The sequence below is a fragment of the Erigeron canadensis genome, chromosome 8, assembly GCF_010389155.1.
Source record: "Erigeron canadensis isolate Cc75 chromosome 8, C_canadensis_v1, whole genome shotgun sequence".
Lineage (NCBI taxonomy): Eukaryota > Viridiplantae > Streptophyta > Magnoliopsida > Asterales > Asteraceae > Erigeron > Erigeron canadensis.
The window spans coordinates 43,362,738-43,429,784 of NC_057768.1; the positions used below are offsets into that span (position 1 = coordinate 43,362,738).

At 33.5% G+C, this 67,047-nt stretch overlaps 6 protein-coding genes across 9 annotated transcripts; 5 read left to right on the plus strand and 1 right to left on the minus strand.

Annotated features, from left to right (window-relative positions):
• The first annotated feature begins 232 nt into the window (after positions 1 to 232).
• Positions 233 to 5,204, plus strand: LOC122579214. The gene is made up of 3 exons (XM_043751332.1): positions 233 to 1,883; positions 2,316 to 2,755; positions 3,426 to 5,204. Exons 1-3 carry the CDS (start codon positions 396 to 398, stop codon positions 4,900 to 4,902), a joined length of 3,405 nt encoding a protein of 1,134 aa, XP_043607267.1. The 5' UTR covers positions 233 to 395; the 3' UTR covers positions 4,903 to 5,204.
• A 2,664-nt stretch (positions 5,205 to 7,868) lies between these two features.
• On the minus strand, positions 7,869 to 18,169 carry LOC122579767 (pre-mRNA-processing protein 40C). Its single transcript, XM_043751994.1, has 17 exons — positions 18,010 to 18,169; positions 17,096 to 17,370; positions 16,791 to 16,934; positions 16,279 to 16,515; positions 15,442 to 15,937; positions 15,197 to 15,360; positions 13,870 to 13,907; positions 13,443 to 13,521; positions 12,143 to 12,619; positions 11,674 to 11,757; positions 10,804 to 10,944; positions 10,572 to 10,678; positions 10,254 to 10,365; positions 9,991 to 10,134; positions 9,526 to 9,672; positions 8,895 to 9,017; positions 7,869 to 8,398 (listed from the first exon to the last, which is right to left on the minus strand). The coding sequence occupies exons 2-17, from the start codon at positions 17,360 to 17,362 to the stop codon at positions 8,081 to 8,083; spliced, it is 3,078 nt and encodes a 1,025-aa protein (XP_043607929.1). The 5' UTR covers positions 17,363 to 17,370; positions 18,010 to 18,169; the 3' UTR covers positions 7,869 to 8,080.
• Positions 18,170 to 20,711: 2,542 nt separating this feature from the next.
• LOC122579389 (synaptotagmin-2) lies at positions 20,712 to 27,557 on the plus strand. Of its 2 annotated transcripts, none has more exons than XM_043751558.1 (9): positions 20,712 to 21,952; positions 22,505 to 22,746; positions 22,851 to 22,869; positions 23,331 to 23,536; positions 24,124 to 24,233; positions 24,551 to 24,649; positions 25,614 to 26,052; positions 26,818 to 26,932; positions 27,232 to 27,557. In XM_043751558.1, exons 1-8 carry the CDS (start codon positions 21,147 to 21,149, stop codon positions 26,904 to 26,906), a joined length of 2,010 nt encoding a protein of 669 aa, XP_043607493.1. In that variant the 5' UTR covers positions 20,712 to 21,146; the 3' UTR covers positions 26,907 to 26,932; positions 27,232 to 27,557. The 2 variants fall into 2 exon arrangements, with proteins under 2 accessions (XP_043607493.1, XP_043607494.1); XM_043751559.1 differs by having other exon boundaries at positions 27,237 to 27,557.
• Positions 27,558 to 29,372: 1,815 nt separating this feature from the next.
• On the plus strand, positions 29,373 to 37,702 carry LOC122578619 (ADP-ribosylation factor GTPase-activating protein AGD2-like). Of its 2 annotated transcripts, none has more exons than XM_043750615.1 (19): positions 29,373 to 29,538; positions 30,574 to 30,650; positions 31,067 to 31,167; positions 31,255 to 31,325; positions 31,535 to 31,597; positions 32,277 to 32,321; positions 32,547 to 32,612; positions 32,686 to 32,733; positions 32,835 to 32,930; positions 33,012 to 33,053; positions 33,169 to 33,363; positions 34,009 to 34,140; positions 34,261 to 34,479; positions 35,016 to 35,099; positions 35,166 to 35,438; positions 35,516 to 35,631; positions 36,099 to 36,174; positions 36,260 to 36,699; positions 37,199 to 37,702. In XM_043750615.1, exons 1-19 carry the CDS (start codon positions 29,380 to 29,382, stop codon positions 37,311 to 37,313), a joined length of 2,418 nt encoding a protein of 805 aa, XP_043606550.1. In that variant the 5' UTR covers positions 29,373 to 29,379; the 3' UTR covers positions 37,314 to 37,702. The 2 variants fall into 2 exon arrangements, with proteins under 2 accessions (XP_043606550.1, XP_043606551.1); XM_043750616.1 differs by lacking the exon at positions 29,373 to 29,538 and adding an exon at positions 30,244 to 30,341.
• Positions 37,703 to 40,073: 2,371 nt separating this feature from the next.
• LOC122578352 (ATP-dependent Clp protease adapter protein CLPS2, chloroplastic-like) lies at positions 40,074 to 43,014 on the plus strand. The gene is made up of 4 exons (XM_043750298.1): positions 40,074 to 40,470; positions 41,458 to 41,556; positions 42,005 to 42,114; positions 42,651 to 43,014. The coding sequence occupies exons 1-4, from the start codon at positions 40,173 to 40,175 to the stop codon at positions 42,729 to 42,731; spliced, it is 588 nt and encodes a 195-aa protein (XP_043606233.1). The 5' UTR covers positions 40,074 to 40,172; the 3' UTR covers positions 42,732 to 43,014.
• A 1,144-nt stretch (positions 43,015 to 44,158) lies between these two features.
• On the plus strand, positions 44,159 to 48,224 carry LOC122579294. 2 transcript variants are annotated; one of them, XR_006320616.1, is made up of 5 exons: positions 44,159 to 44,280; positions 44,421 to 44,914; positions 45,541 to 45,997; positions 46,896 to 47,260; positions 47,890 to 48,224. XR_006320616.1 is itself a non-coding variant. In XM_043751437.1 (2 exons), exons 1-2 carry the CDS (start codon positions 44,438 to 44,440, stop codon positions 45,976 to 45,978), a joined length of 915 nt encoding a protein of 304 aa, XP_043607372.1. In that variant the 5' UTR covers positions 44,295 to 44,437; the 3' UTR covers positions 45,979 to 46,131. The 2 variants fall into 2 exon arrangements, 1 of the variants encoding a protein (XP_043607372.1); XM_043751437.1 differs by lacking the exons at positions 44,159 to 44,280; positions 46,896 to 47,260; positions 47,890 to 48,224 and having other exon boundaries at positions 44,295 to 44,914; positions 45,541 to 46,131.
• The last annotated feature ends 18,823 nt before the right edge of the window (positions 48,225 to 67,047 follow it).

Below are 67,047 nucleotides of genomic sequence, written 5' to 3' on the forward strand. Positions count from 1 at the left end.
ATACAACATACATCACTTAACACTTAAACTAACTAAAATACCATTTTACATCAATAACCATAATATTACCGCCACCATCACCCGTGATGTCATCGTCGCCCATTGCGCATTTGAAAGAGACCTTGGAACGCCTCGGGGAGTGGGTTTGAATGGAGGGCCGACATTTATATAAGTGAGTCCAATACATTAGTTTTAAATAATGATAATAATTTTTATGAAAAATAAATTCTTATTACTTTCTTTTCAAACTGTAACATAATCACGCTTATATGGTTAATATATGGAGGATTTATCATTTTGCTTAAAATTCGAGTATCGACTTGCCCTATGTAAGGAGTAGGACTCTGGGACTGTGATCTTGACTACAACCAGTCGATTTGTTACAAACACCCGAAATGGAAACAAACCCACCACCATTAAAACCTTTAACACCACAAGAATGGGAATCTTTAATCGATGACCACCGTCACCACCGTTGGATCTCATCCAATTACACCGGTCTCCCTCTCCTCGATCTTTCTCTCTCTTCAATCCTCCGTAAAGACTTCCCTATCTCTCTAAAACTCAACATTATCATCTTCCTTGAAGAAAATTTCACAACTTTGTCAATACCCATTTCGGAACAACCCCTCACGCGCCTAGTTGATACTCTACGCGCCGTCGTCAATTCTCCAAACGACGCCGTTTCGGTATCTTTTTCGCTTAAAGAACAGGTACTTGTGTCTTTCACTTCTATACTTATATTGTGTACAATTAATTGTTGTAATAATGATGATGACGATAAAAATGGTCAAAACCCTAGGTTGACTTTTGTAAGTCAGCTAGAGGGTTTGCTTGATGTGTTATTGACTGTTGTAAACCGCCCGAATCACGGGTTAGATAGGAGTTTAAGGGGTGTGGCGTGTGAGTGTTTGAGGGAATTGGAGAGCGAATGTCCCGGTTTGTTGTCCGAAATTGTTGGGAGTCTGTGGGAATTGTGTCAGAATGAGAAAACTCATGTGGGTCAGAGTTATGTTTTGTTGTTAGCCAATGTGGTTCATGGGATTGTGGTTTCCAAGGTGAATGTGTCGTTTTTAGGGACTGGGGTTCCGTTGACACCGTTTAGTGTTCCTCGGTTTTTGATAGGAGAGAGTGGTTCAGGAAGGGATAATGGTGGGTTGGCAGTTAAGGAGTTGAGGAGGGTGATGTCGTTTTTGCTTGAATGGCCGCAGTATCTGACTCCTTTTGGGTTGTTTGAGTTCATGTCAATTATAATGCCGGTGGCGGTGGCACTGGAGTTGCAGGCCTCTTTGTTGAAAGTGCAGTTTTCGGGGTTGCTTTATATGTTTGATATGTTGCTGTGTCATGCGTTTATAGGGATGTATTTACAGTTTCCTGAAGCGTTTAATGGATATGAGAATGAGGTTATTAGTCGCCTTTTACTGATTTCCAGGGAAACACAACATGTTTTGGTTTTTAGATTGCTTTCACTTCACTGGTTGTTGGGATTCATGGGTTTGGTGATGTCAAAGAGGAAGGTGATTAAAGAGAGGATTTTTGCAACAGCTATAAGGTTTTACCCGAGTGTGTTTGATCCACTTGCTTTGAAAGCATTAAAGCTTGACTTGATTGCATATTGTTCGATCATACTTGATATGTCTAGATTTGCCAATGCAAATGGTGAAATGGTTTCAGATGTGGATAGCTCTGAAGTGTCTGTGGTGAAGCTATTCGAAGATGGTCTTGAGTCTGTATCTGGTTTCAAGTGGTTGCCACCGTGGAGCACAGAAACTTCTGTTGCATTTCGCACCTTTCATAAGCTTTTGATAGGCGCCTCTTCCCATTCTGATACTGGTTCTTCCACCAAAGTTCTCGTGGAGTCGACAATCTTCCATGCTACAGAGGTAACATGTAAGACCTTATATAGCTATGTTTCACCTTTTTACTAGGTAAAATATACTTGACCGTACTTTTAAGACCTTTCATTGCCACAAGCCCACAATCGTACACCTTTTAAACTACAGTAATATACTATGAGCATTACAAGTTAAAAAGCCTAAATAAGCAACAAATTGTGTTCAAGTTTAGTAATAGCGAACATATTTCTCTTACTATACATGGCTGGATAACTTAATATGAACATAATATGAGGAACAAAAAACCAAACAACTTCATGTCTTAAGTTTTTAAAACCTAACCAAAGTAGGAAACTAATAAGATAAACTTGATCCCTATCACCATTGGAATTTCAATAGACGCTATATGTGTTTTCATGGCATTTTATATTCTGTGGAAGAATTTTATATGTTGGTGTTGTTCTTATGATCATTATGCAGAAGATGTTGGTGACTATGACCTTAGAGTCTCAGGGATTAATTCCCGTCATAGAAGCTTTCATTAACCGATTGCTCCGGTGTAACAAGCACCGCCTTCTTGGAGAGCGCCTACTTCAGACATTTAACAATCATTTGCTTCCAAAAGTTGACATAGACTATCGACTGGGATCTTATTTTCCACTTTTTGAAAAAATTGCTGAAAGTGAGACAGTTCCACCAGGTGGTTTGCTAGACCTGTATGGTAAATACATGCGGACTTTAGTCGAAAAACATGGTCCAGACACAGGTTTGAGATCATGGTCTCAAGGAAGTAAAGTTCTTGTTCTTTGTCGGACAATATTGATGCACCACCAGAGCTCTCGATTCTTCCTTGGACTATCTCGTCTCCTTGCATTCACTTGCCTTCACTTTCCAGATCTTGAAGTCCGTGACAATGCAAGGTATCAAGAACCATATTCCTTCTCTATTCTGTAGAGGTGGCAAAATGGGTGGGTTAGGTAATGACTCAAATTGAATTCCCGTCGAAAGGGGTAATGTTCTAGTACAGGTTGGGATAGGCAATGTTCTAGTACATTCTATAACAGAAATGTGAATTATGTTCAGAAAAAGTTATTGAAGTTGAATAATCAGAGGGAGGGCGTATAAGAAGCTATAACCATCATTATATATTAAAAAAAGCCCTTCATTCAGGCTTTCAATAATCAGAAGTGTGAATTATGTTCAAAAAAAGCCCTTTATTTAACTTGACCTTTTTTAGATTTTTAAAGACAACCCAAGTTACATTCACAAGTGAATGGGTTATATTTGCCATGTTTACTGATATTCTCAAATTTTAAATTTGTTCAAATATAAATACTGCATTACGAGGACGCTGTGGGTAACTTGGACCTCTTTACTCATTTATTCATATTCTTCAAGATTATGTATTAAGTTTACTCGTTTGAGCCATTAAGAATAATCTCAACCTGGATTGACCCGTTCTTGATTAAATGTTTCAAGATTGCCACCTCTACGTAGATATTTCTGCTGGACTTATGTCTTTAGGCTTCCCAAGTCTGAAAGAACTCTTTTGCATGACCTTTCTAAGCTGATATAGTTTTCTATATTCAGAATATACTTGCGGATGCTGCTCTGTGTACCAGGAAATAAGCTCAGACATTTACTGAGCACTGGAGATCAGCACCCATCTTCTCATTCCACTTCATTCTTCAGTGTTCAATCTCCTCGATTTTCTTATGATCCAAAAAAATTAAAAGATATTTCATCCTACATCCACATTGAACGGGTGGTTCCATTATTAGTCAAACAATCCTGGTCCTTGTCTTTAAACTCCTTTGGCGTTAGTGGTGACAAGCCCCGTTATATGGAAGTCATCACAGACACTAATACCTCATCATGGCAACCGGAGACACCCGATGACAATGCCGAAGTCTCAACTATCCCTGCAATTGAAGGACCCAATCAGTCACGGGAACCCTTGCGTGTTACAGATTCTAAAGTTTCAGAAATTGTTGAAATATTACGGAGATATTTTTCATTAATTCCTGATTTCAGACATATGTCTAGTATCAAAATTGGAATATCATGTACTCTGAGCTTTCAATCAGAACCTTTTAATCGAGTATGGAAAAACAATGCATCTACTGAAATCGACGGGGTTACTGCGTTGTATGCTACAGTGCTCAAATTTTCTTCTTCGGCACCATTCGGGTCTATTCAACCTTGCCGCATACCTTTTCTTCTTGGCGAACCCACCAAAAACGACATACCTTCAAGTCAAAGTCAAACTGATTCTCTAGATATTGTTCCTGTTGGCAATGGTGCTGCAGAAGAAGAGAAAGAAAGCTTCAAAGCTCCCGTTTTAATTGAGTTGCAACCAAAGGAACCAACACCGGGTCTTATTGACGTGTCCATAGAAACAAATGCAGAGAATGGTCAGATCATCTCTGGTCAGCTTCAGAGCATTACTGTGGGCATTGAGGACATGTTTCTTAAAGCTATAGTTCCAGATGGCATTCATGATGATGATATGCCTCAATATTATGTAAATTTATTTAATGCATTATGGGAAGCATGTAGTAGTTCATCCAGCACTGGGAGAGAGACCTTTCCTTTAAAAGGAGGTAAAGGGTTTATAGCTGTCAATGGAACACGTTCTGTTAAGTTTCTTGAAGTTTCAGCAACTTCATTAATTCAAGCAGTTGAGAAGAACTTATCGGATTTTGTTGTTAATGTCATTGGTGATTCACTCATTAATGTTGTCAAGCACAGAGGGGTCATAAGTGACACTGTTTGGAACGATGATGCTTCAGGTTCGGGTCTTGATGTTGTTGCTGTGGATCCTAATATAGTGGAGGGACCACTTTATCTTAAGTATGACAAGGAGGAAGATGACAGAGGGAGTAACCTACACTTGAATAAAAGAAACATGGGCCGGTTTCATATTTTGATATTCCTTCCTCCAACGTCTCATCTTCTTTTTCAAATGGAAGTTGGGGTTAGTTCGACTCTAGTTAGGATACGAACAGATCATTGGCCATGCCTTGCTTATATTGATGATTATTTGGAAGCTTTATTTTTTACTTAGAGGTACTTTTGCATGGAATTCTTTTCTTTTTTATCCTATAGTTTCCTATGTGGAACATTTTCTCCACGCGTGGCAAATATTTGCATTTCAGGATCGGTTAGCAGGAACCAAATTTGGGTTGTAAGGGTCGTTTTTGGTATGGGTCAGGGTTGGGCCGTCCCGCAAACTCTCTTATTTCTATTTATTTCTATTCTTAAGTTTTCCTTAAATACCAATCCCTCTATTGATGGCTGGTTTTTATTTCCATTCTGTATTATTCTAAAATGTATTAATCAAGATTCCAACCACCACTTCATTGATAATAGTCTGTGTCAAAATGAGAACGATTTAGGAGGTTGTATGCATTAGAAATAGAGTTTTGGCTACTCAAATTCCTTTATTAATTCAAAAGTTCATTTGATAAACCGCTTTGCAATTAATAAACCCGAACTTGATATTTAATGCAACTATGAATCGAAAAGGAAAGTTGAGTTCTATTGATGAAGCTATTTTCTCTTATTGAGTGTCATAACTCATAAACAATACCCTTTATCTTTGATGTTAATCTAAAGGGAAATGATTAATCATTTTAACAAAATAGCCTAAAAATCTTCTTAATTATTAGATGATGACATGTGAAAAAATCAGATGACAAGATTAGGAAAGAGAAATAGTAGATAACACATGTCACCTTCTTAAAATTTTAGGAGGATTTTAGGCTAATCTATTGAAAGATTTATCATTTTCCTAATCTAAATTACCACTAAGTTCTATTATGAATGAATTGTCGTATGTGCAATTTTAGGGGTGAGTCTTTTAGAGACCGGCAAGGTTAGGTTTATGGCTCAGATTTTATTGGTTTGGATCAATGGTCTTTGCAGAACCCTGAGGATGGCCTGTGTACAAAAATATCATTAACAAAGCCAACCATGCACCTTCAAGAACTCTGAACCAGAAAAGTTTGTCCTAATTTTGGCCTGAATCTTTTGAGGGGATTTTTTGATAGAGAAATTGGTACTATAGAGATGCAACGGTTGATAAGTTAGCATGGAGAAATTATTTTACTGATTGCTGCTCCGTTTGGCTTAAGAAAATATCAATAGTTATGGGTTTTTTATACAAGTGCTGTTAAAGCTAAACAATCAACTAATAAGCGCGATAGTATTCCACTTCTGTATTCAAATTATAATCTAACTAGGTATTACAAAACAATTTAAGTTTTACAGGTGGATCATTCTTGTTCGTGGCACTAAATGAGTTCTTAGAAAAATCCACAATAAGAAACACCAGATACATGCAGTCATAGAGCTCTCTTTTTATGATTCTGTATATATCAATAAACTTGAAATAGTAATTTATAGAATCTGATATCACATAATCACTTGTAAGCCTCGTGTATTGACAAACAGACTCTACCTCTTAAGGAATTATATATATAACAATCCTAAAGTGAACTACTACAGTAGCGGCTTCAACTGACTCATTTGGCTTCTAACTGGCTTAGTTAGGTAGGTTGAAATGACATTTTTGTCCCTTTATCTCCCAACTGATTTTCTCCATTCTTTGATCCTTTCTCTGGCTCTCTCTAACTCAATCATCTTCTTTTTCTTCATCACGTACACCCCAATTCTTCATCAGCCACCTCCTCAAATACCACTGTTGCTGACAACCTCTAACTCCGTCGGCCGTCATCAGAAAAAACAACCGTGACCGGAAAAAACCGTAATCGCTTCACAATCGCCATCAAACACTCAAATACCACTGCTGCTGACAACCACTAACTCTGTCGGCCGTCATCGGAAAAAACCATACTTCACAATCACCATCAAACACTCAAATACCACTGCTGCTGACAACCACTAAGTCCGCCGGCCTTCATCGGAAAAAACAACGGTGACCGGAAAAAAGCGTAATCGCTTCACAATCACCATCAAACAAGCAACCAATAAGATGTATAAAATAAAGATGAAGAAGAATGTGATGGTGGTGTGTCAACGGTCGTGTTTGGTGGTCGGAAAATGCAAGGCGAACGGGGAAAAAAAAAAGGAAAGAAAAAGAAGAAGAAGAAAGAAGATCAAAAGTGGGAGATCTATTATTTGAAGATGATTTTCGTCTCCCTGATTTCAAATTCAAAGAATTATAGATGGAAAAAAGTGCAAATGGGTGGATAGTATGTTGTCATTTCCAATAATTTATGGTAATGTTATTAGAATTCAAAGTCACAAGTACCTACAACTTTACATGGATACATTTTTTTTAATAAAATCTTTCACTACTTTATACTTTCTGAATTTGACATAAAATAAAAAAAAAAAGTTACATATAAAGTCTAAACAACTTTCAAACAATTAAACTTCATATTAAAGTAAAACAAAATAAATAAATTAGATAATGTAATAATATTGATGTTAATATAAAAAACATAAGTCAATGCCATATAATGCGTTATGTATATGGATTGTTATGGCGTGCAAAAGCTTTACGAGAAACACGCAAAAGTTAGACCCCGGGCAACGCCGGGGGAATTCAACTAGTTACAAACAATTCACAAATCACAAGTTAATTGAGGTGAAGAGCTTACCCAAATTTATAATAAGGTTTGTTCTGTATGTGATATATAACGATCTGTATAATATAACGGAACCAAAATTATAATAAGGTTTGTGCAGTCATAAACTGAAATTTATTATCTTATCCTCGTTTAATATACTCATACAGTAACATATATTAATGTATTTTAGTTACTACCAGTCTCAACAATCATGAAAGGATATCGTACCTGGCATATCCCTCAAGCAAACATTTCAGGATGAACACTTCTGGAAGATGTGAATACACCTTCAGAGAAAGACAAAACTATAAGATAACGGATCACATCACAACCTTCAACATAATCTTGCGGAGCATTATTCAAGTGCGACATTTGTGCAAACATATTTTCTCAAGTCTGGGATGCGCAACGGTCAATAAAACCAATACCGGTAGTCTAAAAACAAGAGCAATATAATGACATATATAGACTAGATGACTAAATTTTTGTTTTGACCACAATCAATAGGCACATACACGCACCTGAACGACATGGGACTACCCTAGCAATAACATAGTATACAGAAAGACTAAGAAAAATAATATATGAGATCACACACAGTAACTCTATCGGAGATAAGATGTAAAATGAATCTAGCCCCAAACAAAGCTATCGGCGATCATGGTTTCTTTTAGACCCTGAAATGTATTTCCTAGAATCAACTGAGCTTACTATTCTACCATCTCCATGCTTTTCCGAGTCTTCGTCAACTGTTAACTTTCGCCTTCGTTGCAGGTCATCGACATGTCGCCGCCACAAAGCCTCCCTATCTTTTCTAGGCATTTTGTTGTATCGGGCATCATCTTTGAGAAGGTGTTTCGCTGTTGACCATGAGGTAAAAACCGTCTTACCACCTTCATATTCTTTTTTAGCTGCATTTGTGGTTATCACACCAGCCAACAGAGCTTTGTATTCGTGTGCACACCGCTGAAATGTGGAAAAATATCAGGTTTAGGAAAGGCAAATCTTCTAGGCTTGAATGAGGTTGCAGTTTAGACATTTTTTATAAATGGGTGAGTCTATTTAGGTTGTATTTATTGCGAATGGACCAAATGGGTAAAATCGAAAAAGAAACACAACGAACAGGTTAGATGTCACCCAATGTCTATTTTTTGTGCAAACATATTCGTCACCCTGTAAATCTCTATATTCAAAGATTCTGATTATTATTATTATTATAGTGATAATATAATTTTCTAATCCAAGCCTGTTTTCACCCGTCAACACGACCCATCCAATAGTGCTCATATTAACCCAAACCAGCTTTCACCCGTCACCCACCCACCCCTCCCCCCTTTTTTCTTTCCAAAGATAATAACTAATCGAGGATATAAAAAAACCACGCTACTAATACCAGTAAAAACTGCCAAGGAAACCTAAATTTGCGAACAAAAGCATAGTCATAACAGGCTTTATTACTTACGTCATGCAATAACTTAATGTGTTCACGGAAAAGCTTTTCAAGATCTGATACATCTAAGTAAGGGTTGCCTGCACGCCCTTGAGGGTCCTTCTCTAGTTTAGGTTTTGCATCCACCCATGAAACCTGTATGACAGAAAAACAAGTGGCATTACTAAAACTGGTCTCAAAATCTAAATAACTAAATACGGGTAGTTTCATATACAGAGTGCAAGGTTGTGCTTTCTGTGGTGTTGTATGAAAGCATAGACAGTGTATACTCCTTCCATCCCCGAATAACTTTCTACCTTCACTTTTTTTATATATCCCAAAATAATTCCACAGCTAAAAAGGTAATACACAATGATCAAGTATCCATAATCGGAGTCGATGATTACAAATCTCAAAGAAATATCAATAAATGGCAAAGGACAAAACTGTAAACATTGTAATAAGTAAGCTGTGTTATTTGCACTTTTCTTAAACCTTGTGTTTTACTTTTGTCTAGTTAACATATTTTAGGGTGTGGGGAGTACTTGTTTAAATGGTAGAAAACTTATAACATTCACGCACAATAAAAATCAGAGCCAAAACTTTGCTTCTTAAACTAGGACAAGTGGACAACTGTAATATGAAACATACAAAATTTGACTACCTGAGGATCTTTGATTGTCTCTACAAGTAATGCTTGATATGATTCAATGGCTTCCTTTCTGTGAGCTTTTGAACGCACCCTCTCCACTTCTTGTTCTTCACGCTCTTTCCGCTTACGAAGTACTCGCTCTCTTTCCTTCAACTTATCCTGTAATTAAGTGTGTATTAAGCAATACTCTTCATTCTCATTGCAAAATATTTGAAGTGTCATCCACAAGACGACAACTATTAGAAGTTAAAACTTTTGAAGCAACACGATGTAACATGTGGATGTAGCTCAATATATCACGGTTAATGTGATTACAACTTGTAATTATTACAGTAGAAGATAATGAGCTAACCCACACCCACTGTAAACCCAAAGGATCCTACAATTCTACCAGTGTGATTGCATAAAACAACTGTTAAGAAACAACAAATTATATAACTTGGACCAAACACCCAAATAAAAAGCCTGTTCTATTACCTCCTCATCGTGTTTTGCCTTTGCAGCCCTTTCAGCTTCCTCTTCAGACTCCTTTAACTCAGAGATATATTCATTGAATATAGCCTCCCTATCCTCATGCTTCACAGATTTGTATCGGGGATCATTTCTTAGGATATCCTTGACCTTTAAGTTCAAAATTTAGAACCAACAAATACATAATCAGAGACCAAACACCCAAAGTTCCATATAAATACATACAATATCTGAAATCTTGCAATCATATATAAGCTTGTATTACTAACCTTAGACCAACGAGAAGTTAGAGAAATATCCCTGTTATCGCGAAGCATCGACTTAAAACTCTCACATTTTGCACGAGCCATTTCTTCAATAGACCTCTTTAGGGTAAGAATTCTGAAATAGATGAAAACATCAGAGCTCCGAAATTATATTGAAACAAAAAAAACAAGCAGAGAATTTATTAAAATTCCAGAATACCCATAAAGAAGTCACTAAAGATGAAACTCTGCATTATGAACATATTCATTGGATCACACTTTGTTAACAACTATCTTTAAAAATATATCATGTTCTGCAATTTGAAATGGTTGCAAAATTACCTTTCATTTAAAAGAGCTTCACGCTCTTTCCGGTCTAAAGCCTCAAACCTAGGATCGTGACCCCATTTTCTTTTAAATGTTTGATAGTCAGAGTTGTGGTCGATATCCTGAAAGATGAGACAGAATCCGACAAATTAAAAATCTAATCATGCAAGATCTACTTTGGAACTATGGAACAGACTGTTTGAAAGAAACTTTTGAGACTTAAATTAGAGACAGACTTAAAGCAAACCTCCTTCGCCTCGTCCAGTAACTGTTTGTAACCTTCAATTGCAGCTTTCTGTGCTGCTCGTTTTTCTTTACGTTCTTCTTCAGCACGTGTTCGAACATAATGATCAAAGATAGCTCTCCGAGCACTATAACTTGGTATTGCCTACACTTGGTAAATAAAGAGTTATTTAACGGAGAAAAGAAACTTTTTAGGAATGATTAAAAAAATTGCCAATACAAGTGCTCTAGTTCAATAAATGTTCTTTCTAGAGATGACACACTTATATTGTATTTTATTTTTACTGAAATGATCTCTTACATCCACATTTTTGTTTCTACTTCAGTTATAGTTAATTCTTTGTCTCAGCTGCACTAAAAAGAACAAAAGACTGAGATTACTAAAGATTAATTCTTAGACCTTAAATACTAAACAAAAGTACAGGAGTAAGTTAATTATAGATACAAGTAAAGAGCTGACATAAAAAATCAATGTAAAGTAGGATACAATAATCAATATATTGTAATAGTTCTTAAACCAGCACTAAACTATCATGCTGCATGATAATAAGAGATGGCAAAATCATGTCTTAACAGGTTTTTACAAGTTCGGAACGCACGATTAACATAAGTATCAAACATGAAAACAACTCGTTTAACACTTGGCTTTGGTGGTTTGAGAGTGGCACTTATTTGTTTTACGTATCAAAAAAATTAAATGATGAACCCTAGAATACTAAAAATTATTTATTTTAAAAAAAGTATATAATAGCATAGTGTATTCTTTCCTTAAACAAGTCTTAACAAGTACCCAATTTGCCAGCTCTTTGGTATCCGACTAAGAGAGCTTCTGCGTGTTAACCTACAAAACTGACAAAATTTAGACTTTACAAACCTTGAAACGTGGATCAAACACAAATTTTGGAAGCTCCTTCTCCCATTTCGAGAATGGGGCTACCCCACGCTCCTTGAGCATCTCCTGAATATTCCATAAGTGCAATAATTACTACAGTATTAAATGCCATAAAATTAAGTAACAACCAGTAAAAAACTTTAGCATAACAACAATAGAAAACAGACACCATGTAATAGCACAAATGACTTCCATTAACCAAGTACAAAGGTCTCCTGATTGCCATTATTATCAACCTGCTCCAACCTTACCAGCCGTGATTTTAGTTCCCTTTAACTAAATACACGTTAAGACCTTGATTTCACATTTTCTGAAAAATCATATGTAGCTTCTTCATATTTTAAATGTAAAGACCATCAGTGACACAGTATGCCAAGTCATGGTGAGACGCAACATATTAGAATAATGTTGGACTTTCACAACAAGAGTAATTAACAAAACAAGAAGAAACCTTGAATTGGATAGCACGCTCCTCCTTGGTTGGTCCACTATCCACATCCTCTGAATCCGACGAGCTGTTGGATAAATTTCCATCAGCGTTTTCATCCTTCACCTTATCTTTTCCATTCTCGCTATGTGATCCCTTCCCTACTTGATCAACTGGTGTAGACCCATTCAGTTCAGAAGGCATTCCTCCTGCCGAAGCTGCGTGTGGCAAAGAGGTAGCAGGCGACGTGGAATCTTGCAGCTTCTTTTTTATCAAATCCAGTGCAGATGATGATGATGATACAGGCACACTTAATGTTGCAGGGGACATAGCATCACGGCCACCTGTGCTAATAGCAGGGGAACTCAAGCTTAAAGGAGCAGAACCTTTTTCAGTTAGAGTAGTAGCATTAGCTACTGGTGCTGATTGTTCTTTCAAAACATCAGCATCCTGCCGCCTTTTCATCTCAATCACATCTGTTGGTATTTGCCAGCTGCTCAACTGACCAAATCATATTAAAACTTACTTCATTAAACAGCCAAAAAAATCAAAAAAACTTACTTCATCAAAGCAAATATGGAATTTGCAAGCTTAAAAGTGATTTTACAATTCATATGTTCAGCACTTGTGTGAAATATACTACTCATATTATAGAAACATCAAAATAACTCCTTAAAACTACTCTTCACATAAATGCTTGTTTGATAAAGTTTCTTAAAAGCTACTTCCAGCAGACAATAAAATAGCAAAAACAAAATAAGAATTGTTTTGAATGTGTCCTAATCATCCAGAAAGTAGCTTAACCCCTCAAATATCAATTAACCCAACTTAAACCCTCAGCCTTCAGCCAATAGCAATTAACCGAAAGTTAATAACATTAGATATAAACTAGAGTTGGCAATGTCAAGCCATTGACCAACATACCTCCTAAACTGTTCGACTCGAATTTTATTTTAGAAGTATCGTTTTCCATCAGACTTGATATATTACTTATTTATAAGCTTCAAAGAAGAAACAGGGGGTTGGCGGGTCAACTCTAACCAAGACCAACCTATGTGACTCGTTATTGAAAATCACCCCCTTGACCCGTTATGCAACACACTTGACCAAACTATTTTGCTACCTCAAATATATTTCTTAACTTTTATAGGATGAATGATAGAAAACCCCAAAAGTAGAGCCTGTAGAGTGTGAAATTGGTAAAGCAACATAGTAGTTACAATATTACAACAAATAGAATAGTAGCCGAACCAACTAGGTTCAGTCCATACTACTTTAGTAGGCCACATAACCAGAGTAGCTTTTAATATATAGCTCATAATACCTTGGTTTTAGCATTGTAGTAGTATCTTTTGCCATCATTTGTAGTAACTAGTGACCAATCTGTGCCAGCACACTTCTCCCTGAACAACATATAAAAGAAAGAAAAAAGATTAAGAACCAAAGCCTGTGATTTAGCATTTCAAAAGATGTGGAACCTGTAGAGCATGAAATGATCAGGGTTATGATTGCACACACAAGAAGACAACATGATATATGCATAACATGGGAGAAATGAAGCAACAAATTGTAAAAACTAAAATCAGGATGCTTAAACAAATCCCGAATACTCTTCCTTAAGTAAGAGCATAGATGTCAAGGTTGCTGCAAGTAAAGCCATTTGCATATTCCATAAATTTTCATTTGACAACTAAATATAAATACATCTAAGAGTGGCGTAAAAAAGTGTCTTGGTGTTACAAAGAGCTCACCATGAAACTGGAGTCGGTTGTACATAAACTTTATCAGGCTGCCAATAGAAGTACAGATGAAAAGAAAAAAAAAAACAAATATTAGTTCATCTTTACAAATGAAAAGAAAAATGCAAATATTAGTTCATTTAAGAAAGGCAACCATATATAAATAAATAAGGCACTATAATGCTAGCAAGCATGAAGGTAGAAAAAATTGTTCTATCTAGCAGAGAACAAGCAACAGCCTGAATTTGAAAGCCAAATTAAAGAGAAAATGACCACTACGGCAAAATGGAGGTCAAGTGTTCTCTGTAGGAACATTCTTCAATTTTACCCCACTACCCTATTATATACCAAGTTCCTATATTTTACCCCGCTAAGGTAAAAGACGAATAGAATTTTTCAACAGGTGAATGTACTATTCTATTATTACCTACTAATCATTGACCACATATTCAGATACTAAGATCTAGGTCTGCCACGAGGTAAGACAACTCCCAGTCCCAACCTTTCCCCCCATAACTTGAGAGTCACACAGAGTACCTACCAAAAGAAACATATACCGAAAACAAAAGATCGATGGAACTTTTAAAAGGATCAAAGCACTACATTTGTTTACCTACTATGTATTAACCACATAAAAAAAAATATATACCGAATCTGATGGAGAAAACGGGTCTTGGGATAGACAATACAGATTCTGGTCAAAGCATTAAATGGCTAAAACTTTCTATAACCTAATCTTATGCAACTACAAAGAGCTGGGGAAAATCAGGAAAAAAAAAAAAAAACGTAAACATGACAGAAATAAAAATATTAGTGCCTTCTCACACTTCTTACAAATTTGGAGCTTCTTATTTGTACTCCCTTTATATGTACTCCCTCAAGGCACTCCTATTTTAAAACTACTAAAAAAACCTGGGTAAGACTACATTCAATGTTAATTGATAGCAAAATTGGTAATCAAGATTATTGTGTATAAATAAGGACAAAATGGGACTTTTTCGATTCCTATTAATTTTATTTTGGAACTATAAAAAAATTAAAAAAGAAGTTTGTGACTAAAACTGGTCTATATCATTTTGAATTCCTTACTTAGGTGTGGGTATGTGTAAAACTAGCAGGATATCTTATTCATATCTTCTGCCTTGGATTCTAATCATACTATTATCATACGGGAGTGAAGTCCTGAGAATGTTTAGAGTACAACTATCAAGAGCATAATAAACGGTGTTGCATATGTTATCCATTAGAAATACTAAGCTCATTATGTTGCATATATTATCCATTAATTTTGAGTATCTATAGAATTATGAATAAAAACAGTCAATACAAGAAAATGTACCTCTCCCATAAAACCAGTAGGTTTTTGGTAGGTAGATTGCCCGGTCACAGCATTATAATAGTATATGATTCCTGTTTCACTCCTATGGGCTGACCATGCATGCAACTGCTCAGCAGGAACTGATTCATCCTTAGCTCCAACAGCATTCATATGCTTGCTATCGTCTGTGAAAGCCAAAGGTCCCAATGTATATAAATACTCATTTACACAATAATAGACTCAGATATCAGAATATTCATACATACCAGTTCCTGGCGGTAAATCATGTGGCACCTCAGATGGCACACTGTCAGAGACTGCATGGGATATAGATGTCACAGCAGAAGCTCCAACTGAAGTACCAGGAGGCTGAGCTGCCAAAGGAAAGGAACTAGGAAAAGCAGGTGGATATGGTAAAAGCTGGGGTCTTGGGAAGCCACCAATTGGTGCAGGCTGAAGCCAGGCTCCCTGCGGAGGTCCCATCATAGGAGGATTAGAAACATAAAATGGCTGCTGAGGAGATAGACTAGTTTGAACAGGAATAGCTGGAGCTCTTCCAGGTGGGCCAGATGTTACAGAAATTCTTGGTGCACCTGGAGGCAGTTGAAAAGATGGTGCAGATGGCATCCAGAATGGTGATGAAGCAACGTTTGAGTTTGTAGATGCGGCAACTAAAGTAGAATGAGCATGTTGTGAAACGGGATGAGGGATAGATGCAGCAGAAGATACACTAGGTCCTTGAGCACCATGTCCTGTAGGTATCTGTTTCAAATAGATCAACCACAAGCAATGAGCTTCATAACGCATACTACTTCTTACAGTTAGCCTTCTGCAGCATCATTTAAATTAGAATCTATTAATTTTCAACGAATAATAAAAAGGAGGTTAATCCCGATATTTAACTATAAATCCACCTATTTGTTAGTCAAAACAAAGCCATATTATTACATGCAATTATTATGATCTCAACTTTCAGAATACTCAATAAAACGGGAGGAACTTCCACAGTAACCAAAGCTTACATCAATATTGAGTGTAAAAAAAGTGTAGTTAGTCATGCCTGCAAGTAACTACATTCATAGAATTTGGGAAGATGCACGTACAGATGGTGCAGACTGATCCTTCTGCAGTAAATGCTGGTGTCCATTATAAGAAAAACTAGCAGCATTGGATGGCGCTTCTCTTGGGACAGCAACAGGTGAAGGTGGTGGCATGAACTGCGCAGTAGGACCTCTTAATATTGAACCAGGGTGTGCCGCCTGCCCAGGAACAGAAGGTTGCAAGGATGTTGCAGAAGGTGACACGTTCTTTGCCACTTCAGACATCGGTGAGACAGCCATCTGACAAACACCGAAATATGATGTCACAAAATTGCAAAACATTTAATATATAGCATAACTGATAACCTCCTAAAGCAAATGTGAACAAGAGGACTGCCTTGGTGAGTTTACAATGATCAAAGTCTCCAAGGTTGAAAAAAGTTAAGTTTTACTTCACTAATGAACCTTAAAGCTGCTATATAGCAGTGACTTCCATACTCATGCCTTAACAGCTTTATAATTTCAGTATTGAAGCAAGAAGTTAAAACAAGCACTAGTTTTAAAAATTGCCTTACCATTCTTGGGTGGAATAATAGCCCACCAGAGAAAGCAGACTCTGCTTGTGGAATGCTATATGAAAATGAAGCACCTGAACTGGCAGAAACACCAGGAACAGGAGGTCTCGGAAATGAAGAAGTCCCTGGTGAGTTTATCATAGGCTGCAATTATAATAACAACAAAAAAAAAATTAGGTAGACGATATGCTCAAAAGACTTACAACTATTTGACAATTGACAGTAATATTTAGGGTAATGAACTATTTTAATAAAAATGCATCCAGCAAGCAGAAAAATGAAAGGTTGCAGAAGGATCCACTAACAGTGCTGGCTGAAGATTGATGAGGGCTCTCGGAACTTGTAATAGCATTTTGAGGCACGTTGTATGAAAATGAAGGTGTGGAGGCAACATGACCATGTGGACTAGCACGGTTTGCTGGATCCGTGTCAACCATTGAACCGTCTCCATCCTTTGAGGTGGGTGTACTTGCACCTAAAGCAAGTGCCACAGTTGGGGTTGAAGGTGCAAAAGATTTACTCTCGATAGGTGGGTCAGAGCCAGACCCTTGAGATGTTGAAGTTTGTTCCATTATCAAATCTGCAAAACGAAATCCGGAGAAGAATTATATTCAGATCCATGAAATATTTAGTTACAAAAGCAACTAAAAGAACCGCCTGCATGTTAACTTTAACGCTCATACCAACTAAAACTATTCATTTGTGTAAAGTACATATCATTCTTAAATCTTACATATGAGCATTTTCATGTAGTATATGACAGTGAGAAACGGTATTAAGGTCGGCAACATCAAAGTAAGTTATATTAACGGTGACAATTCCCGATACAAAAACAGTATACGAGCCGCGCAGAACACATTGATAAATTGGTTGACCTTTACAACCCATTTTAACTTGCCATTCAAATATACACCTAAAAAAGTAAATATTACTCGTATATATTGAAAGGCTGACACATTATAAGTCAGGGGTCTTTCTAGAAGCAGCTTTTCGACCCTACCGGGCTACCGGTTAGCTTTTCGACGCAAGTAACTAAGCAGGTTAGCTAAAGTGATTGGTATGTATATCCGCCAGCATGCCGAATTTATAAATATCAGTTCTCGTATTAATGATTAGTGGCAATTAAATTAATGAACTATCACTGAAAATTACTCGTATTTATTATAAAAAATAATGTTGAAAGTAATAATTGCATTGATGTTAGTATAGAAAACTATACTTGTGAAATGGCAAACAAATGACGGCGTTAGAGCTGAAAATTGCCCTGGAAGTTCGCGGCAGAGATGAAGGAGACGACGGAGTACGCCGGCAACGGGGACAAAGCCAACGGGGGGTTTGGATGGTCACTCGTGTGGATTCGATTAGGGCTTTTATTTTTGTATTTTTCGTTATTTTGTTTTTTTTTTCACCTCTACTTCCTGTTTATTTTCCTAAACCCATATTCACTCCGGTTCGGGTTACACCATTACATCAACTATCAAAAAATAAAAATAAGAAATGCTTTGTATATAAACTAAACTAGACAGGTGTCCGTAGTGATAACGGCGACGATGATGGTGTGGTTATTAACGTAAAAGTAATTTTATTGCGGCTCGAGATGTGATGATCTGTTGCATGAGATATGAAAGGGGGAGGAGAAGAAAGAATTTTGAGTTTGAGCTTTTGCTATGTGTTTCTGCGTGTAATTTTTTTAAAGGCATTTTAGTTATAGTATATAAAATAAAAATAAAGATGTATTAACATAGAGGTAAATGTGTTATTTAGGTTCTTAAAAATAAGGAGGGGAATTGGGAGTTTGTTTTATTTTTGAATATAGATATAGAAGTGTATATATAGATATAGATATAGATATAGATAAATAGAAACATATTGTTACAAGATAATTTCGCAATGTTTGGCAAGGAACTTTTAAAAGTTTTTAGGAGATTCAAGCTTCATGCTTTTATGAAACAGCTCCTTCGATTAAAAGCATTGTTTAGTTACAAAGTTTCAAGCTTTTATACTGAGATATACAACCCTTTAGTGAAATGTTACTCTTTCAAGCGTTTAACATGAACTACAAGCTTTTGCTTCTTAAATTTACTCAAATAACCTTCTTGTGAGGCACAATAAAATCTACCCGTAAAAATCAATAGTATGCTTCTAATGAGTTTTCTTCTCGTCGTCTTAAAAAAAAAGTCTCATGTTTTTCATCTTTCAAAATCTACTGTATTTTGTTTGTGCATGATTGAAAGTTTCAATATTTATTTGAGTAATTGAGTGTGTGATTGTGTTACACGTATTAGAAGACATAACACGTGTACTTGAAATCATATTTTTGTATGGTGGATTTGAAATCATTTAGCTACACATCATTTGAGAGGTTTTTTTTTTAATACAAACTTTAGATTCATGTAAATATTACTTACTATAAAAACCAATTGGATGTGAACAGTACTATTTTGTCTTTACTTGAAACTTTTACATAAATATTTGATTTAGCAATTACTCACAAAAGATCTTATAGTTGAAGTGGTTGGGCCTTTAGTCTCTATAGGAGGGATCGTTGATTTGAAACTTGCTCCCCTTTCCCTCATTTTGTTTTGCATTTTACTCCCTCATATTTCATTTTTGATTTGTTGCTTTTGATATTAAAATAACATTTGGGTTTTTTCCTTTTTTTTATATATATTTAAAATTCTTAGTTTTATGTAATAGCTAATTGCATTTTTTTTTGTTTTGAATTTTTAGGGTTTCTTTAAAACATTTTAGTGTATTATGATTTTATTTTGGAGGTTTTGTTAACAATTTGTATTTCTTTTTTTCTTTAAAACTTTTTGTTTTCATTGTACTTTTCATTTTTTTAACAATCCCTTTTATAATATTAGATTATTTTTTATGGAAACGTTTTCCTTAAACATTTATTTATTTTTTTAAAATTTCATTATTTAGGGAAGTTTGGTGTTTTATTTTACCTCATATCTCATTTTTTATTTGTTGCTTCTGATTTTAAAATAAATTTGTGCTTTTTTTCCCCCTTTTTATATATATATTTAAAATTCTTATTTTCATGTAACAGTTAAGTGCATTTTTTTTCTTTTGAATTTTTAGGTTTTTCTTAAACATTTTAGTGTATTTTGATTTTATTTTGGAGGTTTTGTTAACAATTTGTTTTTCTTTTTAAATTCGTTTTGTAAATTTTTGTTATTTTAACTTTTTTTCTTTAAAACCTTTTTTTTTATTATACTTTTCATTTTTTAAACAATTCCTTTTATAATATTAGATTATTTTTTATGAAAATTTTTTTCTTTAATTTTTTATATATATTTTTTTTGTCTTTTTTTTAATTTCATTGTTTAGGGATTTTTGGTGTTTTACATTTTATTCTCTCATATTTCATTTTTGATTTGTTGCTTTTGATTTTAAAATAACATTTGGGCTTTTTTCCCCCTTTTTATATATTTAAAATTCTTATTTTTACATAACAGTTAATTGCATTTTTTTTGTTTTGTTTTGAATTTTTGGGGTTTTTCTTAAACATTTTAGTGTATTTTGAATATATTTTGGAGGTTTTGTTAACAATTTGTTTTTCTTTTTAAATTCGTTTTGTAACTTTTTTTTATTTTAACATTTTTTTCTTTAAAACATTTTTTTTATTATACTTTTTATTTTTATTTTTAACAATTCCTTTTATAATATTAGATAGAAGATTATTTTTTATGAAAACTTTTTCCTTTAATTTTTTTTTTCTTTTTTGTCTTTTTTTTTTTAATTTCATTGTTTAGGGAATTATGGTGTTTCACATTTTACCCCCTTATATTTAAAATTCTTATTTGTTACCGTAATAAAAAGTAAATTTGAGTATATTAGTTTATATGGATTCGGTTGATTTGTGAACACGATCCTCCTGAATCACAATTGGTGATGATGCTTTCTCATCAACAATTCCCACCACTGGACCAACATCTCTTGTTGCCTCTCAAAATATGTCCCATCAAAACACTCTTTGTTTATTTCTTTCAACTCCCTGACCACAAAAAATTTCATGGCAATTTCACCAGTTACCAACTTCAATCCCATTTATCTTCTTCCTAAGCTATCAAGATTATGTTTCGCTTGAACTTTATGCAATCTCCTCAACCAAAGTTTCGAACTTTACTCAATATCTCATCTGGGTTTTTGTTTGCTAAGTTTCTTTAACGTATATGTATCTACAAGCTATCAAGGTTATGTTTTTCTTGAATATTATGCAATCCTTTTATTAAAGTTTTGAACTTCAGTCCATAATCCATCTGGGTTTTTTTAGTTTGCTTAAGTTTCTTGAACGTATGTATCTATACTATATATCTTTATGTGTCAAGATTTGGACACGTATAAATGATATCTCAAATACCGTCATCAAGGTGCGAGTTTTCGAAGTTTTTATGGGTGTCATCACCAGCAATTTGCCCATGTAAGAAAAGAGTAAAATCTAGTTTTTGTAGCTTTATTAGTAGGAATAGGTTTTATGGTAGAAGAAAGTTTTCACTGATATTGGTTTGTGTGGTTCCTAATGATGGAAAGAAACATAGTTTGAATCCAAAGTTTGTGAATTCGACGAAAAGGGGTGCTAAAGATTTTGTTAATAGAAGGATTTCGAGTGAATTGGTTGAAAATGATGGTGATTCATTATCTGAAAGCTCGATTCCGTTGGGGACTTCGAATAACTTTACTAACTTTAGAGAAGACCCTATAGTAGATAAGCTTAGGACACAACTTGGAGTTATACACCCTATGCCTTCACCACCTATAAATCGAAATATTGTTGGATTGTTTGTGTTCTTTTTCTTTGTTGGGGTTGTGTTTGATAAGGTTTGGACATCAAGAAAAAGGAACAAGTCAAGAGATGAAGGGGTTCCAGGGATGTGGCCACAGGTTCCCACTAGCTTCTCGTTGTTTCTTGAGAAGGATTTGCAGAGGAAAGAGTCGGTGGAATGGGTGAACATGGTGTTGGGGAAGTTATGGAAGGTTTATAGAGGTGGGCTTGAGAATTGGGTAATTGGGTTGCTTCAGCCTGTTATTGATAACTTAGAGAAACCCGATTACGTGGAAAGAGTTGAAATTAAGCAGTTCTCATTGGGAAATGAGCCTTTATCAGTCAGGAATGTTGAACGCAGAACTTCTCGTCGTGTTAATGATTTACAGTAAGTTTTTCCCTATCCGGTCTCTGTATCTGTAGGCTTAAATTTCCCTGGACCTTTTCTCGAGAATATATAGAACATAGAGCACTGTTTTTTCATATAACAAGATCATCACCAATTTAGTCAATCACATCAAAACCTATATATACTGAGATAATTATTCAGTATAAACCACTCAAGTACATTGTAGTGATAACAAGCAAGAAAGTATAGATATCCAGATGTTATGTACTGCCCATTTGGTACCTAATATGTGATATCTGTCATTTGTAGAGTTAATTTTTTTTTTTTTTTTGGATTCAATATTAGATAGATATTTCATCCAACAAGGCATATGATGGATGAGTTTTGAACTTTTAGCGTTCGTAATTTCCTTTTGCATTGAACTCAGAAATGAAAACACTCAAGGAAGTTGCATCCACTTTTACTTTTGTCTAAGTGTCTTACGGATGAACTGTAAAGATGATTTATTACTCTTGTTGGTTCAGTTCTCGGCTAATCTATTTCTTTTTGCCTGATTTTTAATATCTGATTTATTTTAATGATATTGTCAAGGTACCAAATAGGACTTCGTTACACTGGTGGTGCTCGTATGCTTTTAATGCTATCTCTAAAATTTGGCATCATTCCCATTAAGGTGCCTGTGGGTATTAGAGATTTTGATATTGATGGAGAACTTTGGGTTAAACTGCGGTTAATTCCATCAGAACCGTGGGTGGGAGCTGTTTCATGGGCTTTTGTCTCACTTCCAAAAATTAAATTTGAGTTATCACCATTTCGCTTGTTTAATCTTATGGGTATGTCTTTTCTTTATGCTATTAATCACTGTTATCATATTTTAACTGAAATCCATTAAATCTTACATGTTTCTTTTATGATGCATGTACTGACACAATACCAGCCATCCCTGTACTCTCGATGTAAGTGATATTGTTTCTTATAATTTCAATCTCGAATCCTCGGTATTCCCGTTATTTATGTAATGATATATTGAAGGTACCGCGGCCTATGAAAATGTGCAAAATTTTACTTGGCCTACAGTTTATGAAAATTGCTAGATTATTTGTCATATATCAACTAAAATATCCCTGAATAGTAACAAAGGCGGGAACTTTGTGGATCCAAGTTAATACATTTAACCAACTGGTAGTTTTTTTGGAATCCTCCTGGAAAGAGTGTTTCAGTTTACTTTTGATTTTCTTGAAAGGACAGTGCTGCATTATGAATGAAAGCCTGATAGGAGCACAAAAAGCGACGTTTTTGTTTTTCAAAAAATTCTGAACGCGTCGTGACTTTGTACCATGTCTTTTTCTTCAATGTCTGTAAGGAAATATTTTGTCATCTCCATCTACTTTTGATACAATGTTTCCCGGAATTTTAGGTTTTTGACCAAACTTTTAACAGAGGATTTGCCACTGTTATTCGTTCGGCCCAAGAAGATTGTATTAGACTTTCAAAAAGGAAAAGCAGTTGGCCCTGTCCGAAATGATTTCAAGACAGGAGAAATGCAAGAAGGAAATAAAGATTTTGTTGGTGAACTATCAGTCACTCTTGTTGATGCTCGCAAGCTCTCATATGCCTTTTTTGGTATCTCATCTGTCTAATATACGTTTGACACCTAGTACTTCCTAGTTTCCATAATTTACATAGCTGTTTAAGTTTCTTTTTCCAAAGTGCTGCTTCACCGCTTCTTATCACAAAAAAAAAAAAGCAATAGCAAAATAAATGTCAGCATGCATTAATTTGGGATATGTTTTATGACTTTATCCCAATGGGCCAAACATGTGAAATAAAAATATAGCTAAAGTTGAATGGGTCAAAAGGCGACCAAAGTGTAATCTTAGACCAAATTTGTTTCAGGACATGCATTTTCGAGTGATGTTTAATTGTGTATATTCAAGGTAGATGTAACATGTCTATAAACACAACCTGACCTACTGTCAACCAAAATTTTAGGGAATTTTGTAGTCTTGAGCCTCTTTTTATATCTTTGGATATTAGTAAATGTGGTTATGAGAAAAAAATTTGTACTCTTTTTTAGTATATGCTATTTGTATACCAATCTTAGTCACTTATTTCTCATTTATTTCTTATTCTCTTTTCATGATGCACCATTACTGCATTGGAGGGATCATATGTGAGTTTTGTAAATATTATTTTCCTTCTGTTTTCAGGAAAATCAGATCCGTATGTCGTATTAAGGCTGGGAGATCAAGTAATACGTAGCAAAAAGAACAGTCAAACAACTGTTATAGGGGCTCCCGGTGAGCCAATATGGAATCAGGTGAGATTTGGGAACTCTAGTCTGCACTTGGTGACCCTAGGTCTCAAGTTCAATCCCCACTTTGCCCATTCCTTTAAGGTACCCGTTACCAATGAAGCCTAGGCCCACATGTGAAGTTCTTTAGGCACGGGATCCTTCAGGGTGCCCAGACTATGTGGGGATAGGGTGGAATTATTAAACCAGCACCATAAGGCTCATACCGGGTGAATCGATGGGTATCCAATTGTGGTACTGGGCCAGGGTTCCCCCCATTACCCCTTTTTCTTAAAAAAAATGTAAATATGAAGTAGTAATGTAAACGTGTTTCTCTTTAACAGGATTTCTACATGCTAGTTACGAACCCTAGAAAACAAAAATTGTCCATTCAAGTGAAGGACTTTCTTGGATTTGCGGATACAACTGTTGGCACAGGAGAGGTAACCTCTTTAGTCTTTACTTATGCAACTATTTGGAAATTGTTTATTCTTTTCTCTGCTCATAACTTCAAAAGATTAATGGCTTTTATGATAAAGTTAGGCGGTGTTAAACTGTTAATCAAGATAAAGTGATCATTATACTTATTTTCATTAGTTATAATATTCTGCTATAAACTTGTGCAACTATTGGTATTGTTATTTTAATTTTATAGTATAAGTTAAATCGTCATCCTAAATCTTCTCTATCACTTCAATTAGCTACCGAGTGTTGAATTGACCCCCCTTTTTTTTATAAATCAAAGTCTATCAACCATTCTAAACATGTGTTTAACTTGTTGGAGGGAATTTTCTTGATCCTTAGAATATAGAATTCATTCTGCATAATAGCATCATATTATAATTACTTGTCTTATCTGTTCAGACAATTCATAAATATCTTTTTATGTATTCTGGTATGAACTGCTTATGCTTACACTAAAGATGGGGTGGTAAATATAAATTGCAATGACTTTGGAGACCAAAACAATTTATATATTAAGCTATTGATGTATGTTGTGCTAGAAGAGTTGGGAATTTTGACCTGCGTACTAATGTATGCGTCGATCTGGGTTATGTCTTACCCATAACGGGTGATGTTTGTAGCTTTAGCTGAAAATGGAGCACAAATGGGTCAAACAGGTCGAAAATCGTCAAAAGTCTACTTTTAATAAACTGTATTAAAAAGCTCATGTATTATTGTTATCATATTAATTAATCCGTTAATAATTTGTAAAGATTCTTAACTTATTGGACAAAAAGTGAATCTAAATCAATCCAATCCAACCGGTTCTGTTTAAAGCAGCACAAGAGGTTACTTGTTTTGCCCGGAATCTGTTTTGACTGGTGTCTAACTTGCCCATTATGTCATGCCAAGTACTACATCTGAATCTTAAAACCATAGCTTAAATTATGAATGTATTTCCAGGTTGATCTCGGATCTTTGAAAGACACGGTACCGACTGACAAAATTGTGGCCCTCCGAGGAGGCTGGGGACTATTTAGGAAGGGGTATGCTGGAGAGATCCTACTTCGACTTACATATAAAGCATACGTTGAAGATGAAGAGGACGAAAAGATTGAAACTGTAACTTCTGATTTTGATGTATCAGATGATGAATTTGAGTTAGAACAGGCTGCTGTTACGTATGGGCAGCGAGTAAATGATATTTCAAATGGAACCAGCAAAGAAGCTTTTATGGATGTTTTAGCGGCATTACTTGTCAGTGAAGAATTTCAGGGTATTGTGGCTTCGGAAACTGCCAATGCTAAATATTCCACGGATATAAAGAAGTCAGAATCAAAAGACACATCTTCTAGCGGCGTTTCGGCACTCGACCTTTCGAGTTCTGAGAGTGGATCTAGAGGTAACTGTGCGTTTTCTCTTGATGGAATTTCCCAAAGTCCGACAATAAATATGACAAAATATTTGGGTTGGCTAACAAGATGATGCTGACCCGACTACTTGCCCATACTTTTAGCTGTCTCTTAGAAATGATTTTTTTTATGAAGTATAAATACAAAAGATATATAATTACTATAGTAAACTCTGATAACGCGATTTAGTGGGTAATATGCTTCATCTTAAAAGTAGCAGGTGACTTTAGAATTGTTTGACATGTTCCCTTTTTAGCTAACACCATTTTGTTTTACCCATATGACACGTTAAAACTAAAAGATAACCTGAAGTGACGCATTTATTGATAATTGGGTCAAAATGGATTATACTTCGTCACTAACGGCCTTAATGGGTAAACTTTAAAGAATTGTTTACAATAAATATGGATTAAATGGGTAAAATGGATCGAAAGTCACCCGAAGTGTATTCAAGACGCATAAAGCCTCCTAAACCATTCTAAAAATATAAATGAATTAGATTACCGTACTATCTTTTCTTTATCATATTTAACTCATTAATGATATAAATCTCTAAAGAAAAGAAAAGATAAAAGTGTTTGTGGCCTGATCCTACCCGACCTGACCCATTTTGACCTATACTAAACAGGTCCCTGCTTTGTCCTGAACCTGTTACCAAACCTGCATGACCCATCAATTTTGCCATATCTAGTCAACATGCAATAGATTCTTTTTAATACTTATTTTAGCTTGACGATCTGTGAATTTGTTTGCAGGACAAGTCTTAATTTGGCTTGCTGTGATCACAACTATTTCAATCCTTATTGCACTTAATGTTGGTGGCTCCAGTATATTTAATCCCTGATGCAATGCATGAAGTTTTGGTTTATAGTAAGTATCGTTTATCTTCTCAGCTACTTTTGTCGAGTCTTCTTTTGATTTTTAAAGAGATAATTATTCTTTCCAACTTCGTTTTTTTTATTGACATGGAGTATTACTTTTATTCTATTACATCGCGTATAAGCTTAACATGTATTCTTTGTATTTTATTTTTTCATTAAAGTGAGACACTTGTAAATCTTTTAAGTCATAGTCTGGATCAGCATTCCCCATTAACCCCTTTATCGAACGTATGCTATTTGCAAGCTGATGAACATGTTAGTAACTGTGTAATCATTGTTTTTTCATAGGGCAGCTTCATTAGATTTTCAACAGATGTGAGATATCATAGTTTAACTGCCTCATCAAGAAGAGAATGTTCGTTTGGCGGCTTAAATTGAATCATTTCTTGAGAGCATAAAGTGATTATTTTGTCGTATATAATTGTGACATTTTGTGTCACTATTTTTGTATGCATATCATATTTGGTGTAGAGCTTTTGCCAAAGTGAAAGTATATGTTAGAATCAACTTTCTTCATTTCTTGTATATTTGTAAGCACGTGTTATTTTTTATGGATACAAAAAGATCAAAAGAAATATCACAAGTGTGAAAAGCATATGAAGTTCGATATTCAATCTATGACTCGCTATGATAATTGATTACCTAACTATGATAATTGGTTGCACTTGTATATAGATTGAGTTACTATAGTTAATAATCATATTGACTTCACTGTTGGTATTTGATCATAGATCTGATCTAATTTCTTTTGTTTTTGGTTGCATTTTATATTAGTTCATATAATAATTTATGCTGCTAGATTGAACAAGATCATGTCCTTTTTTACGAGAGAAATAAATACATGATACTAATTTTAATTTTGTACCCGTTTGGTATATATGATGAAAGTGAAAAAAAAAAAAAATTTTTTTTACCCAAAAGAAAAAAGAAAAGAGATAATGACGAATGTTTTCAAATAACATGAATTGTGTAGATTAAGGTGAGTGTTTTCAAATGATTTGACTTACGTAGATTATTAAGAATTATATTTACATCTTTTGGCTATAGAGCAAACCATTTATAAAAGGAAGTGATAATCGTATCATTTGTTTTAATATTTTTACCACAACACTGTATTACTGACTTGTACAGTCTGCTACATATATTGTACTTAATGGTAAATTAATTGAAAAAAATGGTACTAATATCATTTCTCATTTATAAATGAACCCTTTGTTTTTATTGCAATGAGCTTTTTCTTAGATTTGGGTTAAGGCATCAAGCCTTGATTAACATGTTATAGAGGGTATTTTTTTATGTCCAATCCATATTTGTTATAGTGTAAATGTGGTTAATATTATGTAGATAGTTTTATCTTTGTATCGTATGGTGAACCAAATTTTTGTTGTAGCGTAGATGCAGTTAAGACTATGTAGATGATTTCACTTTTGTATCATTGTACGATGAGTCGAAAATGATTTGAAACACTTCGTTTAAAAAAACAATGAGAGTTGTTAATTTGTTGTTTGTTTCATACCATTATAATTGTTTTGAATAGTATACATACAAAATCCATCAAATTAGGGACAAACGTGCAGTCAATATTTTGCATCGGCTCCTTCTATGGCAAGAATCGACTCTTTTGCTCCATTACACCCCTTGATTGACAAGTATTAAAAAATATAATTTGCTCCTTCAGTCGGCCAAATAGCATATTGTGGCAAATATTAGCATGTTTTTTGGCTCATAAATGCAAGCCCTTGTCCTCACCATTTTTTTGTTTGGCAACTTTTGGTATTTTGGCAAGGTTTTGACACTACATCTTTCATTTTGGCAAAGTTTTAACAAAAATTGGTAAAAATCTTGTTGGACTATGACATCCTCATATTGGCTTACAACATTGCCAATTCTTGCTAATATGCCAAAGATTGGTACTGCACTATTTCCTCTTATTATCTATTATTTTTCATTAAAATAATGAAAAGTTATATGTAATATGCTATTACATATATAAACAAAGTTTTTATATAAAATAAAATAATTATTGAAATAAAATAAATAAAATAATAAGTTTATCTTTGTTGAAGATTATTGTTCATTATGAAAATGGTCGTGTATCAGCTACTAAATATTTGTGTTACAATTTAATGATGATATATAAAGGTCAAAATTTTATTATTTTATTTTTAATTTTTAATATTTTATGTCACTAACTACAAACTTGAACCCCGGTTAAAAAGATCAACAAAAGATAATATTCGTAAATATCTTGTTTTCGGTTTTCACCAAAAAGCATTGTTGATCAAATTAACATTTTAAGTGAAATATTCTTTTTACCTCGCCAACACAAATCACGTTTTCACCTCCACCGACCACCACCACCGTCACCATCAATTCATCATCATTATTTTATTATTATCTAATTATTAATATTATAAAAAGGGAAAAAAACAAAAGATGACATTGCCGCGATCTGCATCTGTACCTGTAGGTGAAGAACGGAAAAGAGGAATCTATTCGGACTATCCAGATTTAGCCCGGTTCTTACCGCCCGATTTAGCTGACCCGATGACTGCTTTTATCAAACTCGATGATTCCCCTATGTTCCAGAAACAGGTCCTCCTATTTATTTTTAACTTTATTTATTTTCTTCTTCGTATTATCATTATTAATAAAATATAATATAATTTAATGCAGTACGAAGTTGTTAGTACGAGGTTTTGCTTTCATTTCAAGTAATCTCTACATGTACTTATACTACTACTTAATTAATATTAAATAATTAATTATGTTGATTAAAGTTATGTATTTGATTGATTTGGTAATAAATGCTTTAACTTGTTTTGTATAACTTGTAAAAATGTTTAAAATTTAAGTTTGGTAGCATTTCAAAGGTTGCTTATGGCGGTTTTTGATAGTTTTGGGGGGTGGTGTAAGGGAGAGTGTTTGGTTACATGTATACAAAAAAGGATGAGGTGGCTTATCATGATTGGTAGTGTTAGAATCTTCAAATTCGTGCGATGTGGCGTTAAGGAATAGTTTCAGCTGGTTTCTTGATTTCATGACATATTGTGGTAGTTTTGGCGGTCTATGGTGGCATCCATCGGGATCATGGTCCATGGATTATCCATTATCCTCCATGTTTTGATTTTATTGGTGTTACTTTTTGACCATTGGTTGATTGGTTCGATGGATGCTTTGGCCTTTAAGTAAGATCGTTGGCTTTACGAGTGCCAATCCATGGCCATCCTCTCCGCGGTTACCTGGATTGGATATACGTCATCAGTGGTGTAAGAGATGGCATGGATCATGGTTTGAGAGGATGGGAGAGAGGGTACATATCCCATCATTAAAAAACATGAAGAGATGATGACATGGCGCCTTGCAATTAGCGCTCTTTAATGTTAAAAGCAGAGGGGGTAAATACTGTTATTAGTATAGACTATAAATAGATTAGTTATCATTTTATGAAGCATGTAGATAGGCGTTCTCTGTTAATTTCTGTTTCTAATCATATATAAAGAAGTTAAAAGTACGTAGTTTGGTGTTAAAGTCTCAATTGACACATAGGGTTTATTATTAGGTTTTTGAATCTTTTCCATTAAAGAAAACCTACTATGTGTTGTCTTAAACGGTGCCATGTTTGTGTAGGTGCGTTATCTTGAACAAACAACGGATGAGCTAAAAGTTCGATGTCAGAAACTACACAAAGGGAGCAAAAAGTATATGTAAGAGCTGAACGAATAATCACTGTTTGTTTTTTTGTGCTGAAAGACCAATTTGAATGACAGCTATTTGCGTAATTTTACCCTAGATCTGAAGCGATGAATGACAATGGATTGCTTGATGAATGTTCCGAATAACAATTAACAAAAGCTATTGGTTAAGATTTATGAAGGATTAAATGATAAATATTTAATACACGACAATGAGATATAAGCAAGGATATTTTTTTCTGAAAAAAGTTCCAACAATATTATGAGAATATCACTAACATACTGATTTTTGTTAGTGGAGTGCCTAATTACTGGTTTATAACCTTTTTATTGGTTTAGTTTATTAATAGAATTCTAGGTTAGATGTACTGCTAAGAATAATAACAACATGTGGATCCATGGGTAACTGTTGTTATTATTGACCTCAGGGACGGTCTAGGAGAAGCATGCAATATGGACTATATTTTTGCAGACTCGTTAGAGGCGTTTGGTGGCGGCCAAGATGATCCAGTTAGTGTATCTATTGGAGGTTGGTTTAATGGATTCTATATTACATACCCTATGATCTATTAAATGCACATGAGAAGTTACTATTTTTTTGGTTTATATCTGAAAGGTCCTATAATGTCGAAGTTTGTATCTGCTTTTCGAGAAATTGAAACTTTTAAGGAGCTTCTTCGGTCCCAAGTAAGTGAGAAATTGCATTTAAAGCTAATTTATGGCAATTTGTACTTCTTGAGATAGAATTACTCTTTTTTTTTTCCTCGAATACCATATACAGAATTCAAAAGATCATCAATTGTATACTCGTAATTCACAGAACCCAAACTCGTGTAACCTCTTACATCAAGGTTGGGTATTTTAGAGTTTTATATTTCTATCGTATTTTTTTGCAGGTTGAACATTTGCTTGTTGATCGTTTAGCTCAGTTTTTGGCCGATGATCTTCAAGACACAAAGGTGATCTTCTCAAATAGCAATAAAATTTGTGAGACAGATTGCCAAATATAGTGGAAGTTGTTATACATATTTCGTTCTGTATCTCCTAAATATATATCCTTCCTAGTTGCCCCAACTTTTGATTCTATCTAAACTATTGTGAAAAGAATATCTGTTTTGGGATCCCCTAAATTTAAAACATTGGTTTTAAAATGAAGGAATCTAAGCCTTAGATCACCCCCGAGAATTTCAACCCTTGGATCATCTAATCTTGTAACCAAACACCGCCATTTCCCCCTCTGACTATGTAAACAAACACACAACTTTATGTACACACTAACACTACATAAAATTTACAAACGTACCAAAGCGTCACTCTTTTCTCTTCTCACCACAGCCACAACCATCATTTCCTTTAGATACCTTCGCCACAATGTGTGGGCCCAAGGCTAGTTTTTATCACTTAAATAGTTGTTGCATATGTTCCTTAATTTTCATCAGTCATCTAGTAAAGGTGTAATTGATATTCAGTAGGATTATTGATGCATGAATGGTTTTTTCAGTTTTTAAATTATGAAAACCTAGTTTAATTGTCTTGCAAGATTATAAAGTCTTTTGTATAGTTCTTCTTTACATCATCCCTATATGCTTCGAGCTCTCCATTTTACGGTAGCTCATCTAAATAATTTTTTTTTCTCAGGACTCACGTAAACGATTTGATAAAGCTACATATGCATATGATCAGGTATATCGCTACAAATTTTCTTAATCTGTTTCTTTATCACAATTAATTAGGCAATTCTTGTGACTAAAGAGGTGATTACCTGGGTCTAATTTAGGAAATAGTATATGACTTTCTAAATATTTCTTTTGTGACCAATTTTTTTTTCTTTCAGCGTGTTGGTATATTGTGCATTTATGATACTACTCATTATGGTTTAGTTGTATTGATTTTTTTTTACGGGTGCAGGCTCGTGAAAAGGTTGCATCGTTGAAAAGGAGCACACGAGACGAAGTTGTTGCTGAACTAGAGGAGGTATGGTATGACCTTTCATGTATTCTGGCTTGTAAATTACATGTGCAGGAGCTTATTTGGAGTCATTTTGCAGGACTTGCAAAACCAAAAATCTGCATTTGAGAGGAGCAGATTTAATCTAGTATGTGTAATAATTTTTCAGCGTTTTCTGTATACATTTAGCAAATGTTATTCATTTTTAAGGTTTAAGATTTTCTCCATGGTGTTTTATAAGGAATGCAGGTACATTCTCTCATGAATATAGAGGCAAAAAAGAAATACACATTTTTGGAATCTCTTAGTGCAATAATGGATGCACATTTGAGATATTTCAAGCTGGTGGGTTGTTTGAAAATTTTGAAATTAAGCAAGTTATTATGTTATTTATTTTGTACTAATCACACTGTTTTGACTTTGTAGGGCTATGAATTGTTGAGTCAAATGGAGCCTTTCATTCATCAGGTTGTTCTTAATGTTTTGATTGGTAATATCAATATCTTTTTCAACGATAGTCTAGTAGTATAAAGCTGTAACAAAAGGGTAACTAATTTAATACAAGTGGTGGTGTTGGTATCAGGTGTTGACATATGCCCAACAATCTAAGGAGCAGGCAAGTATTGAACAAGATAGACTTGCAAAGAGAATTCAAGAGTTTAGGACACACACAGAAATGAAGGAGGCAGTGCCTAGTAACATGGGGCGTGTTAATGGTGTTGGAATGAGCTCTGATAAAAATATAGAAGCAATAATGCAGTCCACTACAAAAGGAACAGTAAGTAGTTATCTCTTATTTCTCCGGCTTTTAGGCATCTCTATAAAGGCATACTTGGAGGAACGTTGAAATGTTTTCACATTTTATGCTTTAAAGCCCAAGATGCTACATCTTTTATACTCTCCCACTGTTTTGAAATTTAGAAGCAGTACACACAATTTTGGGGATGTTTGGTTGTGCGTTTAAACTTTTAAGGTGATTAGGTGACTTTGAATAATCAGCTGTAATCTAAGTATCTAACGGATTGTAGGATATGGGGCTTGATGTGCTTTTGTTGTTTGAAATTGTAAGTCAGATAATCAGCTGTTTGAATGCTTTGCAAGTTCTAATTTTTTTAAGAAAATGATACATAAAGTGACCAAATTGACATTCTTGTGGAAAAGGAGATGTTTTCCGCGATGGGATATCTCAAGTCACTGACATCGGGTTAAAAGAAGGGTAATTAGGTAATTGACCTACCCATAGATAATCAATCTATTCCAGCTACTATGAAACAAGTTACGTGAAACTGATTAATTGACTCCTAAAGAATATGATAATCAGAATAATAGTATGTCAATCCGAAACTTATGAAACTGATAGTATGGCTATAAATTGCAATTTTCAGATACTCAGTCGTTTGTAATGTGCCGATACTCCTTGCAGGTCCAGACCATCAAGCAAGGGTATCTTTTAAAACGATCTTCAAGTTTGAGAGCAGATTGGAAGAGGCGATTCTTTGTACTTGATAGCCGCGGGAACTTATATTATCACCGGATTCTGCCCAACAAACCTGTGGTAGGTTATAGTGCAGTTTATGTATTTTTAGTTTTCTCTTCTGACAAAAGTTCTTGTAATTGTAACCTCTTGTGTTTTTTCATCGTCCTAAGCTCTTGATCATGTTAAATAATGTTATAGGGTGCACAATCAACAAATTCACTTCAATCTGCTGAACACCATAGTCGTGTATTTGGAAGGTTTCGAGCAAGACATAGCAGGGCATCATCACACGATGAGGAAAACTTGGAATGTCATACTGTAGACCTTCGTACTTCGACAATAAAAGTTGATGCTGAGGATTCAGATTTGCGTTTGTGCTTCAGGATAATTTCACCCTCGAAAACTTACACATTGCAGGTTAGATTGATTCAAATGTGAAAATTTTAGAAGAAATGATGCAGACAAAAATTTACCTTTTAGACCAGCTTAGGGACACATATAATATAGGTAAAGGTGGCAAAACGGCAGGTCCAGTAAGTGTCAAATGGGTTTGGGTCGAAATTGGGTAATTTTTTAGTACAGGTCAAAATGAGTAATCTTTTGGAAGGTCAAAAGCAATAGAGGTTGGGTCGATTTATACACACACTGTTCAAAAGCGTTAAATTTATGTTAATAGTAATACTTTAAATATGATACAAAAATTGTCTTTAATCATATTACTCATTTCCTTTTGAAGGTATCTTTGTTGTTACCACTTCGACACTGTTTAACCCTAATGAACCAATTTTTTTGAGTTAGAGATTTTTCTCCCCTACTTACAGGGCAAGAGCTTGAAAACTTTTTTTGTTCTACTGAATGGTGTAAAAACTCCCTTTGTTTATTGTTCATCTACACTTATTTGAAGTTTCACTAGTGTAGTATAGTTTTTTTTATGTGGTTCTGGAAATTGGCAGGCTGAAAATGAAGGTGATAGGATTGACTGGATGAACAAGATCACAGGAGTGATTGCTTCTCTCTTGAACTCCCACTTGAAACAGGTTAAACTCTTTGAAAGTTCGCTCATTTATCATTTCTGTGTTCTTATCTTACTGTAACTTCTGCAGCCACATTTCAACAGAAGTAATATGGGAAGTACCCTTGATACAGTTGGTGAAGATTATGCTGTTTCACAAGTCGATGAAATGGGATCTATATTCGATAACATAAATATCAATCAAGCAGATTGTGTTGCTAACATTCTTCGGGAGATCCCTGGAAATGATCTATGTGCAGAATGTGGTGCAACTGAACCTGATTGGGCATCTCTTAATTTAGGCATATTAATGTGCATTGAATGTTCCGGTGTACATCGGAATCTAGGGGTTCACATATCGAAGGTGCAATCCTTATTCACACATATAAGGATTCCGTCTCTTGATGTCTAACTGATTAAATTCTGTTTACATTATTGCAGGTTAGATCAATTAGTCTTGATGTTAAAGTTTGGGAACCTACTGTAATGGATTTGTTTCAGAATTTGGGTAATTCATACTGCAATTCCATATGGGAAAGTTTACTTGAAACTAGTAGGTGAGCATTAACTAAATTTCAACGGAATGCGCTGTCTTCTTTTTTTATGTCAACAATTGTTCCTGCCAGCTAATATTACTTTTCAAATTGATAATTGTCTAATAACATAACTTGGTATGATTTTTCTTTTGGACAACCATCTTTGTTTTCTTTTATAAACTTTTCAACTTCTAAATTCGGTTGTAAGGTAATTCATAAGGATTATGAGATCAAATGATGATGTGGTGGTATGTTTGACGATGTTGACTTATATTTTGAAGTGGCACTCAGAAAACAAGTTATCAGTTGACAAGGTTGAAGAATACCTTAAATTGGTAAACTTCAAAAGTTGGGGGATGAATTAAAGAAAATAAAAATAGACACCCAAAACATAAATCAAACTAAACTACGATACCTTGTAATGTATATCTATTGTTAATCATTGAAGTCCTGTGGTAACCTCGGCTATCTGAATTTTTTATATGTAGTGAGGATGCATCGAGTTTTAATAAACCTACTCCAAGGGATGCATTTCAACAGAGGGAGAAGTATATCATTGCAAAGGTATATGCTGAGCTGCATGCTAATTTATGTTTCAGAACCCCTTAGTCGAACACCAGAAGTGTGAATCATTGTTTTTTGTTTCCAGTATGTGGAGAAGCAATTAATCTCTCAAGAAGAAACCTCTACTACCACCCCCTCCCATGCCACTAGGATATGGGAAGCAGTTAAGAATAACGATATACGGGAAGTATATCGTCTAATTGCTACGTCAAGTACCAATATAGTCAATACCACATATAACGAGGTGGCTGGTGCTGATCTGTTTCACGCTCTTCACGACCATGCTGCTACCGAAAAAAACGATCCATTAAACTGTAAAAATATGAAGGATTCTAGTAAGCCGGAAAGTTGTCTAGAAGGGTGTACATTATTGCATCTAGCATGTAATTCTGGCTTTCAGGTGATGATGGAATTACTGTTACAGAGTGGTGCTGATATAAACAAGCCTGACTACCATGGTAGGACACCACTTCACCACTGTATCTTCTCCAGCAACAACAAATTAGCCAAGTATATGCTCAGAAGGTAGTGTCATTATTTGCTCTTGCCATCTTTATTTTGCTGTTTAAAGTCTATATCCTACAAGCCATGCCTTCTCTTTTTGTAGAGTTGACAATATGGGCGAGGCGGGGAGGGTAGGTAATGGGTCAAAATGGGTTTTAATTCTGTATGGATTGAAATGGGGCCGGCCGGGTCAGATTGGGTTGGCCCGGAATAGTTTTTTCCCAGAGTTTCATAAATGACAAGTGTGTAGAATATGATTACAAAAGTTATAGTACTATCCACCTGTTGATCTAACTATCTGAAAACAATTATTTAGGAAGTTCATATACTACATTGTACTTTTGGCTGACTTCTGAATTTTTTTGACCCAATTTCGTTTAATCTAATTTTTTTAGTCTATCCGCGTGACTGGTAAAACATAATGCAAATTGAACCATTTGAAGTAAACAATTCGAAATGCACCCTCTTGTCCATAGTTTCATTAGCTATGCCTTTTTTTCTTAATGTGTATTTGCTTTAGAGGGGCGATTGCATCAATCAAAGACGGGGGAGGGCGAGTTGCCCTAGAACGAGCAATGGAAATGGGAGCAATCACTGATGATGAGTTATTAATCTTGCTATCGGAGGGCAAGTGAAAGTTTACAACTGTTGCCTGTTGATTCCTCCTTTTATGTGCCTTGGGTGGATCATAGATTAGGTTGCACAGAAAGGATAGAGACTCTGAGAGTATATAACTCTATCGATCTTTTGACGCTGCCATGGAAGAAATCTGAATATCTTTGTACTCTTGGTCACAGCTAACACAGATTTTCACTTGTATTTGTGATCTACTTCCTAATTTGTGTTGTTATTATGTTCTATAATTTATTATAAACCCGTCTTGTCTGCTGATGTTGACCCTGGTGTTGCTTCTGTATACCGGATTCATGCTTAAAGTTGATACTTGTATGTTGTAGCGTATAGGTTTACATTATATTATACGGAGTATTATATAGGAAAGTAATCACTCATGCTTCTACGCTGATGCCAAGCCAGCTTTTATTTTTTAATAAAAGTTCTACTTTTTGTTTAAGATGGTGGGATCCAAATTAGTGTATAAGATTGAAAGGCTGGTCAAATTAGTAACAGATTGCCAAGATTGTTATTTAAGTAGAATCACATATATGACGTTAAAAAAAAGAAGTAAAATCATATGATCGTATCACTTTAATTGGTGTCAACAGTCGAGCTTCAAATTCATAAATTTAGAAGATGTGGGGTTTGTAATCAAATTGAGCCGATCCCGCTCGTTTAACTTTGGAATGTTTGTGGTTGGCTCATTTTGGGCCTTAAAAAGTAAAATAATCGTGCCATAAATATTGAAAACCACAAAAACTAACATGTGGCTCTAAGAATTGTCCTTTCCAATTTCTTTATGTCAAAGCCACAAATATTCATTTTTGTTAATTTTTTTTTTTAGTCATGAACATTAGAATTCCAAATGGACAGCTTTGTATTGAATTTTCGTTTGAATGATGTGATGTCTAGAACTTTCTGATATTTTTCCTTAAAAATTCATCATTAATAAAAACTAAACATTTATGTAAAGGCCAATCAAGTTCGTAACTAGTACTGTAGTAATGAAAATGGTCTTAATAGTATTTTTAAATGAAATAAACTAGGGTTATATCCGGCCGTTGTTCGGGATAACAACTGAACATAGACTTGAATGTGGGTAGTTAATTCTAACATGTCAATCGTTACCATTAGACAAAAAAACAATCGTTAAACAATACACCGTTAATCTTAAAACATTAAAAACTGTGATGACGAAATATAAACTTACGATGTTCTTGGAAGATAAATATAAGAAGCTAAAAACTTTGATTGTGAAAATTAAAATAAAGTGGTATCACATAATTGTTAAACATAAAACTTTAATGGTAAAAATAAAAAGTTTTAAAAAGATTTAGTGGTTAAAGTGTGAAACACTAAAATATTATCACCCTAAATAAAAGAAAAAAAAAACTCAATAAGTTAAAGTAACATCTACATAACACGATACCTTAAACACTAAAACTGAAAAGAAATAAAAACAGCTGTCTGCTAGCTTCACTGTTCACCTGAAATAAGTTTAAATAGGTTGTAATATGGTTTGATCGAAATGTTAAAAGAATTTCATCTTTTTCTAATTAAAAGTTTGTTTTAAAGGGAGAAAGATTGATAATATCATGTCTGTTTTACAAAATAGTTATTACTAGCATTAGCAACTTTTTAATATAAACCAAAACAATTACCGATACCCTAAAATATATCGTGTAGACACAAGTGAAAATGATTGATGAAATTGAAAATATTTCTAACCAAAAACTTACATGCCAAAGTTTGTAATGGAATATATCTATACTTCTATACTATATTATAAAGTACGAGAGCAAGTACCCATGCGTTGCGGCGGTGAGATAGTGGGGTGATACCTAGGTCATAGAGTATGATAGGTTATAGGAGTTGATATGTCAGAGTATGATAGTCAAATGCCTTAGCCGTACGGGCTCCGCCCTCGGATTTAAAAATTTGTCGAAAGTATATCAAATGATATCTCTAATGAAAGAGCATGAAATTTTAAGAACACCAATACAATTTTTATAATTTATCGATGTACGGTTTTTGAGATAAAAGATTTTGAATGAATTGGAGGAATAAATGATTTATGGAGGAGAAAGAAAAAAGATGATTGGTTGAGATTTGAGGAGAAAAAAGGGTATTATAGTTATTTTAGATAAATATAGAATATATAGGAGGGACATTTTGGGAAAGTACTTAAAATCAATATTGAAAATTTGAAGTTCAATGTTGAAAATTTAAAAAAAATATGCTTTATAATATAATAATATAGAAATTCACTTTTCAACATTCAATTTTAACAATATACACATATTAATGCATGATGTACTATACTTCAATGCATACAACTTTCTCTCTCTTCCATAAATCATTTTATTCTTTCAAAATCTTTTATCTCAAAAACCGTACATCGATAAATTATAAAAATTATATGGGTATCGTTAAAATTTCATGCTCTTTCATTAGAGATGTCATTCGATATACTTTTGACGAATTTTTAAATCCTAGGGTGGAGCCCGTACGACTAAGGCATTTGGCTATGATATTCTATGACATATAACCTCCTATGACCAATTACATTTTATGACCTATCACCCTCATCATTTCACCTCTCGTCAAAAAGTAAGAGTGACAAATATGATTAACATTCATTTCGATTGAACTAAACCTAATTAACAACTAAAAATATTATGAAAATATCACTTTGAGATGAAGTGTTCAATATGATGTGAAAGGCTTCATATGTGACAATCAAAATCTTCCTTTAAAAAGTCCCTTCTCAACAAACTACTTTCCTTTGCTTCATTCATTTCCATTTTGCTTCTAAAACAACTAGTGTACTATTCATCACTACAAAATCTAATCTATATCTTTCTGTGTATCTATCTATCATGGCGGCACCACTAATGTCACTCCCTCTAACCACACCCACCATTTCTCATCACCCACAACCACAACCTCCAACACTATCTTTCACAACAATCAAACCACCATCATCATCATTATCATCATCATCATCATCATCATCATCTTTATCTAACAGTAGTAGTAGTAACTATTCTTCAGATGGGTTTTTCAAAGCAAGATTTGGGTCTTCTTCAGTTTTAAGAGGAGGTGGAGCTGCTGGTGTTTTGGAAAGGCCTGCCTTAGATCAATCTCAGTTTGACCCTGCTACTCAACTCCAAGAAGGTATATTATTTAGCTCAATTTCGAATCTTTTCTACTTTTATTTGTAATCTTTTTTCATGAAATTCCAAAAAGTTCATTAATTTATGTGTGATATTTATGGATAAAGGAAATTAGTGTCTTACATGTAATCTATTTATCACCATAATCCTATTACAAAAAATCTGAATAATAAGAATAGGGTAAGGGCTATGGTTAGCAAGCAGTAAAATTTTGTATATATAGATAAACTTCCCCTATACATAAGTTTTTAACAGCAATTTTAGAGTTTTAACCATGGACTGAAGGACTATGGTTAGCAAAAATTTATAAAGGGTATTGGCATAATATATTTCCTGCCCCCATTTCCTTAAACGGTAAATAAACTAGGCTCAAAAAATGTTTTTTTTAATCATGAGAGAAAGGTACCTGCGCCTTGCGACTGTGATGGAGGTGATGGCGGGGTGGTGATGTAATGGCGGTGGCGGTGATGGGGTGATCCACCTGATGGGCTTCGCCCTTAGCCCTACAGGCTCCACCCTCGGATTTAAAAATTTGTCGAAAGTATATCGAATGACATCTCTAATGAAAGACCATGAAATCTTAAGAACACCCATATAATTTTTTTTATAATATATCGATGTATGGTTTTTGAGATAAAAATTTTTGATTGAATTAGGGGAATGAAATGATTTATGGAGGAGGGAGAAAAAAATGATTGATTGAGATTTGAGGAGAGAGAAAATGTATTATAGTTATTTTAGGTAGATATAGAATAGATAGGGGGGCGTTTTGGGGAAGTAAATGTTGAAACTTAAAATTTAGACATGGACTATTTGCTTTATAATATAAAGTATAGATAAGTGTTTAGATTTATGTATTTTTATAAAAAATTTGGTGACTTACATACAAATTATAAAGGAGATTAAGTATGTTACTGTGAACCTAAATTAAAATGTTATGGTGTTTATATATGAATATGTTTTTTGATGTATTGTTTTGGTGTTGTAGGTGGAGATATTGGACGGGTTAGAGACAAGAAAAACACTGGTAGTGGAGATAGTTACAAAGTGCTTTTGATTGATGATGCACGTCATACCGAGAAGCTAGGTAACTAACTACAAGATTACATACATGAAATTTTCTTACTTTTATATGTTAATTCTATGGTCAGATATGACACAAAGGATTTCTGCTCTAGAAAAGAGTAATCATTCAACTTTTGAGGGAAACCATGTCATTTTTCACTTACAATCTTGCTATGTATTCTTTGATCATATCTTTCAAATCTTTTCAAGTGAAGTACCTAAATATTTGTATAAATGGATTTTTTTTTAGTTAAGTTATCAAGACTTGGATAAACTCTAAGCAATCAAGAATTTGTAAAGTAGTTTCTCAACCATTTTGGGTTATAAGTTATCTAAGAGATCTCATGCTGTGTGTCAGCGTCTTTGTTACATTATACTCAGTTTATAATTCACGAGTGCTGCAATTGGTGGAATAGTGGAACTCCTTTCAATTTTCTGGCAAAGTAACATTATATTTCTGTTATATGCAGTGGTAAAAGTGTTGCCTCAGGCTGTTCCAGCTGTTACACCTGATGATGCAAGCAAACTCTTCCATGCCTCACGAGAAAATGGACTGGCTGTGGTTCTGGTTACAGTTAAGGTATGTTTTCTGTATTTATTTATTTATCTATTTATACAGGGGGAGCACAGACTAACAGATAGAAGTGGCAATTGTGACTTGTTGAGGGGTAAAGGGGTTGATCTGGGTTGTACTTTGCACCTATCGCCCTATCGGGTATGATGGGTAAACATTAAATGTTTAGCTAAAAGGAAAAAGGCTGAATTGACTGAGCCTTAGCGGGTCAAATAAGTTGAAAGTCACCCAAGGTGTGTTTAGCTTGCATAAAATCTGTTTTCTTTCATAGCTAGATGTCCGTTGGAATAATCTAGTTTTCTTAATCCTATTCAATACATTAGTCATTCATGTAATTACAGAAAATAAAAGACAAGAAGGTGTTTGCGGTTCATTACTTCATTTCGCCCATTTTACTTGTGGCCTGACCCACTCCTATCCCCCATCTTGCCACCTCTCAAGGGTTGAAGTCACATAACTGCACTGAAACCCTATCGGCTATGCCATTGTGCTTAAAAAAATCCCATACTGATGACTTTGAACCCCCTTTTTTGTCTGAACAGGAACATGCAGAGTTCTATGCCCAGATGATGATGCGCAAAGGACTACGATCAACAATAGAGCCAGATTCAACCACTGTATGATTTTCCTATACGACTACATTTTTTGAGCTGTAGACTCGGTGAGAGCATTTGGACTTGATGAGGTGCTCTCAAAAACCAATTTTGATGGAGCCAGTAGAAATATCGCTAGCATTATATAGACATCGACGAACAACATAGTAGATGTGTAAACATGCATTCTTTCTTCGGGTTGCATATAGGCTGACACGCCTTGTCATGAAACACGACTAGTGAATGTAAAGAAGATTAAACAATAGATACTTCTAATATAATATATATGTTGTGACTTGTGATTTATCAATCATTTTTCATTTCTTATTGACGTGTAAATGTGATTGTCAAAGATGCATCTTAAAAAGCTACCCAAAATACTTTATAAGCCAAAGGCGGTTCTTGAATTTCAGGAGGTATTTGTTTCGGTAGTGCATCAAGGCAGAAATCTAATTTCATGTCTAAAAACATTAAAAGAAAGCATCTGTCGAATTCTGCTCTTTTTATGCAGTCGTTCTTTAATCTTTCTAACTCTCAAACATGTCAAGTCTTACGTCTTAAGATACACATACACATTCAGCCAATAACTTCAAATGTCAAATATAATGTGTACTTCAAAGTAAAACTTAAATCAACTTCTTACATCTTGGGCAAAAACATACTCTACTTGGATAAGAAAAAACATGAAAAAAAAATGCATAACAGTTTTATTTTAACAATAGTGAATACACTACAAAGTAAGATAGAAAACGTTGGCATCTCATTTTTTCGTTTTTTTCTTGTACCCACTTCCGATCAAACTTATTATGCCACCTTATTTTTATCTTTCTCATACCACATTTCATTATTTTATTGACAACCGACCTCTCACATTACACCTCATACTACACTACACTTCATATAGACATATATTAAAAACACATAAAAACCACGAAAAAGACAAATGATTTGCATTGTCTATTTCTTTACGGTGTGGTAAAGTTTGTTACCAAGCTTTGTCACACCACACAAAAGGTGTTAGCGGCGGTGTTTCCGCATATCAAACTCCACTACCGCATTGAGATTCCATCGGATGCCAACTCTTTAGGCCAATCACCCTTTTGATTTGAGTGGCTAATTAAGATGAAAGAAACGAAAACTTGTGAATTCTGTAGACGTATCAAAACTAGTTTGAAACATATGAAGGTGTAATACACTATTCAAATGTGATAGTTTACAATGTTGAATAAACGGTAATGTTTTTTTCTTTGTTTTAAATTAATTAATAATCTTTTTTATTTTCAAAAAACTAGCGTTGCTTATTAAAAAAAACATTAATGGAAGCTTTTTATAGTGTTTTATATTGATCAAGGGCCTATTTCTAATTTTTAAGCAAAGTATTGGAAATTCTTGTAAAACCCACACGTATATATTTGGGTCCGTCTTTATTTCTTTTCTTTTTTCTTGAAACAAAAACAGTTTACATAAAAGATTCTAACTTTAAACAAATCAATAAAAAAAGATTCCAACTTTCAGAAGAAAGATTTCCCCAATTTCAACCCCGGATCAGTTCGTTGATTATCTTGAACCCTAAATTCTGGTAATTCCCTCAATTTCTATTAATATATTATATTAATCTAATATTTTGTTTGTAGTATTATATGATGATGATATGATTGTTAAGTTTGTTGGGTAGCTTAAAGATTTGTTTTTTAAGAGAATGTTTTAATAATTCTATAGAAAAAGAAAGAACAAAAATGGAAGAAAAGAGGAAATTGCCATCATGGATGATGGGTGTGAAAAAGGATGAAAATAATAGTAGTAATAATAATAGTGTGAGTAAAGCCCTTGATTTGGATGATGTTGTGAATAAGGATGAGGATGTGAGTAAATTTGTAAAGCCCAAGGCGAAACGTGTAGTCCCCCGGAAAAAGTTTAGTAATGAGAAAGCAGTTTTAGTTAAATGTGAAACGAAGCGGAAGAAAAGAGGGCTTGTTGAGGAGGATGTGATTGAATGCGACGGTTTCGAGGGAGGAGGAGTTGTTGAACGGAGAAAGCATGGATGGGTGGGGAGGAAAGGCGGGGACAATGGGGCGGTAGGGGGAAAGGAAGATGAAAGGTGTGAGTTTGATGGTGGGAACGAAGATAAAGATTTGTACCCTTCTTGTGGCGAAGAGGATGATGATGTTGATGTTGATTTGACAATGGAGGATCTTTTAAGCATTGCAAAAGAGGTATATTTATTTTTAGTTACATGTTAACTTAGAGATTTAGAGGGTGTTTGGATTTGTGGTTTGGAACTCACTATTGTGTTATTGAGACTTGTGGTCACAGTTTTTGGTATTCAGTGTTTGGTTTAACAAATTCTATTTCTGAATATTTGAATATTTAGGAGTCAAATGATCAGTTTGTAATGCTTGGATAAACAGTTTCAGCTTTTGTTTATGTGATTATGGGTCAATCAGTTAGTTTTGAATAGACAGACTGGTTCCTGAAGTGTAAAGTTATACTGCCTAGTTACGCCTCTGATAACTGAGCTTTTTACTCCAATTTAACAAAGCGATTTCTATTTCCACAATTATGTTGTGTTTGGTCATTTTTTATGTATAAATTTGTTATTCATTACGTACTCAGAATTTGCCAAATGCTCACACAGTTAAGTTTCTGATTATTACAACTTCTGCAGTTAAAGAATACGATTATCTTCAATAGCCCATTTAAGTGATTATCTAATACAGTAATGGTTATTCAAAAAGTCACATGATCACCTCTAAGTTCCAAAACGCACACTTTGTCATTCCCAAGTCCGTAGAATCTCCAGCTATCACAAAGTCATGCTTTTTAGTACCTTTTATTGCAGTTTGTTGAAAATGACAAGAGAGATTTGAGTCAAAAGAAGCGAGCAGAAGAACACTGCAAATTAAAAAGTGATGCTTTATATACTTCTTTGGATAAAACCAGAAATTCTCTTCTTGCCTCTCAAGATACTACATCACACATGCATGAAGAAACAACTTCGCATCATGATTGCGTTGAGAATACAGCGAGTGAAGTTACATTACCTGATTTCCAAATGACTGAGGATTCAACACAGGACATGCTCAATCTGTTTTTGGGGCCTTTACTTATGAAGCCGATAGCAAAAGAAGACCCTCGCCCAGTTAAAAATATAAGTATATCCCATGAAATCAAGAATCAACTAAACGAAGCAGTTATCAGTGATAAACCAGTCACTGTGACAAAGAAGAAAAGCAGGCTTAGAGAAGCAGTAGCCATGCTTCTGGATTGTGAAACATAGTAAACTCAATGGCAAACAGGTATAGATATTGTACTGGAGTCTGAAGTTCTCATCCTGTATATATGTACAACTTCATTCTTCGAATATTTTTATGTGATTTTGTAAACCTTTCAAAAGTCTTATAAATCTTGCCAAGCTTTTTAAATTTGTAAATATGAGCAAAACAACATACATGAAGTATTCTGTATCTTGGTATTTCTCAACAAAAAAGCAAGTGGACTTTGGGTACTTCTCGTTCTTTCATTAACTTTGGATACTCGCTCTTCTCTTCAGGAGCTTTTCATCTTCAAAACTCTGGAATAACATAATATATAGGTGAAGTGATGTCTGTTGATGAAATCATCTTTTAATACTTCTTTTATAAGACAAAAAACTATAAATTATCAAATTCACATCTGTATTACAATCTACACCGAGCTTAAATCTCGTTCGCCATATATTCATAGATGACTCCGTCAGAAAGTGTAATCGTATTTTTGGGATAATATAGTGTTATATTGTGGAAATTTGAAAAAGGTCACTAATTTTACTGGCTCAGGAAATAAGCCTTCAGCAACAATTATCAATTTGGTAACTCCCAGGTAAAGTGTCCTGTATGTATAATTTATTGTTCGTTATTTGTAATTAAATATGGTTTAAGCCGAATTGCAAACTTGCAGTTTAATAGTAGTTTATTGCTTAAAAACATAGATTCGAGTGTCTGTCTTTGTGATTCTTAGCTGTGCAATTTCATATTTCCTTCAAACCTATATATTACCATAATGTCTTTGAGTGGGTTTGACAACAGGAGTCTGTATATGTAAATCTTTTGTTGCACTATAACATACTGCAATAATTATGGATGATTGTTCAATTTGTTACACTAATTCAAGAGGAGTAGATAATAAAGCCTGCTTTTTTCATATTTATTATTGCAGTTTGTTGAAAGTTGAAACAAGAGTGATATGGGTCAAAAGAAGGCATCAGAAGGATACTGCAAATCAAAAAGTAAATCCTCATGCATTTCTTCATCAAATACCGGAAGTTCTCTCATTGCTCCTCAAGATTCCACTTCCAGATCACACATGTATGAATAAATGTTTCTCATCATGTTTTCATTGAGAATACCAGTAAAGGTACATTACCATATGGAACTGATAGGAAAAAAAGAGCCCTTCTCAATCAAGGTTATGAATATTCCTCGTGAATTAGAGAAGCAACTACATAATGCTGTTATAGCCAGTTCACCATGACAAAGAAGCAAAGGAACCTCAGGGATGCAGTAGTCATGCTTCTTTACTGAGTAAGACTTTTAATCTTTTTTCATAAGATCAATATTATAGTGGCTTCAATAAAAAAAATTAATTTCAGAAATATATAGATTTGATCCTTTCTTTTATGCTTGAATTGAATATCAAGCAGAAGGTATATACATGCTCTTCTAAGGAGTGTACGCTTGTGTTATTTAGTGATTATATATTTGTATCTTGTAGCTAAGTATTGATATTTTCAACCACTATATAAATTTTTAGAAATTATAGTAGAATAACCTACATGATGTATTCCTGTATTAAAACAGTAGCTAAAATGTGAAATCTTTGCTATTGAAATGTTGTAGTTTATAGTTCTTGTAATGTGAGTCTCTTGTAATGTATACCACACACACACACATATACTCTCTCTCACACACACACGTGTGTGTGTGTGCACAGAGTTTTCACCTGTAATCATGTTCATTCAATTGCCTGCATCATCAATCATCTCCATTAAAACCAGTCCCTAAGTTCGTGCCTAGTTTATAAATTCGGATAACAAGTATTTGGTGGTCAAATAAATGAATGTATGGGTGTTTTATTACTTGCTAAAAGTTCAATATAATATCCTTTCTTGGATTAAAGCATAGACAACTCATTTTTAGTTTTTTTGGAGCAGAATGAATTTAATCTGAGAATATTATGAACTTCAAGCTGAAGGTGGTGGACCCATGTCGTAGCTACGAGTACGGCTGATTTTTGGTGGCGGTGGAGCTGAAATTGTTCTCAGCGTTCTCCGATTCTTTGAAGCCGCAAATTTCTGTTGCCAAAACTGAACCAACTTTCTTGTTCTTTGGGTACATTCGGAATCAGTATCTATATGCACATAACAAAGTTAAGTTGCAAGTTTTGTAATTGGTTTTTATACAACGCCCATTACTTCAAGAATGACTGATAGTTTGCAATGAAGTTACGATTATAATAGCTAAAGAATTGATTCACCCTATTGATAAATAATTGCTTACCTGAATCGACTGGATTGGCATGATGATGATCAAGCATCAATAGAAAGACAAACACTAAAGTTATCAGTGGTTTTGCAGATAATTTATACATTTTTGTTTGTTGGATCTCTCCAAAAAGCTGAACAGGTTGACTTATATATATGCTAAAGTCAACGAGATGATATGCATTAGGTGAATAGTTGGAAACAACATATGGTTGACATTGTTTAAATATGAAATAAAGTAGCTGGCTTTTGGTAAACTAAGGTCTCATGGTATTTCGGTGCTTATAATTATAACCTTTTCAAATATTGTTTAGAAATCGAGATGTTAAAGGTTGTAGCTTAAAGGGGTGTTTTTTTTTTTTTTTGTTAACTTAGATACATGCCTGCTTTGCTAGTCGACTATTTTCAGGGGGGGGGGGGCTATTTTGCAGGTAGTGTTGCAGTTGAACCTTCGTGGGTATATTTTTTATCTTATAGGATTCACACTTCGTACCTTTAAGTATTTTCACTCTTACAGACCAAACTTTTACCACTAGACCAGATTTGTGAAGCTGTGGTAGGTTTTTGTTCTTTTTTTTTGGTGTGAAAACTCTATTCATATGTCATAACCCAAACCAAACGAATAGAGAACTAGATAGAATCTTGAACGTTGATCCATGATAACCAGAATTAAGAATCAGACTGGTTGCCTTAGACCCTTAGTATGGTGTTGGGTCAGGCAGGTATGTGAGTTGGGTAGGTCGGTTCCAAGTATAACTTGGTAGCCTTAGACCCTTAGCATGGTGTCGGGTCAGGTGGGGATATGAGTCGGGTCAGGCAGGGATGTGAGTTGAGTAGGTCGGTTACAAGTATAACTTGAACCCGTGCGATTAATACGAAATTTGATATACTAAAATAAACCCGTGCGAGCCACATGTCAGAAAAAAATGTTGTAATAATAGTGAGTCAAGATGTATTTTACTTATGAAAACTTTATATCAAAACAAAAGACTACAAATATTTTTGATGTGACAAATTAACTAAAGAACAAAAATACAAACAAAAAAAGATAAACGAAATACACACATTAAAAACCTGTAAACCTACGTATACATACATTTTTGCCTAGTATACATGTAAAAAAAAACATGGACACACATTAAAAACTTACGTATATATTTATATTTATAAAACTTTGTCTAGTATATATCTAAAAAAAATCATGTATATATAACCCATTTATGGAAATGGGTATCAACAGATGTCGCATGGAGACAATACTAAACTAATTGATGTTACAAATTTCTGGCCGACTCAACTACGAGTATTACGAGTATAATATAACTAGCCTTGTACCCGTACAATGCGGCGAGACATAAGGAAAAAAAGCTAATTAAGTACTGGTACCATATTATTACATGAATGTATGATTCAACTCAAGTGTTTCTTACTTCGGTTGAAAGTGCAAACCGCCGTTGTTGTTTTTGAGTGAGCGTTTTTTATGTTGATTGATTATTAAATCCAGTAACGCATGTAAGTTTTTTTGGTATACTATGTGAGCAGGGAAGGGAAGAGGCACGCGTAAGATTTTTTTTTAAGGGTATTTTTGGAATTTCAGGGATAAAGTGTTTGATGATAGTATATATTAAAAGGGTAAATTAGATATTTTAAAGGTAGATTGTTAAATTTTAGAGGGTTAGTTTGTTTATATAGATACGAGATAGGTACCCGCGCAATGCGGCAACAGACGGTGCTAGTGGCGGTGGTGTTAACGATGTGATTATTAATTTTAAAGTAATAGATGTAAATGGTAATGTAGTTATTTTATGGTTAAGAGATGTATATTTTGTAAATAACTTTATTAAAAATATAATAGAGATATTAGGTGGAAATATTTAAATTAATTAATAAATGAGATAGATAGTTTGGAAAAATATGGGTGTAAAATATTTTAAGAATATATTGGATAGATTTGGTGTGTGAGTTAGGAATGTGTTAAAAATTAAGGTTAGTTTGTTTATTAATATAGTATAGATATAGATTTAGGAATAAAGGGTTTGGTGGTAGTGTAAATTAAAAGGGTAAAATAGAAATTTTAAAGGTAGAGTGTTTAATTTGGGAGGAGGGTAGTTTGTTTATATAGGGAGTATTGACTATAGATAAGTACGTGCATGTTGAATTTTAATACTTCTTTAACACTTTCATCAACATCTGGGCACTTTCTAAATCTCTAACCGTTTCAAATGCGTCGATCACTCTACGATCATCAAGGCCCTCCATATCTTCCCAATCTTGACTATATGTAAAGCCAAAACCTATATCCACGGGTCCTGATATAACCCTCATACCCTTACAATCATCATCCAACATCTCCTTAGTATTGAGTGTCTTTTAAATCGGAAATCTCTAAATATTATAAAGCTTCTTGATAAACTCTTTTGGAAATAGCGAGCGTTTGACGGATAAGTCAATACAGGTTCTTGTACTGATCATCACTCATCTACGAAGGCTACAATGTTAAAAACATATATATGTAATTAAGAATCATAAAAATTCTGTTTTAGAAAAGGAAAAAAAATCAAAAGACAGTTTATATAACATACTTTTCGTTTATACCAAATTACCAATGGAGATGTTGTTCGCGTAGTAGTAGTTCAAGGTCTACACCTAATTACGAATCAAAAACCTTGTTATATATACATGTAAAATAACAACTTGTTATATCAAACTAATAATAACTGATAGTAAAAAAACCTCTTATGTGAAAGGTAACACAAATGTAGATATCAAAGACGTCAGTTAATATCAACTACCGACTTTGATATCTATATTTGTGTGCTTTCACATAAAAGATTTTTCTTTTACTGAAAAGATTTTTCTTTTACTGTTATAATTTTTCTTACATACCAAGTTGTTATTTTACATGTGTACATATATAATATATAACAAAGAAGTATTGATTCGTAATTAGGTGTAGACCTTGAATAACTACTACTCGATCAACATCTTCATCACTATTAATGCAAAGTATGTCACTAAAATTGTCTTTTGATTTTTTTCCTTTTCTAAAACAACATTACTATAATTATTAATTGCATAATATATGTTTTTAACACTGTAGCCTTTGTGTATGTGTGATGATTGTTATGAATCCAACAGTTTCATAATATTAAGAGGTTTCCAATTCAAAAAGACAGCTCAAAAGTTATTTTGCCTGAGCAAGTTACGCGGTTTGAGTTGGGCTTAAAAGTTGTATCATACGGTATTATATGCGTAATGACGACTTGTATTCGATAGCCATATCAAAGAGTAAAAATTCAGGCGAAACTTTTAGCAATCCTAAAGAGATGTTGGATGACGATTGTGAGGGTATGAGTGTTATATTAGGATCCGTGGATATAGATTTTGGGTTTACATATATTCAAGATTGGGAAGCTAATGAATGGGCTTATTATGGAAGGGCAATCGAGGCATTTGCAACGGTTTAGAAGGTTGTTAACTAGATACGAGTATATAGGTTTTGGGATTACATAAAGTGGATATCTATAACATGATATTTTTAGATGGAGAAGATTTCTTCAACTTATGTTTCCAATCAATTTGGGAAAATCTTGACCCATGATTGAAAATCAAGGGAGCGGATTCAAAGATAATTTTTGAATCTTGACATTTGATTTTCAATCAAGGGTCAAGATTACCCTAGGATAATTTGAAGGAATTTTTTTTTTTTAGATATATAATATGCAAATGGGTCCCATGAATTTTATGATAAAAAAAACAAAAATGTGAGGTGTTACCCATCTAAGCTATATATATATATAGGGGTGGGTTATTTATAGTACAAACATTTAAAAAAGTACAAAAGTACATGTCTAAGTTAACTTACACATGCTTGTTCCTTCCATCTCCGACCACCACCACCACCATGATCATCTTCGACCACCACCATGATTCTCCGGCGACGGCGACCATCTCTGGCGAGACTTACACATGTGTAACTACAACTTACACATGTGTAAGTTAACTTTCCGGCGAGAATCAGGTTCGTTTTCGGGTGGATACGGTACAGGCCAGAGGCCCTCATCCGTTCTAAGCTGACCGTCAAGGGACGCATATGGGAATCGTATGGATTTGATGGGCGGCGATCCAAGAGATGGTGACGGTTTGCTACGGTACGGGCGAAACCCTTGATGTCGGCGCCGGCGCCGTGGTTGGGGTGGTCGGAGATGATGGTGGCTGGTGGTGATTGTCTCGCGAAGGAAAAAACCTAGAAATTTTAGACCCTTAAATGGTAAAAAAAAGTTGTACTTACACATGTGTAAGTTAGTTACACATGTGTAACTCTCGCCGGAGATGGTCGCCTTCGCCGGAGGATCATGGTGGTGGTCGAAGATGATCATGATGGTGGTGGTGGTGGTGGTGGTCGGAGATGGAAGGAAGAAGGAAGAAAAAAGAGGAAATACCTTGTACTTTTTGTACCTTTTTAAACCCTTGTACTAAAAATAACTTTCCTATATATATAATAAGTCCAAAAAAAGTCCATGTAACTTACACATGTGTAAGTTAACACCGACCACCACCATGATCATCTCCGACCACCACCATAATTTTCCGGCCACCGCGTCGCCGGAAAATCATGTGTAAGTTAACTTACACATGATTTTCTGGTGGGCCCGTTGCCGGAAAGTCTTAGTGTTTTTACAAAAAAGTCTTGTATATCGTAGTAGATGATGGTGGTGTGTAAGTTACGAAAATCAATGGACTTTTTTTAGAGTGACTCATTTTATCTTACCCCTATATATATATATAGGGGAAAGATAATTTGAGACCAACTAAAAAAAGTTCAAAAAAAGATCATTGATTTTCGTAACTTAAGTTAACTTACACATGATTTTCTAGTGGGCCCGTCACCGGAAAGTCTTAGTGTTTTTACAAAAAAGTCTTGTATATCGTAGTAGATGATGATGGTGTACAAAAATCAATGGTCTTAGTTGGTCCTAAAATAAGAAGTGGTTTCAAAATATTTCACCCATATATATATATATATATGGGAAAGTTATTTATAGTACATCTACTTTTTATAGTACATGTGTAACTTAACTTACACACTTCTTCTTCCTTTCATCTCCGACCACCACCATGATCCTCCGGCGACGGCGACCATCTCCGGCGAGACTTACACATGGGTAAGTACCACTTTTTTTTAGCATTTTAGGGTTAAAAATTTCTAGGTTTTTTCCTTCGCGAGACAACCACCACCAGCTACCATAATCTCCGACCACCCCAATCACGACGACCACCACCAGCAAGGGCTTCGCCTGTACTGTAGCAAACCGTCATCATCTCTTGGATCGTCGCCCATCAAATTCATACGATTCCCATATGAGTCCCTTGACGGTCAGATTAAAACAGATGAGGGCCTCTGGCCCGTACTGTATCCACCCGAAAATGAGCCTGATTTTCCGTCGCCAGATGATCATGGTGGTGGTCGGAGATAAAAGGAAGAAGGAAGAAGAAAGTGTGTAAGTTAACTTACACATGTACTATAAAATGTACTACAAATAACCCACCCCTATATACATATATGGATGTAGAAAATAATGTATGTCAAAAAATACATATCTATATATACAGTATTAAAATAGGTATTAAGCCTGTATAATCTGAAATATTTTCGTAAAGTGGTTTTGCAACCTGATAAGCGTCCATATTGTGATAAAAGCCCCTACCGAAAGCTTCATTTCTATGTTCAAATCAGATATTATTTTGGAACTATTGATACTAAATGAATTGTATGTTTACGCAGGTTCACGGAAGATGCGAGAGAGGGTAAATGATATCAAGTGACTCGAGAAGGAAACCTTTGAAGTTACAAGACACAAAGAGGTGATTCGAGAGTCGAATGAAGAGTACGAGAACGAACAGCAACTCCCAGCGCCACTGGCAAACCCAGCCAGTTCCGCTGGGCGGCCCAGATCAGAAACCGACTTAAATCACTATTTAAGCCGAACTAACCCTCAAAACCCTAAGAGAGAGCCAATTTAGCAGCCCTAGCCGCCCAACCCTAGTTCGTAGTTGCAGATTCCAAAAAGGTTTTGGAGCTTCTAACGTCTTCCGATCTTCATCCGCGGTCTAGATCTACTCTTTTATTTTACTTCTAGTTTGGTAAACAATGTCTTTCATCTTTTTAGACTTTGTTATTCCTTTAATAATGTCTGGCTAGTAGGCTGAATACTTGTTTGAATCGATGTGATCATGTAGACGTTTATTGTTTTACTTGTTTTATTAGAATCTGTTGGAGTGTGTTTTATTGTTTATTTAGATCCATGTTTTACTAGTTCTTCATATTATTATCGGTTCTATATCTGAATATATTAGTTTAATCCTGATGATTGTCTATGATCATACACTAGGACTAATATGCTAGGATGGAAAACGCTAGTCGGTCTATAACTAGTTGTAAAATGTGATTCACTTGTAACCAAGGGATCCAGAACCGTAGTAATTAGGATGAATAGAACATGATGCTTAACAATGTCAGACACGATCCTTTGACTTGAAAAGAGCATTGTGGTCACCGGAGAGAATTATTATCTAGTCATGGCTTAAGAGCCGGGTAACTTAACGATGAACTAATAACACAAACTTTAGGTCATTAATGCTAGTAATCAGGCAAAGTGAATCTAACGAGAATTTATTTATAAGTTAGTGTGAGTCTAACGACTGCACTAGTAATCAAGTTAAGTGAATTAAACGAGAATCTGAGCCGTGATTAAGTTTCCAACAGTCTAGCAAAATAGGTAAAATAGTATTTGGTCATACCATGAGATCGGAGATGTCAAATAAGTATGTTAATTTAATTACTGTTATTAGGTTAATTTTCTAATATTTTACGTTGTTTTTTCAAAAACGGTATGTCCCGGTAATACCAAATATTTACTTTAAAGTATTAGTTTATTAGGAGTTAGTGACAAACCCCCCAAATCAACTAAAATTGCACACATTATTAGATTAGGTAGTGCAAGCGTCCCTACGAACGATCCTGTAGCTTACCACTAGGCTATATTACATTGACCGGGTTCTCTGCTCGTTATTGAGTGTTTTCTAGATAGTTACTTGTACAACATATAAATTTAAAAGCTTAAAATAAACACCCATCACAACCTAGCTTGAAAATATCTTTAAGAGGATATTACATGCATGCAGCAACAAGAATAATGCAATTCTGTCTGCTTATCCATGGAATAAATGGGCATCATTCCTCCCAAAATAAATACTCTATCTAATATCTAACATTTATCTTTTACTTTGTTCAAATGAATGTGTGTACTGTCAAATTAAAATAACATATCAGTTTTACCATTTTATTTTTAATGCGTGCTTCAATTCTTCACAAAACATGTATTGGGAGTTTATAAAACATGGTCGTATTTCTACTGCACATCGACGCATTCACTAGAAATCTTGAAATTAATTAATAAAAAAATACAATAGTTGGCATACTGTTCAATTGATCAATCGCGATATTTAAATTATTTTAATCAATCTATTTAATTTATTTTAATCAATCGATCAAAAGCTTGTTTTACTTATATTACATTGTGGGGTTTTTTTCTTTTTCGAACGAATATATGTAGAAAACTTTCAAGTTGCTAGATAAAAGTTGCAGTACTACTTATAAAAGTCTTGAATATTTTGTTTTTGAATAGTTAATTGGGTCTTGTCCAGGCCCAAACAAAGAGAAGCGGCCCAATATAAGAAGAGAGGTAAATACCGTAAAGTGTAAATACAATTGTTTAGACTTTAATTGGAGGGTGTACAAGGCTACAAGCCATTGTTTTTCAGTGGAGTTTTCCGTTCATGGTGTCATATCCTACCAATCTATCATGGTGCCAATATATATTTTCCCTATCACCAATTTTTACTTAAAAAGTTTCTAGCAACTAATCATTTTCTATTTTTCTATGTTGAAAATCAATATGTAAATGTTTTAGTTAATTAACTTTGATATTTGATCTCTTTTCTATGCATACTTTTAGGTGCATGAATATTCATACGTATCATTTGTTTTTGTTTTTATATATAGATTTTGCTAATAATTAGGGTTGTTCATAACTTATTACATGTATAAATAAATAAATAAAAAAAAATTACATGTATAAAAAATCGATACCTTATACATAAAAAACTCATCTTTGAAAGAAAAATATATAGAAAAATCACCTCTAAATTGTATGATTGAAAACATAAAACTTTTTATATACACACTAAAAACAACCTATAAAACTTTCGTTGGCAAAACCGTTTTTTTTTTTATATTGTAGAGAATGTCTTACTCTAAATTCTGATATGACTTTCTTGTATATATATTTACTAATATGTAAATAGGTACTCAAAACAACAGGTTATATATATACCATAAACAAGAGTGACCAATTAAAAAGAACATTTCATTTCATCATTTCGGTATTGCCTCTAGCAAGCACGTACGACAACATATAGAAAGAATATGTCATTTCACTAGCCTACTAGCTAATTAACATGAAGATGAAAAGATATTGTGCCGCATATATGTATGAATTGCTTGAAAATATTATGAAGAGTTGAAGTCGAATATAATTAATTATTATTAGGGTGGCGGTGGGGATTTTTCATTCATACCATTACGGTTGTCCTGTGGTGGTGGTGGAGCCGGTATTGTTCTTAATATTCTTGGTTTCATTGGAACCACGTGCTTCTGCTGTTTCCATCCTTCTACCAACTTCCTTGATCTTATAATTTGGATACATTCGAAATCATTATTATCTAGATACACAAAATTAAGATGGTAAAAATAAATACTAAAAATTTTCCTACACATATAAATGCATCATGGAATATAATATACTAACTAAACTAATTTCAAACATGGATTTGCATTTGTATTGCAAATGTATTACTGTAGTATCCTTTGAATTATATAAATTAATAGAAACTTTGATTAACATATATAATTTATATGTGAAACTTTTGATTGTATTTGATGATATATTAACAAATTAATTAAACGACTCACTGCACGCATGGAATTGAGGTGAATTGTTTACCTGAAAGCAGAGCATTGGCATGATGATGATCAAGTATAAGTAGAAAGACAAATACCGAAATAACTAGTTTTCGAGATAACATTTTTCAAACAGCTCGACCCGTTGATGGAGTGATTGTTGAATCAGAAATAAAACTCACACACTTATGTTTTACGTACTCTAAATTTCTGATTACATATAAACTAAAAATACAATATATGGCAAAAATAACCTGAAAACTAGGACCACTAAAATAAACATGGGCATCTCCACTATCTAAAACTCGGCCCATGAGGCCATGATCCTAACCACTCGGGTCAATTCTTTTACCACCATTTCTTCACATGCATGCTAACAAATAGATATATGACAAAACTAATATAGATTGCATGTGACTATATATATATGATATTAACTTTCATCGCACCCCCTCTCAATATCATAATTCATCATTCTCATACTAGTATTAGTATATACTACGTATCATGATGTTTCATTCTTTTTCAACTTCGTGCAGCCCGGCATTCAGCTACCATAGTCGACACACATCACTGTACGACATTCAGCCCGGAGCTCAACGTAACTATAGAAATTTGCCAAGAAGCTAGGGAGAATATTATAATGTAGCAGCCCAACCTTTTTATTTGGAGGCTTTGTAAGTAACACTCCACCCGAAACGCTAGCTAGCTAGCTACCAGATCGAACAGCTGTTATTACGTACGGTTAATTAATAGCAAAAGCAAATAATTAGACTATATATGTACGTGAACCAATTAATCCCCTGAAGCGAATTGAAAAACATGTGGAAGATGTTGTTTGAAAACGACGAATCTGAGTTTTTGACCATAGTCGCTTTTGGCGGAAGGATGAATATATGATTACACAGATACAGAAATTCCATATCCTCATAGAGCTGGGGTGTTGTATCAGTTTCACCAGATTGCTATTTATGTTTTATTTTTTTTATCAAACCTCATGAGACACGACACCAACATCACTTCGACGTATCAATTGGCTGAAAAAATTTCAAACAAATGTGTACATTCATTTTTAATTTGTTTCAAACAAATGTGTACTTTCAAAAATAATATATATTATCAGTTAATTTTACAATAATTGTATTTTTTTTTAGTGATTCTTCACAAAATATTTGTTGAAAGTTTATAAAACAATATTTGTCATTTTTGATCCACAAATTCAGATATATAGATCCTTTTTTAGTTTTTTTACGGGTTTTATATCCAAACAACAGATGGTGATGAGTAATGTTTTCCTATCGTTACATATATGCTTGTTTTTCAATTCAAATTTTAAGTCACTTAACATTAAAAAAAAAAAAACCCCAATAGTAATTAATTACCTCCCTTTACAGCCAAAATACTAAAAGAATGATTGACAAAAATTTTACTCAACTTTTGTTTTAATCTATCCTATATTATAAAAGAAATAACCCCTTTTATTTATGAAAGTGTTGAAAATATGTAATATTTTCACTTAGTACCCTTAAAATATTTCCACATACACTACCCTATAACATTAATGATTAATTTACACTACCAATCCTTTATTCTTTAATATATTTTCATTAACCATTTACATCAATTATCCACACCACTCGAAGCAGTCTCCACCACCAACACTTGGCCCCCCACTACAACGGCATTGTCACGACCACCGCCGCATTACGCGAGTAACGTGCTAGTTATTCTTTAAACAAATGAGCTAACCTCCCTTTAAATATATGTTTGTTTCTCCGCTCCACCTTACTACTACACATGAAATTTTAATAGTAATAAAAGATAATTGTCATAATGTTCAATTGGTCAATCACGATATATATATATTTTTTAATCAATCGATTAAAAGCTTAGTTTACTTACATTTTGCCATTTTGGGGTTTTTTCTTTTCCGAACGAATATATGTAGGAAAACTTTCAAGTTGCTGGATAAAAGTTACTAAGTTATTAATTATAACTTATAAAAGTCTTGAATATTTTGTTCTTTATATAGTTTGTTTTAGAAGGTACAGTGTACGACCCAGACCCTTCATGGTTTGAAGTTTGAACAACATCCTACATTCCTACCAATCATGATGCCAATATATATTTTCCCACCATCAATTTTCACTTAAAAGGTTTTTTGGTGGCTAATCATTTTCTATGCTGATCAAAATCAGTATGTCATTCCTTGCATCATGGTGAGTTGTAGATTATTACCAAATTTACCATTACCATTGTGATATCTAAATAAGACACTTAAAACACACATCAATTAAATTACTTGCTAATTATCTGTTGTTTCATACTCCCAAGTACCATTTTAATAAGCATCGTTATGGCATATATGTTTAAAAAGTATATGTCTAAACATGTTTAATCCATTCATCTATTGACGTGCATATAAATTCCATTTTTTTCTTGAATTGTAAATTTGGGCTCAGTCATATACATAACTTCTGTTCTAAAAGAAATCCATTTATGAAAAAACCGTTTATGGAAAGACACTATCTCCATTTTTTGAAATATTTTTACTCGGACAGAGATTTAAATCTAGGATTTCAATGTACATAGATTCCACTTTTTCACTTTCTTCATCTTTTTCGTTAACTTTGCTATATGATTTGATCTCTTTTTAATGCATACTTATTTTAGGTCTATGAAATATAGTCATACATATATATCATATTCTATAGAATTTTGCAAATAGCAATATTAGGGGCTGTTAATAACTCATTATAACTAAAATGCGTAAATAATGGTACCTTAAAAAAAACTCATCATTCAAAGAAAGGTTTTATTTATTAAAAACTGAACTTTGAATTTTATGACAAAAACATATATATATATACAACCTTTTATGCACACACAAACAACCTATAAAATTGTAGTTAGCAAAACCGTTTTTTTTTAATTGTACAATTAGTCTTACTCTAGATTCTATTATGACTTTCTTGTCTATGTACTAACTAATCTGTCAATAGATACTCGAAACAACAGGATATACATACCATAAACAATACGGACCAATTAAAATTAAAGAATATTTCATTTCATCATTGCGCGGCATTGCCCTTAGCACGTACGACAACTAGCTACATAGAAAGAATATATAATTCGTTTCACTACTAGCCTATAACATGAAGATGAAAAGATTAATGTGCCGCATGTAATGCTTAAAATTAAAATATTATGAAGAGTTGAATTAAGTCGAAATATAAGTAATTAAGGTGGCGGTGGGGATTTTTCATTTACACCATTATGGTTGTCCTGTGGTGCAGGTGGAGCCGATATTGTTCTTAATATTCTTGGATTCATCGGAACCGCGTCCTTCTGCTGTTTCCATCCTTCTACCGACTTCCTTGATCTTATTTGGATACTTTTAAAATCATCATCTAAATACACAAAAGATGGTAAAAATAAATACTAAAAATTTTCCTACACCTAAATGCTTTATGGAACGAATATGATATAATATACTAATTATTAAACTTTCAACATGGATTTGCATTTGTATTGCAAATAATGAAGTGTCATTCTCTATGTATTCCGTATAATCATAATAATAAACAAGTAAAAGTTACAAACATGTATTAGTATCTTTTGAATTAAAATTAATAGAAACTTTGATTACATTTTCAGGGATACTTAATCCTAATTTGTACGAGTATATGATTATATACAATTAACACAACTTTAGTCCTTTCATACTATAGGCATTTGTCAAAGTTTGTTACATTTCAGGATACTTATCTCTAATTTATATATGAAACTTTGATTATATATGATGATATGTTAACAAAATGACTTACACATGGAATTGAAGGTAAATTGTTTACCTGAAACGAGAGCGTTGGCATGATGGTGATCAAGTATAAGTAGAAAGACAACAACAGAAATCACTAGTTTTCGAAATAACTTTTCCATTTTTTCCTTCTTTTGTACTCGTATATTATTTAACAATTTACAAACTGCTCGACCCGTTGATGGGGTTATATATGTTTAAAAGTCAACGAAATGCGCGAGATCTATATATGTATGCATGTGCAATAATAATGTAGTATGGCAGAGCATATATGGTTCACATTGTAATTTAGTTCTTTTGAAAAGAAGAGTTCACATTATTTTTCACTTGGGAATTGGGATGCCCCATACAAGCTGCAAATGCGTTTTGGTCAACTCTATGATTTTTGACTGTTTCATCTCAAGACTATTTTATTCTTTTTTTTTTTTTTTGAACAGAACTATTTTATTCTTGTAGTGTCTAGAGATTGAGAGGATGCATAAAAGCAAATGGGTTTTGGTCAACTCTCTGATTTGACTGTTTCATCTCAAAACTACTCTATTAATCTAGAGTTAATTACTGAAATGGTACTTCACGTTTACGCTATATTACTGGTTTCATATTTTTCCTTTTGAAATTACGCTGATCATACCCAACGTATGCAAATCTCCACTCGGACCATACTGGAGGCTAACGTCGTCAGCTGACCGTTAAAACCTCCCCCACGTGATTTGCACGTGAGGGGTAAATATGTAATATCGCGTTTCCTAATTACTGAAATGGTACCTAACGTTTGCATGATATTGCTGGTTTCATACCTATATGTTTCTTAATTACTTAAATGGTACATAATGTTTAGTTATTAATTTTTTTATATTTTTTTAAATTTGTTTTACTTGTCTTTTATAAAAATTCTCCAAAACTTATTATAATTTAATGAAAATAGTCAAAATGCACCTATAATCTACTAAAAAATAATACCAAATAGTTATTTCATAACAAAATATAAGTTTTAAAGTTCACGAATAACCAAAAATAGTAATAACGTATCATAAAAATAATTTTTTTAAAAAATAAAATTTTCTTTTTTAAAAATTTCAGAAATACCGCAACGGTAATACCAGAAATATCCAGGAATACCAGAAATACCAGCCGGTATTTACGGGTATTTAAAACATTGCTTTAAGCTTTCTGTCGCAGTAAATATTGACTTGTATTTCTAGTATTACCATTGTGGTATTTCCGGAATTTAAAAAAAAAAAAATTCCTCGCAAATTTTTTAAAAATTGTTTTATGATGCTTTATTTCTATTTTTGGTTATTCGTGAACTTTAAAACTTATATTTTGTTATGAAATAACTATTTGGTATTATTTTTGAGTGGATTATAAGTGTATTCTAACTATTTTCATTAAATTGTAACAAGTTTTGGAGAATTTTTATAAAAGAAAAATTAAAAAAATTAAAAAAAATTAAAAATAAATAAATTAATTAATAACTAAACATTAGGTACCATTTAAGTAATTAAGAAACATATAGGTATGAAACCAGCAATATCGTGCAAACATTAGGTACCATTTCAGTAATTAGGAAACGCGATATTACATATTTACCCCTCACGTGCAAGTCACGTGGAGGAGGTTTTAACGGCCAGCTGACGGCGTTAGCCTCCAGTATGGTCCGAGTGGAGATTTGCATACGCTGGGTATGATCAGCGTAATTTTGAAAGGAAAAGTATGAAACCAGTAATATGGCACAAACGTGAGGTACTATTTTAATAATTAACTCATTAATTTATGTAGTGAGACAATGCATAAAACCAACTCAGCTGGTTGGGTTTTATCCGCTAAATTGTTGTTCATATCAGTTGTTGGGGAAACATATACGAGTATAAAAGAACAAGAACCAATTAAACGTCTCTCATTTGATGGGTCTTTATCTTTGGTGGTTGTATAGGACTTATTATGTCAAAAAAAATGACTAGATTTGATAAATGCCATCAGAAACTAGTGAGTAATATACTAATATTTTTGTCAGATTAAGAACCACATATGTTAGCAGGTCATTTTTTAATAAATACAAGTACATTCTTGATAAACCCAAAATATTTTTATTTTTTTTAATTATTAATTTAAATATTTCTACCTAATATATATATATAAAACTCTTAATAAATTTGTTACAACATACATCAATCAATCATTAAAATAAATGAACTACCTCATTTGCATTAATTGTTTTTACATTATGAGTCACACCGTCGTCGCTTCCGCTGCCGGTACCTGTACCACCCCCGCCACCATCCGTCTCCGCCACCCCTGCCGCCGCCATAGCCGCTACCAACACCCGTCCTCACCACTATACCGCCGCATCACGCAAACACATGTCTAGTATAATTATAGCAAATGTTTAAAAAGTGTGGTAATCACTCCCCATACTTAAATAGCTACTCTTCTTTTATTATTATCTTCACTTAACTAACACTATATGTTTCCTATAACCTATATTAGTGTTAATACTTGTAAGTTGTAGGTGAATTATTTTCATACTACAGTCAGGGTCGCCCATGGACAAAGCCCAGGAACATCAACAAAGTTAGGGTATCGAAATTTTGATAAATCTAGCCTGTACAAAGTTTGGGCATCAAAATTTAATTTGGTTTGTTAATGCCCAAAATTTATAAACTAGAAAAGCAAAAATTGGACTTTTCTGAACACCACTTTTACAAATGAATTCAAAACAACCACCATTTTGTCAAAAAAATCCTACGTTATGTAAACAAAATTTAAATCCAAAGTCTATGTATTTACCATTTAGATAGGCTTGAAGTTCAAAAAATTGTTATGTCTCGGATCAGACAACCAGCAACAACGGGCTCTAGACTTCAGATTCCTGTCTCAGGCCCAGATCAATCTCAGCCCAACTAATGCCCTTTCCTCCTAGAGGCACAAACGAAATTACTGTTGAACTTATTCAGATTAACGTGGATCGAAATCTCTGTTCGGGACCTATAAACGAACTTAGATGGAAGAATATGATCAGTCCCATTATTAGAAATAAGATCTTACAAACTGGTTCTTCTTTTGTTTAGTTAATAGGGTGTTAAATAGGTATAATTTAGTAAAGCTAGCTAAATTATATGGACTATTGATCCAATTACTTGATCTTTATAATGTGTAAACCTTGTCAACATATTGTCAGTGTTTGTGTTATACTAATGAAACTATTGTTAAAATAATGCGGGTTAATTAGCCCGGTCGCCTTTGTAAGGGTGACACATATGATTTAAGTACCAACAATTAAAATATTTATGAGTGAGGGTTCCCCATCTAATCTTACATAGGGAACAACACCCTATATTCACTTTTTCATATATATATATATACTAGGTCTTTTACCCGCACGATGTGCAGATATTTAAAAAGATTGTTTTAGTTATATGAATATTTATAATAACTTTTAACCATTATAAATTATTTAAGCATGTACATATACCAAAATATAACTCTTAATGTTTATGAAAATTTTGCATTTACAAAAAAAATATTATAAAATATTCATATTAAATATCACATATTATACTTCATGCAATACTAATAAACATAAAATTAAGTTAAAATGTAAATGTAATGTAAAATTATAACGATCTGTTATTATTTCAAAGTGACATGTGATCAAATAATATAGTTTCATGAAACTTAAGTGGTGTTTGTTTGTGACTTAAAAAAATAAGTCATGACCTAATCAAAAATACTTATTCCATTAAGTCATCAAAAGTGTTTGTTTTCATGACTTAATAAACAAAAAATAATTGTAATGACTTAATCCATACAAACATTATTTATTAATTCAGTCACTAAATCAATTCAGTCACTTAACGGTTAAAAAAACAAACACGCTCTTTTTCTTTTATATTTGATATAATGTGTTTTTTTATTTGAAAGTAATTGATATAAAGGTAATTGATGCAATGGTAATTACAATTAATTAAGAACAAACCTATGATTCAAATTAGGTTAAATTAACATGTAATTGATGCAAGTGTCTTGAAATAGTTTTTATAAAACGTAAAATCACCACCAAAAAAAGGATAAAAAATAATTATAATATGATAGTAGAATAAGATATGAACATTTTAAAAACCAATAGTATAAAATATTTTCTAATTTTAAAAATAAAATTTAAGTTCATACGGTTTCTACTATGACATAGGATTTGGTTTTTTACTTTTGTTTTTCTTTTAAATTTTGTGTATATATAGATTTTATTTCTATTTAATCTAATATTATGTTTATATACTAAAATTTAGTGGATTTATTATATTGTGAAAAAAATATAGAGAAGCCACATAAAATAAAGACTTATGTGGCAATTTTTGAAAATAGCTTTAAATTGAAGAAAGCTTTAGAAGGCTAGGATTCCTATTATTTTAATAATTATATAGATATATATATATACTAGGTATTTTTACCCGCACGATGTGCGGCTAATTAACAAAATTGTTCATGGTTTTTAAAAACACTCATATTAATATCAAAGAACGTTATATATATATATATATATATATATGATTTAGAGGACGGGCATCGACAAATATTTTCTAACTACTTAATTCTCTTTGCTGGCATTTTCAAATCTTAACAATGTCGCGTAATACCAATCAACAATATTGTACCTCATCAACTTAATGTTTATTTGAAATTATAAGTTTGGTGACATAACTATTACGCTAAAAAACTATGACGGCTAACTATTTGCAACCAAATTTGCATACCCATTTAACAAATAATAACCAGATAGCTCTACAGATTTAATTGTACGTGTTGTATATATAGAGCAGATGAAGAGATATGCAAGGCATAAAAATAATCTATGTATATATAGTCTGAACATTGATTTTTTGGTTAGTGATATCATTTATCTAGTTAAACAGACTATTTTAGCTAGTTCTTATAATTAAAGATTTGATAGTATATGATTTGATAATATGTGCTTTTTGGTTATTCGATAATTTGTTTATCTTGATTTGTGATATCTTTACCACATTAACATTGAGTTTTTCTTATTCATAATATGTACAGGATTTTTTTAACTTTTTTTTATAATATGTTAGATTTTGTTAAATATAAAATATTGTTAAAAAAGTTTGTAAGATGTCATATAAGATAAATCACACGTGGCAGTTTTTTAACATAGTTTTGAGTTTAAAGAGAGCTTTAGAAGCTAAGATTCCTATTGTTTTAATAGATATATATATATATATATATATATATGGGAAAGATAATTTGAAACCAACTAAAAAAAGTCCAAAAAAGGACCATTGATTTTCGTAACTTACACACCACCATCATCATCTACTACGATATACAAGACTTTTTTGTAAAAACACTAAGACTTTCCGGCGACGGGCCCACCAGAAAATCATGTGTAAGTTAATGTAAGTAACTTACACATGTGTAAGTTACTTACATTAACTTACACATGATTTTCTGGTGGGCTCGTCGCCGGAAAGTCTTAGTGTTTTTACAAAAAAATCTTGTATATTGTAGTAGATGATGATGGTGTACAAAAATCAATAGTCCTAGTTGGTCCTAAAATAAGAGTTGGTCTCAAAATATCTCACCCCATATATATATATATAGGGGTTGGGTATTGTAAAACAAATATTAAAGTAAAACAAATAAAATAAGATTTTGACCTTATTTAGATCATGGTAAAATTAATGCACGAGGAATCACAAATCAATTGATGCACTATGATTTTCATGAAGCATGATAATTTTTGGTGAATAAAAACATACTGTTTTATTTGTTTTACTATAATACTTGTTTTATTTTTACCTAAAACATATATATATATATATATATATATAATTTTCTTAATTTGAAAACCATCTTTTTTTTGGAAGAAACATGAGAACTCTCAATTTATGTATTAAATCACATGTTTATTTTGTTTATTCACATTTGAAATAATATAAAAAAGTATGTTGTAGAAAAAACTTTT

What these genes read in the sequence shown, in the direction of transcription:
- LOC122579214 (XM_043751332.1), top strand. Translation starts at nt 396, where the DNA reads ATGGAAACAAACCCACCACCATTAAAACCTTTAACACCACAAGAATGG. An exon ending in CAATCTTCCATGCTACAGAG is followed by an intron (nt 1,884 to 2,315) that starts GTAACATGTAAG and finishes ATCATTATGCAG; the next exon opens with AAGATGTTGGTGACTATGAC. An exon ending in GAAGTCCGTGACAATGCAAG is followed by an intron (nt 2,756 to 3,425) that starts GTATCAAGAACC and finishes TTCTATATTCAG; the next exon opens with AATATACTTGCGGATGCTGC.
- LOC122579389 (XM_043751558.1), top strand. Translation starts at nt 21,147, where the DNA reads ATGATATCTCAAATACCGTCATCAAGGTGCGAGTTTTCGAAGTTTTTA. An exon ending in GTGAGCCAATATGGAATCAG is followed by an intron (nt 24,234 to 24,550) that starts GTGAGATTTGGG and finishes TCTCTTTAACAG; the next exon opens with GATTTCTACATGCTAGTTAC. An exon ending in CAACTGTTGGCACAGGAGAG is followed by an intron (nt 24,650 to 25,613) that starts GTAACCTCTTTA and finishes ATGTATTTCCAG; the next exon opens with GTTGATCTCGGATCTTTGAA.
- LOC122578619 (XM_043750615.1), top strand. Translation starts at nt 29,380, where the DNA reads ATGACATTGCCGCGATCTGCATCTGTACCTGTAGGTGAAGAACGGAAA. An exon ending in CCCCTATGTTCCAGAAACAG is followed by an intron (nt 29,539 to 30,573) that starts GTCCTCCTATTT and finishes ATGTTTGTGTAG; the next exon opens with GTGCGTTATCTTGAACAAAC. An exon ending in CTACATATGCATATGATCAG is followed by an intron (nt 32,322 to 32,546) that starts GTATATCGCTAC and finishes TTACGGGTGCAG; the next exon opens with GCTCGTGAAAAGGTTGCATC.
- LOC122579767 (XM_043751994.1), bottom strand. Translation starts at nt 17,362, where the DNA reads ATGGAACAAACTTCAACATCTCAAGGGTCTGGCTCTGACCCACCTATC. An exon ending in TGATTTACCGCCAGGAACTG is followed by an intron (nt 15,361 to 15,441) that starts GTATGTATGAAT and finishes TGGCTTTCACAG; the next exon opens with ACGATAGCAAGCATATGAAT. An exon ending in AGCGTGCTATCCAATTCAAG is followed by an intron (nt 11,758 to 12,142) that starts GTTTCTTCTTGT and finishes TGGAATATTCAG; the next exon opens with GAGATGCTCAAGGAGCGTGG.
- LOC122578352 (XM_043750298.1), top strand. Translation starts at nt 40,173, where the DNA reads ATGGCGGCACCACTAATGTCACTCCCTCTAACCACACCCACCATTTCT. An exon ending in ACGTCATACCGAGAAGCTAG is followed by an intron (nt 41,557 to 42,004) that starts GTAACTAACTAC and finishes TGTTATATGCAG; the next exon opens with TGGTAAAAGTGTTGCCTCAG. An exon ending in TGGTTCTGGTTACAGTTAAG is followed by an intron (nt 42,115 to 42,650) that starts GTATGTTTTCTG and finishes TTGTCTGAACAG; the next exon opens with GAACATGCAGAGTTCTATGC.
- LOC122579294 (XM_043751437.1), top strand. Translation starts at nt 44,438, where the DNA reads ATGGAAGAAAAGAGGAAATTGCCATCATGGATGATGGGTGTGAAAAAG. An exon ending in TTTTAAGCATTGCAAAAGAG is followed by an intron (nt 44,915 to 45,540) that starts GTATATTTATTT and finishes CTTTTATTGCAG; the next exon opens with TTTGTTGAAAATGACAAGAG.